Here is a 72,089-nt window from a genome sequence, read left to right as displayed (position 1 = left end):
AGGGGTGGTCACTGCCGGTACTGCAGTCTAAGACCAGTTATTCCCTTAAAGGTACATACACAACAATTCCTCCCCTTTTAGATAAACAGTACATAACATTCATTTAACAACTAAATAATAACTAATTACAATTACAATTTTCTCAGTAATATATACATCAACTGAAATAATCATTTATAAGTTCAGTCTTTGAGGAGGCTTCCTGATCCGGACTGGATAGCGCCTTTCTCGAGTATCCTGTTCTGGCGGTGGAGTCGATTCTGGCTTATTGTCATTGGTTGGTTCGTCAGCTTCCAATACCCCTGCTTCTGAGGTCGACGCAATCTGTACTTCGGGCTCATTACCAGGTGCACATGCTTGTGGTACAGGTTTGGCTTGTTCCTGTAACTCTAGAATCTGGTCAGCATGGTGTCTCACGATGCTCTCTCCAACGTCCACTGTGTACATTAGTGGTCCCTGCTGTGTGCATATCGTGCCTGGCTGCCATTTTTCTGTTCGGTAATCGCGGGCCAAAACTGGTTGCCCTATCTTGAAGCTCCTGGTTGGCTTCTCATTTATGTGCTGGGACTGCTTATCCTCAACATCTCGTCTTATGTTTGGTTTGAGCAAATCCAAGCGACATCTTAGTCTCCGGTTGAAAAACAGTACGGCTGGAGTTTGGTTGGTTACTGCATGTGTCGCATTCCAGTAAGCAAACAGGAAGTTACCCACCTTGTGTTGCAGTGGTATGTCATCATTATACATTGCCTTTATGGCCTTTTTAAAGGTCTGAACAAACCTCTCAGCCAATCCATTTGTGGCTGGATGATATGGGGCAGATGTGTAATGTTTCACCCCATTATTCTTCAGGAACCTCCGGAAATCCTCAGACACAAACTGTGGGCCATTGTCGGAATAGATCTGTTCTGGCAACCCACTCCTGGCGAAGGTGGTCCTTAGGACTGCAATAGTTTTCTCCGTGGTGGTGGAGGACATTTTAATGACCTCTGGCCATTTCGAATGGGCGTCCACAGCGATTAGAAACATTGGCGTAGAAATTGAGTAGCCTTAGCGCCGCATTTGAGGCGCTAGAGGGCCTAGCGCTGGAGTTATGGCCAGTTTAGAAATTCCCTGGGGCCCTAGAATCGGTGGTAGACCGGTTGCGCTGCGCCGGCACCGATGACGTCATCGGTGTGCGCAGCGTCCCGGTTGCCGTGGTAACGGGCCCCAGCGCCGAAATTGAGTTGCGGCCGCCTCGCCCGTGGCAGCCGCAACTAAGATTTTTTCAACCGAGTCTTCCCCGAGTTAGCGCCGGCGCATTAAGGTCACGCGGCGGCCGGCCGCTTTCCCGCCGGCCGCCTGCCCGCACCTCCTTCCCCGGACTCCTCCACCGCCCCCCCCCGCGGAACAGATGCGTCTGGCCTGCAAGCCCGGCACTTGTCCGAGGTGCCGGGCTCATTTTTTTCAATATTTGAACGGACAGCGGGCGGGTGCAGGCAGCTCCTCCTTAACTGAAGGAGGAGGCCTGCACTTCCCCAGCCTGCCGCACCGCATCGGGTCCCGCAGCGCCGGATTAGCACCGCAATGTGGCAGTCAGCGCCCATTGGGAGGCGCTCACGCCCGCCAGTAGCGCCGGCAGCCGTCTGGGCGCGGCGCTACTGAATTTTTGGCGCGCGCAGGTGGACTTAGCGCCGGCGCTAAATTTCCGGCGCTAAAGCCCTGGCGCGGCGCCAACTCAATTTCTAGGCCATTGAGTCCATAAATGGACCAGCGAAATCAATGTGTACCCGTTGCCATGGAGATGAGGGCCACTCCCATGGATGTAGCGGGGCCTGTGGTGGAGCGTTTTGGACCTTCTGGCATCCTGTGCATCTCTTGGTCATATCCTCGATTTCTTTATCGATTCCCGGCCACCACACAAACGCCCTGGCTAGGCTCTTCATTTTTACCCCTCCCAGATGACCCTCGTGACGCTCATTGAGTACTCTATCTCTCAACTTGGGTGGAATTACCACTCGGGATCCACACATCAAGGTTCCCCGGCACACTGACAGCTGTTCCCTCCTTGGCGAGAATGCTGGCAACAGTGAGTCGCCATATGCTGGCCATCCCTTCACCGTCAAATCATAGACCCAAGAGAGTGTCGGGTCATTTCGGGTTTCCTTCTCAATACTTGCGTTTGTAACAGGCAAACATGCGACTATGGTCGCATGGAATATCTCCACCGGGTCCACTGCAGGTGCTTCTTCCGCCGTAGGCAACGGTAGGCGCGACAGCCCATCAGCGTTTCCATGTTGTTTCGTACCTTTGTACTCTATGTCATACTGATGTGCCCCTAGAAAAAGTGACCATCTTTGCAGCCGTTGCGCCATCATCACCGGAACGCCCTTCTTTGGGTTAAAAATTGAGACCAGGGGTTGATGATCAGTCAGTAGGATGAATTTCTGCCCGTGCAGATAGTGATTGAACTTCTTCACCCTCCACACCAGGCTGAGGGCCTCCCTGTCAATCTGGGCGTAGTTACGCTCGGCTGAGGTTAGCGAGCGCGATACAAAGGCTATTGGCCTCTCTGAACCGTCACGGAATTTGTGTGACAGCACCGCTCCAATGCCGTAAGGTGACGCATCACATGCCAACCGAATCGGTAGTGTTGGGTTGTAGTGGGCCAATACTTCTTTTGAAGTGATTTGGCATTTACATTCCTGAAAGGCACGCTTACACTCATCACTCCATTTCCATGTTACACCAGTTTGAAGGAGGGCATTCAGTGGGTGCAGAATTGTAGATAAATTCGGCAAGAACTTATGGTAGTAGTCCACCAACCCGAGGAACGACCTCAGTTGCGGCACATTTTCTGGTGCTGGAGCCTTGACTACAGCCTCAATCTTGTCCGGCGACGTATGCAACCCTTCCTCATCAATCATGTGGCCACAATACGAGATTTGTCTCCTGAAGAACTCGCATTTGGGACGGTTGGCTCATAGCCCATATTCCTGCAATCTCGTGAGCACCTGTTCCAGGTTGGCAAGGTGCTCATTTTCATTTTCGCCCGTAACCAGGATGTCGTCCAAATAACACTGGGTCCCCGGGATCCCTTGCAGTACTTGTTCCATTGCCCTCTGCCACATAGCCGGGGCCAATGCTACCCCAAATACCAGTCGATTGTACTGGTAAAGGCCTTTGTGAATGTTTATCGTGAGGTATTTCCTAGATGCTTCTTCCACCTCCATTTGTAGATACGCTTGAGCCCGGTCAATCTTTGTAAAACGTTTCCCTCCAGATAGTGAGGCGAAAATATCTTCTATCCGCGGAAGCGGATACTGTACTGTGTGCAGGACTGGGTTCACAGTCACCTGGAAGTCCCCACAGATGCGAACCTTCCTTGATCCCCAGGCGTGCTGCTCAATGTTTTCTTCATTACAGGAACGATGGGTGTGGCCCACTCGCTCCAGTCCACCTTAGACAGCACCCCCGAACGCTCCAGACTCTCCAGTTCAGCTTCCACAGCTGGGCGTATCGCGTATGGCACCGGTCTGGCCTTGAAAAATTTTGGGGTTGCGTTATCCTCAATCTTTATGGTTGCCTTTACTCCTTTTAGAGTCCCAAGTCCTTGTTGGAACACCTCTTCCGCGTCAGATAGAATTTGTGACAGACGTCCAGGTGCAACGTCATCATCTTTTTTGTCAGTCACAGTTAGTGCCAGAATGGAATGCCAATCCAATTGTAGTCTTCGGATCCATTCACGCCCCAATAATGGTGGTCCTCCATCTTGTAGTATATACATGTATAGTTTCTGTGTTTCCTTTCCGTTATATTCAACTGGCACCCTTATTTTCCCTCTGGGGTAGACCTTATGCCCCGTGTATGTCTTCAATACAATGGACGTGTCCTTTAAGGGTATGTGTGAGAATAGCCGCCCATAGTCTCGTCGATTCATGACAGTTAGGGCTGATCCTGTGTCCAATTCCATCTTCACTGGGGACCCTGCTATCATGAGGGTGACCCAAATGGTTCGTTGATCTTCTTTTGCGATCACGTTGTGTAACTTTAAACAACTTAGTCGCCTGCTCCCGGAGTCCTTATCACTCTCCTGATCTTCTGAACTACTATCTGTCAGTTTCTTTACTTTCCTGTACTGTTCCTTAGTAGTTCTTGTCGTGTTGGTATTCTTTCCCGACCTGCATACTCTAGCTATATGTCCCATTTTCCCGCATTGCCTGCATATTTTGTCTTTAAACCAGCAGTCCTTCTGCTCATGGGTTGTTCTGCCGCAGCGATAGCACTTTTCGGCTCCATACGCCATTTCGTTAGCGCTGTATTCTTGTGGTTTCTGTTGTATTTCCGCAGCTCCCCGTGCTGCTGCTTCATAGGATACTGCCACACTGAAAGCCTGTTCTAGCGTCAGGTCCTTTTTTGAAAGTAGTCATTTCTGGGTTCCTTCACTCTGGAGCCCGCAGACAAACTTATCCCGTAAGGTGTCTGCCAGTCCTGCTCCAAACTGGCAGTGCTTCGATAACGTGCGTAGTTCTGTAAGATAGTCAGCATTGCTCTCATCTTTGTGCTGGTTTCTTTTATGGAACTTGAATCTTTCTGCTATCAGCAGTGGTGTAGGGCTTAGATGTTCCTGTAAGATATGAACAATCTCCTCAAAACTTTTCTCCATTAGTTTAGCTGGGGTAATTAAATTCCACAATAGGCCGTACGTACTCGCACCCATCAGATTTAACAATACCGACGCCCTCTTTCCATCAGCCACCTCATTTGCCTTGCAGTACACTTCAATTCTTTCCACATACGTGGTCCAGTCTTCTACCTCGTTGTCGAAAGCAGTGATACTGCCACTTTTCGGCATCTTGGGCGATTTAAAATGGCGCCTCCCGCGCTTTTGCTTCTTCCCCAATGGGATAAAATGGCGCCTCCCGCGCTTTTTCTTCTTCCCCAACGGGATAAAATGGCACCTCCCATGCTTTTGCTTCTTCCCCTTACTGCCACGCTGCTCCTAGTGTTCTACGGGGTAATGGCGGCGACCCGCAGCTTCGGCACATCTCGCTTTCCTTCCCCCCCGTTTAGTTTCTCTCCGCTGTCCTGTTCTCGAGCACCGACCGCGCCCTGTGCATTCCACCCTCTCTCTCTTGTTTTCTTTTCCCGGCGACGCTGCGCAGCCCGATTTGTAGAGCCGCTCGATCGAGCTTGAGCCCGCCGCAGTCCGGAAGGGTCAGCGCGCTACCTGCTACCAGCACGATTCGCTGGAACCACAGTCTCTCCTGCAATTCTCCAAACACCGATGGATTCTTTGGGCGTTTGCCCTCGGTCGACGCCCGTTGCTCAGACTACGACCTTCCAGGACCTTCCTTTCAGGCGAGATCCCCGTGAGATGATGCCACACTGCAGGTGAGTTCGAACTTACTCGTCGCCACTGTAAAGTCCGTGCCTCAATCATACATGGACTTCGGGAGAACAGTTTAACAGATACTTTACTGAACAAGAGGCAGCTTGAAACTGAAACTACAGAAGCCTGCTAGGGCCTTTTATACAGGGGTGGTCACTGCCGGTACTGCAGTCTAAGACCAGTTATTCCCTTAAAGGTACATACACAACAGTAGGTTTTAAGGTGAGTCTTAAAGGAGGAAAGAGAGGTAGAGAGGCAGAGAGGTTTAGGCAGGGAATTCCGGAGATTAGGGCCTAGGCAACAGAAGGCACAGCCACCAATGGTTGAGCAATTATAATCAGGGATGGTCAAGAGGGCAGAATTAGAGGAGCGCAGATATCTCATAGGGTTGTGGGGCTGAAGGAGATTACAGAGATAGGGAGGGGCGAGGCTGTGGAGGGATTTGAAAACAAGGATGCAAATTTTGAAATCGAGGCATTGCTTAACCAGGAGCCAATGTAGGTCAACGAGCACAGCGATGATGAGTGAACAGGACTTGGTGCGTGTTAGGACACGGGTAGCCGAGTTTTGGATGACCTCAAGTTTACATAGGGTAGAAAGTGGGAGGCCAGCCAGGATTACATTGGAATATTCAAGTCTAGAGGTGACAAAGTCTTGGATGACGGATTTAGCAGCGGATGAGCTGAGGCAAGGGCAGAGATGGGCAATGTTATGGAGGTGGAAATAGGCGGTCTTAGTTATGCCACGGATATGTGGTCAGAAGCTCATTTCAGGGTCAAATATGACACCAAGATTGCGAACAGTCTGGTTGAGCCTCAGACAGATGTTAGGAAGAGGGATGGGGGGAAAAATTCAGTTGTTTGCGCCTCCCGTTAGTGCCTTAAGTGGGCACTAATTGGGGCGCAAAGCAACTAGCGCCCGGGTGCGGCGATGTTTGCACCGCTCGCAAAATTAACTAGACATTTTGCAGCGGCGCTAAACACTACCGCAGCGATCTCCTGCACCGGCAGATCGTGACGTCAGTCGAGTGCGCAACGCCCCGTTAGCGCCCCGGACCGGATATTGAGTGGCGCCCCCTGACTTACCGCCTGCCGCTAGCAATGATAGGTTGAGGGGAGTGTTTTGCTGTCAGAAAGGGGCTGGGGGAGCGCTATTTAAAGGCGACCGCTTCCTGACTTTTTTTGTCAGTGACATTTTTGCACCACGCATTCAGAGAGAGAGAGACTTCTGGAGAGATTCAACGCTGTGTGAAGGAGTTTTGAGTACTGAGCAGCACATTGCAGGTTCATTTTGATTTGTCCTTCCTTGCATCACCAGCGCTCTGAGGTAGCGCCTCGCTCCTCAGCCTTTGCGCCTTAAGACAGGTGTGAAGCGCCTGATTTAGCGCTCCAATTACCTTCAGGGGCGATAAAAGCCAAGTTTGCCGTCGGAGGCGATAATTAGTGCCAGGTGCTAAACTTGGCGCACGGCCGATAATGGCGCCCCAAATGGGCGATACTGAATTTTTCCCCCATGGAGTCAGTGGCGGGGAGCGAAAACAATGGCTTCGGTCTTCCAAATATTTAATTGGAGAAAATTTCTGCTCATCCAGAACTGGATGTCTGACAAGCAGTCTGACAATTTAGAGATTGTGGAGGGGTCGTGAGAAGTGATGGTGAGGTAGAGCTGGGTGTCATTAGCGTACATGTGGAAACTGACGCTGTGTTTTCGGATGATGTCGCCAAGGGGCAACATGTAGATGAGAAATAGGAGGGGGCAAAGGATAGATCCTTGGGGGACACCAGAGGTAACGATGCGGGAGCGGGAAGAGAAGCATTGCAGGTGATTCTCTGGTTACGATTAGATAGATAAGAATGGAACCAGGTGAGGGCAGTCCCACACAGCTGGACGATGGTGTCAAAGGCTGCAGACAAGTCAAGAAGGATGAGGAGGGATAGTTTACCTTTGTCACAGTCACAAAGGATGTCATTTCTGACTTTGATGATAGCCATTTCAGTACTGTAGCAGGGGTGGAAACCTGATTGGAGGGATTCAAATATGGAATTGCATGAAAGATTGGCACGGATTTGGGAGGCAACAACATCTTCAAGGACTTTGGAGAGGAAAGGGAGGTTGGCGATGGGGCAGTAGTTTGCAAGGACAGAGGGTCAAGGGTTTCTTTTGAGGAGAGGGTTAATGACGGCAGATTTGAGGGAGATGTAGAGGGGTGGTGGCGTTGGCGCGTGCGTCCAGTCAGTTATGCTCCTGCCTGTTTGTGAGCGGTTCGAATCGCTCCCACGCCCCTGGGTTCTAGACACTGGACTTAGGTACAGGCGGCGATACAGAAAAGACTCAAGTCAACAGGTGGTGTGGATGTAAGAAAACCAAGATATTATTGAAAGAGAAATTAACACAATCTTATGAGACGTTACTAGTATAAAATTACAGGCAAATACAAAATAACTATGCTTATACAGGGAATGGGGAACACACGGCACATCGAGGGAAAACAACTATCTTAACAATCCTCTTATCCTTATCCCACCCCCTATACCTAACTAGATTAAGCTATGAGGGGCCAGAATTCATGCTCACTGTTGGATCCGTGATTCAGAGGATATGCTGTTATTAAATAATCACACGGATGCTGTACATTAACAATAAACAGGTCTTTACTGGAGGAGGGTAGTCTCTAGACTGGGGGTACAGAGGCATGCACAAAGCTTATATACCGGTGTGGTCACTGCCGGTACTACAGTATACAGGAGCTGTAAAAGTAGTTCTGACTTAAAGGCACATACACTACAATTCCTCTCCTTTTAGATTAGTAGTACCCTTAATATTCAAATAACAATTAACATTTCAACATGTACATTAAACAACAGAAGTCCATTGATAGATTCAGTCTTTGGGGCGGCTTCCTGACCCTTTCGGGATAGCGCCTTTCCGGAGGTTCTTGTTCTTGGTGCAGAGGCGATTCTGACCCCTTTTCATCGGGTAGTTCATCGGGTTCCACTGCTACTGGGTCTGAAGTAGATGCTACCAGTATGTCGGGTTCATCCCCAGGTACTAGAGACATGGGGTTGACGCGTTCCTGCGACGCTAAGATCTGATCGACGTGGCGTCTCACAATGTTCTCCCCGACATCCACTGTTACATTAATGGCCCCTGCCTTGTACATATCGTTCCGGGTTGCCATTTCTCTGTTCGATAGTCATGGGCCAAGACTGGTTGCCCTACATTGAAGCTCCTTGTCAGCTTCTCATTGATGTGCTGGAATTGTTTGTCCTCAACATTTCTTCGCACATTTGGTCTGAGCAAGTCCAGACGAGATCTCAACCTTCGGTTAAAGAACATCATGGCCGGGGTCTGGTTGGTAACTGCATGTGTCGCGTTTCGGTAGGCTAATAAGAAATTGTCCATCTTATGCTGTAGTGGAATTTCATCATCGCACATGGCCTTTATCGCCTTCTTAAAGGTTTGTACAAACCTCTCAGCCAATCCATTTGTGGCTGGATGATACGGGCGGATGTGTAATGCCTTACCGCATTCCTTCTCATAAATTTTTGGAACTCGTCGGACACAAACTGTGGTCCATTATCAGAGCAAATCTGCTCTGGTAACCCGTTTCTGGCAAATATGGTCCGTAGGACTGCAATCGTTTTCTCTGTAGTGGTTGAAGACATTTTTATCACCTCAGGCCACTTTGAATGAGCATCCACTGCTATTAAGAACATTGAGTCCATGAATGGACCAGCGAAATCAATATGCACCCGTTGCCATGGAGAGGAGGGCCACTCCCATGGGTGTAGAGGGGCATGTGGTGGTGCATTTTGGACCTTCTGGCATCCTAAGCAACTCTTAGTTAGGTCTTCGATTTGTTGATCGATTCCCGGCCACCACACATAAGCCCTAGCAAGGCTTTTCATTTTCACTCCCCCCAGATGACCTTCATGTAGCTCATTTAGCACTCTCTCCCTTAACTTGGGTGGAATCACCACTCTGGATCCACACATCACTGTCCCCTGGCATACTGACAGCTGTTCTCTTCTGGATGAGAATGCTGGCAGCAGTGAGTCGCCATGTGTTGGCCATCCCCTCACCGTCAATTCATATACCCGTGACAGCGTCGGATCATTGCAGGTCTCCTTCTCTATATCCGCGTTTGTTACTGGCAATCGTTCAATTATTGACGAATAAAATATCTCGATAGGGTCCACTGCTGGTGCTTCCTCCACAGTAGGCAGTGGCAGGCGCGATAGCCCATCAGCGTTCCCATGCTGTTTCATGCCTTTATATTCTATTTCATATTGATTCGCCCCTAGAAACAGGGACCATCTTTGTAACCGCTGTGCAGTCACCACTGGAACACCCTTCTTAGGATTAAAGATGGAGACAAGTGGTTGGTGGTCAGTCAGCAAGGTGAACTTCTGCCCATGCAGATAGTGGTTGAATTTTTTTACTCCCCATACTAGGCTGAGGGCCTCCCTGTCAATCTGGGTGTAGTTGTGCTCGGCTGAGGTTAGTGACTGAGACGCAAAGGCTACTGGCCTCTCCAACCCGTCTGGGAATTTGTGCGGCAGCACCGCTCCAATACCATAGGGTGATGCATCACATGCCAAACGAATTGGTAGTGCTGGGTTGAAATGGGCCAACACCAATTCTTTACACGTCTGGAAAGCTAGTCTACGTTCGTCATCCCACTTCCATGGTACCCCTCTTTGCAGTAGGGTGTTCAGTGGGTGTAATACCGTAGACAAATTTGGTAAGAACTTGTGGTAGTAGTTTACCAGCCCGAGGAACGACCTCAGTTGTGACACATTTTCCGGTGCTGGAGCCTTGACTACTGCCTCAATCTTGTCAGGGGACTTATGTAACCCCTCTTCATCGATGACGTGGCCACAATACGAGATCTGTTTCTGGAAAAACTCGCACTTGTGGCGATTATCTCATAGCCCATACTCCTTTAATCTGGTGAGCACCTTCTCCAAGTTGGCGAGTTGATCACCGTCATTTTCGCCCGTGACCAGGATGTCGTCCAAATAACATTGGGTCCCTGGAATCCCTTGCAGGACTTGATCCATTGCCCTTTGCCAAATAGCCGGAGCTGATGCTACTCCAAACACCAGCCGGTTGTATTGATAGAGACCTTTATGAGTATTGATCGTAAGGTATTGTTTCGAAGCTTCTTCTACCTCCATTTGCAAGTACGCCTGGGCTAGATCAATTTTGGTGAAGCGTTTACCTGCAGATAGCGAGGCGAAAATATCCTGAATTCGTGGAAGCGGATATTGTACCGTGTGAAGGACTGGGTTCACTGTCACCTTAAAATCCCCACAGATGCGGACCTTCTTTGGTTCCCCAGGCGTATTACTCAACGACCTCTTCATTACAGGAACGATGGGTGTAGCCCACTCGCTCCAGTCCACTTTGGACAGTACTCCTGAACGTTCCAACCCTTCCAGCTCTGCTTCAACAGCTGGTCTGATCGCATAAGGCACTGGTCTGGTCTTCAGAAACTTTGGGCTTGCATTTTCCTCTATTTTAATCATTGCTGTTATTCCTTTTAGTGTTCCTAGTCCCTCCTGGGACACTTCTTTTGCGTCAGTTAGCATTTTTGACAGTCGTCCAGGTGTGACGTCATCATCCTTTTTGGCCTCAACCTTCAGTGCCTGTATGGAATGCCAATCTAATTGTATCTTCCGGATCCATTCATGTCCTAGCAGTGGTGGTCCTCTATCTGGCAATACATATATATCCATTTTAGGTATTTCCTGGCCTTTATATATCACTTTCACCCTTATTTTTCCTTTGGGGTAGACTTTTTGCCCCGTATACGTCTTCAAGACAATCTCTGTAGCTTTCAAGGGTATGTGTGAAAATAGCCACTTGTAATCTCTTTGATTTATGACTGTTAGAGCTGACCCTGTGTCCAATTCCATTTTCACTTGGACTCTGTCTATCTTGAGTGTAACCCAGATAGTCTGGTGATCCTCCATTTCGGTTACCTTATGTAGTTTCAGACAACCCAGCTCCTTGCTTCCGGAGTCTGTGTCACTTTTCTGTTCGTCTAAACCACTGTCCATCACCTGGTGTACCTTTTTTTACTTCTCTTGTGGAGATTTCTTACTGTTGGTTTTCTTCCCAGACCTGCAGACTCTTGCTATGTGTCCTGCTTTCCCACACTGTCTGCACACTTGGTCCTTGAACCAACAATCTTTCTGGTCATGTGTTGTTCTGCCGCAGCGATAGCACTTCCCTGTTCCATAGGACATTTCATTGGTGCCATATTCTTGCGGTCTCCGTAGTATCTCTGCAGCGCCCCTTGCGGCTGCTTCGTTTGATACTGCCATACTGAAAGCTTTGTCCAGCGTAAGATCCTTTTCCGACAGAAGCCGTTTCTGGGTTCCTTCACTCTGTGGCCCACACACAAACTTGTCCCTTAACGTATCTGCTAGTCCCGCTCCAAACTGGCAGTGTTTCGATAGCTTGCGCAGCTCCGTTAGGTACTCAGCATTGCTTTCGTCTTTGTGTTGGTTCCTTTTATGGAACTTAAATCGTTCTGCTATCAGCAGCGGTGTGGGGTTTAAGTGGTCCTGTAGGATTTCTACTATGCTTTCAAAATTCTTGTTTACCGGTTTCTCTGGGGTTATTAGATTTTGCAGTAACCCATAAGTTTTTGCACCCATGGAATTTAACAGAACTAGTGCTTTATTAGCATCTGGCACTTCATTCGCCCTGCAGTACACCTCAATACGTTCCACATATGTCGCCCAATCTTCGACTTCATTGTCGAACGTAGAGATACTGCCACTCTTCGGCATCCCTGGGTTTGAGTTAACTGTCAAAAATGGCACCTCCCGCGCTTCCCCTTCTTCTCCGCTGGCACAAAATGGCATCTCCCGCGCTTTTCTTCCTTCCCGCGCTCGCCCTTCTTCTCTGCTGCGGCTTCTAAAAATGGCGTCTCCCGCGCTCTTCCTTCTTCTCCACGGCTCAATGGCATCTCCCACGCTCCCCTTTCTTCGCCCCACGGACCCTGTTCAGCCCGTGAGCCCTGGCTGTGCTCTGCGCATTCTTTTTATTTAAAAAAAAAAAAAAAAAATTATGTTGCAGGTAGATTCGAATCAACACTCGTCGCCACTGTTGGATCCGTGATTCAGAGGATATGCTGTTATTAAATAATCACACGGATGCTGTACATTAACAACAAACAGGTTTTTACTGGAGGAGGGTAGTCTCTAGACTGGGGTACAGAGGCATGCGCAAAGCTTATATACTGGTGTAGTCACTGCCGGTACCACAGTATACAGGAGCTGTAAAAGTAGTTCTGACTTAAAGGCACACACACTACACTCACCAGTCCAAAATCTGCTGAATTCAAACAGCGGTGGGGCTTGGGGCTCACTCTTTGTGCTCTCTGGGGCCTGCCATCATCACGTGGTCTCGGGGCGCTGCAAGGGCATCATCCAGGTACAAGTACCCCAAGGTTAAAGTCTTTACTTGGGTACTTTACCTCGCAGGGATGATGGTTCCTCTTCCTCGGGTGGCAGTTGGAGTTTGCATAAAGATACTCGCAGGTCAGCTGGATTGAAGGCCCGATTATTCAAAGCATTTCTTCAATCGTCTTCCCAATTCGTCTTCCCAATTCGTCTCGCCTCCTCACCTCGTCTCGTCCCGCCTAGCCTGGCCTGGTTTGTCCGTGTCCGCCTGGTGCAATGCCGGGCATTCCTGATGGGCTGGGGAAAGGCACGGGCAATGGCCAGGCAGCAAGCGCTGGATGGGGGAAGAGCAGCAGCCATGAGGGCAAGGAGCAGGAGCAGAGAGAGATTGCTACCCGGGGCCTTCAGTTATACTCCTTCGGATGGCCCTTATCTGCGCGCCAAATCAGGTTAGTTCATTGTCCCAAACTTACCGGGCTAGTTTAAATAATGGTAGCAATCTAAACTAACTGTTTTTAGATGGCCGTTGATCGCACCTAATGGCCTGGTGTCTGAGCTGTATTGTTATGAATGCATCTTAATCAGCCTGACCAGCCTCAATGGCTTCCTTAAGCTGTTCCTGATTATTTATGCAAACTGCTTGATGGCCTCAAGTATAGGCCGAACTGGTTTTGATCTGTCTCCGATTTGGCTTAATGCATTTTCAAAGTCCTGCTGTCTGCTTTTCAAAATACAAAAGTCCGTCACAGAAACTGCATTTTAGGTTTTGATTTCCCCAAAAGCTGCTTGTGCCACAGAGTCCAAGCTTTTAAAATTTGCAGGCTTTTGGCCACGAGGTGCGGACGCCATCTTTGGGTACCCTTTTTAAAATGTCCACGCAGGGTCCCTTTTATTAATAGTAACCTTTGGGGAAATGTGGAAATTTTGTGATTCCTACACTCCCCCCTGTGATACTAAAACTTGCTTGAAGTGTCATTCTTACAAGGTGAGCAAAATATTTCTGACCCTCCATATTCAACCTTCCCCTGTAATTACCTATCTAATATACCCACGACACATGCACTTTCCATTCCGCGAAAATGTAGTGTACATAAGCATATATAGGATAAATTACAGACTTTACATACATCCAAGCATGGAGGGGGTGCAGCACCCCTGCACCACTTGGCACACACACATCTTTATTAAATGTGTCACAAAAAAACAACATAAAAACCTTTATTAAAAACATCAAACACAAAAAAACAACAATCTTTTAATCAAAATACAAGGAAAAAGACTTAAACAGGTGTATCTCCCTCCACATTTACATAATGTTCCTTCCAGATCTTCTGGTTTCGGAATTCTAACAACTGACCTTTTCCCTTACATTGAATGCAAACTAGATACAACACTATCCCTAACTGACAAACCACGAGAATGTGGAAAGCCTGTCTGATCCACGAAGGGACCTCTATGTTATTGAAAATGTCCCACCAGGGTGGAATCACAATATCCAATGGCCCAGAAATTCCAGAACGGGGCTTGCCGCGCGTGCAAGCCCCGTATTTGCACTTACCCCGCGCTCGTGCCGATCAGCTTCTGGGACGCCTGAACTTGCAGAAATAGAAAGCACATTCCCGGGCAGCGTATGACGTCACGCCGCCCAGGAGTGCAGCCAGCGCGAAGCCAGGAGCGTGCAGTGTAAGTGAGACACGCCCCTTGAGGTCTCAGTTTCACTGGACACGCTCCCAATGTTTCTGTCAAGCTGCTAAGGATTTTTACATGCAAAGCAGCAGTTTAAATAGGTTTTTGGAAGTTTTTTGAAGATTTTGGTAACTTTTATAAACTTTTTTAAATGTTTACATTATTTTGAGTAATCTGAAGTAGTTTTAAAGAGAATTAAAGCAATTTAAAGACTTTTAAAAGCCCTAAAAGAATTTTTTTAATTCCATTTATTTATTTAGCAATGTCGTCGTCATACGTGTCTTCACACTGTTCCCTTTGGGGAACTGTATGAAGTGGTGGAAGGATTTATGGCCATGATTAACGCTCATTCCGTGACCGTAACCATCTTTGAACCAGCCATTAGGGCGGTTAGTCCTATGGCGGGAGGGTTTTATGGGCTCCCACAAGCTATACAAGGAGGGGGGGCCACCCACACCCACGGACGCAAATATCCCACTGGATGTCAACCCAGAATTTAGAGCCGGAGCTCCGACTCCACTTGCCGGGACTGTCTGGAGCGGGGTTCGAAACCCTACCCTGATCTGGCCCAGCGGCGGGGATCCTACCGCTATGACAAAGGCCCAATCCAATTAGCAACGTGAAATGGCAGCATAGGGCTCCAGTCACGGGGAGGGAAAAGGCGCAGGAAATGTACGGGTGTCACCTTTTGTGCGGAGTGGGCCTTTTGCGTAGCAGTAAGCATCCCCGCCGCTGGGCCAGAAGGAGTAGGGTTTTGAACCCCACTCCAGACAGTCCCGGCAAGTGGAGTCGGAGCTCCAACTTTAAATTCTGGGTGGACATCCAGCGGGATACTTGCGTCCGTGGGTGTTGGTGGCCCCCCCCCCCCTCAGATGGGTTGTGGGAGCTCGTAAAACCCTCCCGCCATAGGACTAACCACCCTAATGGCTGGTTCAAAGATGGTTACGGTCACGGAATGAGCGTTAATCACGGCCATAAATCCTTCCACCACTTCATACAGTTCCCCAAAGGGAACAGTGTGAGGATACGTACGATGATGACCTCTTGCGCAATGCACCTCCTTGGACCCTCAGTCGCAGATGCGAGGGGGCAAGTTGTGCAATTGTTAAATTTTTTATTTTATTGACATGTAAAATGTTGGCCCAGTAATTCCCTTCCAAATGCGCTAGTACGGTCGGGGTACTTACGCATCTGGCCGGATGAAATGCCGGTTTTCAGCATGCACAGTGCATGTGGGGAAAACCGGCATTTCCTGTCGTCTGAACGAAGGGGTCCAGAGGCAGAACGCCTGCGACTGCACAGGCAGCGCGTGCGCAGTATAATTCGCCGCTTTCATTAGTGCTTTCAGTGAGGTCCAGTCATTACAACTTACACATGAAAAAAGCATGGGTACAGTTGCTCCAGAGGCTGCGGAGGAAGATATTTCTTATCGTGGAGCTTCTGAAAGTATGCATGTCTGTATATATTCCTTTGCGTGTTATGTATATATTCCTTTACTTATGTGTATGAATGTATTATTTAATTATGACTTTCAGAGAAAGTAACTTATTGGAAAATCATAATTAAAAATATACATTCATATACACATTAGTAAAGGAATATAAAACATACATACATATACGTAAAGGAATATATGTGGACATACATACATAACTCATTCTCACATTCCATTCACACAGCCACAATTGCTCCTTCTACCTACCGTTCTGAAAATCCGTTTAAAAAAAAAAAATTAAAGTTTAAAACTTAGTTAAAATTTCTTAAAATAACTTCCCTCCCTTTCCCAAACCTAAATATTGCATTTCATAAGCTCCTCCATAAAATATATCTCCTTCCCCAGCCAATGAACAACTTTACACTTGTTTTTTTCAAGTGCAAGTTCTAGGGACTTACCCTCACTGAATCCATCAGTGAAATCTACAAAGTTCACTGCGCAAGCGCTGCCTGTGCAGTCGCACGCGCTGTGAATAGACCTCGGGTCTGGAAATGCCGGCGTTCCCCGCATGCGCTGTTCCTGCTGAATGCCGGCATTTCCAACGGCCAGATGCGTGAGTAACCCAACCGTACTCACGCTTCTGGCCTGGAATTTCTGGCCCAATATCTTAGTCCCTATCTCTGCTGTTTTGTGCTCTAGAGTGTAAAAATGTTTCTGCGAAACTATAACGGCTTTGAGTATTTTGGTAAGATGTTCAGGGAGAGGGGGAATTTCGTAGCCAAAGTGCGCTACGTACTTTTGCAAATTCGTAAAATTCTCCTTTACAGTGAGGCGAACAGTGGAGGGTTCAGGAATGGGGACAATTAGTTCCTGGGCCACTTGAACTTCTGCCTCGGGTTTAAAACAGAAACTGCAGTCACTAACCGGACACCAGCTATGCTGTCCATGCTGGTAGTGGGATGTGCCGGAGGTGACACAACATGTCCCACCTCCTATATATGCTACCTGCGGGGGAACATGGCCTTGTGCCATTGCCTCCATGGTACAATTTATAGGTTTCACGCCAGCAGCTCTGAACCCACACTGTGGTTTTGAATAGGCATTCAAGTGCTGGGGACACAGGATTATGTGTGCTCCCTGACTACGGCACCCTGAGAGGTCAGTACCTGTCATAGCGTGCTCCCACTTTATGACATAAGGCGGGACCACTGTGAAACGAATGTGTGCACCCCCTTGAATGACTCCAATGTTCTCCACCCTCTATACCGGCGCGGGTCGGGCTGTCCTACCCATGACTGGCATCCTACCTACTACTCCCATGATCATGTGGTTGGACCGCCCACAAACCATGGGGACTGGGTAGGCTTCAGAAGCTAGCCGGAGTTGGCATGGGCTTAATGCATTCTCAAACGGGTGGAGGGCTGCGAGGTGCTTGTTGCTAATCCAGGAGGGGACTAAACCCTGTTTTAAATCCTCCAGATTACTGCGGCCTTCACCCAGTAACCACGCCCTGTATAGCACGCACCCCTCATTCTGCGCAGCCTGGTCAGAAGCATTTCTGTCCTCCCTTATGAGGCCATTTACCGTCTCTGCGTGCTTCTCCAACTCGGCTATGATTTCTTTTAAATGGACCGTCATGGCCTGGTCCTCGTGCAACTCCGAGCCCACTACCTTGTTCTCATCCAGTAATTTTCTTTAACTGTGTTTTTAAGCCGTTTATCTGGGTCTGCAGCTCTATGTCATCCAAACTGTTGATGACAGAGGACCCAGTATTAAACGCAGTAAAAACATCATTCCATACACCCCTTCTTTGCCTCCCTACATTACCCAAAAACTCTCGGTTTGTGATGTACAGTTCGGTTTTGTCCACATGGGCGAAATCGAACTCATAGAACTTCTTGAACATGTCCTTTAATAGGGCCTGGTATAGCTGCTCTGTCTCTTTGGGACACCACTCCGGTAAATGTACCTCGGTGAGATTTAAAATCACGGAGGCTACCGCGTAGTGTGCCCCCTGGTACAGCACCTGACCGGTAGGTACTAGTACCAGCCCATTCCCTGGTCCCTTGGTGGTGGTGGGGCAATCTTCCCTGGATAACCTCGCTGCCTGCGCTGTGGGCAGGGGCTTACGGGGGCGGGTTACAAGCTCAGCGGCATTGACTGGGATCGGGGAGAATGGGATTGCGCACAACTTCCGGCTGGCATCCCACCTCATCCCCTTCCCGGTGTCGTACCACTGCCAGTGGAAAACGATGGATATGCTTGCGGGGCAGACCTTCTCTGACCCCCACATATACAGATATGAATCCCTTGGTCCGGTTCCCACCCATTGTCCAAACACACACTTAATCCTCCATGAGTCCCTGTAATTGTCCGGTGGGTGTTGTTTCCCAACCGTTCCCACTCGACTTCGGGGTTCCTCATATCTTTGCTCAGCTTTCTGAGCCACCACCACCTATCCAGAGGAATGTGTCCTTTACACGTTAAACATATTCACTTTCCAATGGTGACGCTGACCCTCGTGGTAACGGCCCGTACCCTGGGGCACAGGAGGGAGGTCTCCCCGTACGTGAATCCGGTTTGGCTGGAGTACTGAGACGAATTGGACCCCAGCCATCCTGGCCACCTTCCCTCGTGGACGTAGATGGCGGTCTCCTCCGCATCCCGTTCACCACTTCCATCGGTCGCTATAGGCGCCCTGTCTCCCGAGCACCCGTAGATGTGGGAATCCTGTACGTCGCCTCGCCTTCCGACACTCATCCCAATCAGGGCGAATAGGATCACGATCACCTTCATCCTGAAAGTCTTTCTGCAAAAAGATACAAAAACATGCAGCCAGGTCCCCAAGAGATTCTCTGGCTTGGTGAAGCATGGTCGGGTCCCGCGACCTCGACCCAAATATATACACTCTTAGCAGATTACTTACTTAAAACTACCCATCACCTTATTTAACTTAAAATAAAACACCCAAACTTAAGCTAAATAATTAAACTTAACAATAACCAAAACTTAAACTAAAACTATATACATCCGCCGCCCGTCTCCGGGCGGCCAGGCTAATCCCTGGTTGGACTGCAGCTCGCCGCTACCCCCGGCATGACCACACCGTCCTGCACTGTTGGTCCCTCGTAGCCCATGGCTGCTGGCTGAGGACCTCTGTCCTTGGACCTCTCCCTGACTCAAGGGGCGGCCCTTGGTAACTGGAGGGCTGGTGACCATGGCTTTCTCGGCTGGGGCGTCCGTGGGGACCTTCAAGGGACTTTGGCGGGTGGGGCTTTCTTGGCTGGTGGGCCTTTAACCCGAACCGCTGCTCCCTCAGGCTTGACCTCTCCCAACCCTGGGCTAGGGGCAGGTGACTCTTCACAGCCTGCTGCTGCGAGCTGAGAGTCTCTGCCCCCAGGTCCCATGACTGGGTCTGGGGCGGGGCTTTTGACCTCAGGTCTCTCCCTCCTCTACACCTGGGTTGGGGGTGGGGTTTTCACCCTCAGGTCCCTCCCCATCGTCTGGATCCCAGAAGAGCGGGGGAGTGTCCCAATCGATGGGCGGGATGGCCCCTCCCTTCAAGCAAGCCACAGCGCCTGCCTGTGCAGTCTGTGAACTCACTCCTGCTGCAGGCTGAGGATCTTTATCCTCAGACCTTACCCCAAATGGCTGTTTTCCCCTTTCAGGTGTGAACAGCTTACATGGTTAATATGAAACCATTTTGTACGCCAGGGCATCTTCACAGTGTATACCATGGGGCTGGCTTTATCTACAATGCTGTAGGGCCCCATGTACAATTGCTCCAAACTTCCTACCCGGGCATAGTTTCTTACCATAACCTGATCTCCTATCTCCCACTCGTGGTGCTTTCTCGGTTCGAGCAGCAATCGGTTACTCCGATGCTGCCTTCCCATGTTCCCAGTAGCCTGCTCATGGACCTGCTTCAGGTGCTCAAAGATGTTTCGGGCAAACCTGTCCCGGTTTACCTCCCTGAGCTGACCCTCCGTGAGCACCGGGGCTAGTACATGGGTGGGGGTCTGCATAACCCTACCAGTCATTAGCACGTATGGGGAGTACCCCATGCTTTTAGACTGGCTGGCCCGGATCCCCATCAAAACCAATGGTAGGATCTCGGCCAATTTACGGGGCGAGTCCACCGTCTCCTTCCTTAACCTTTCTTTTAAGGTTCGATTCATACGTTCGACAATCCCGGATGACTGGCGGTTGTGTGCCACATGCCATTTCCCTTCAATGCCTAACAGCATGAGGGTGTTCTGCATCACCTGTCCGGTGAAGTGACTCCCTTGGTCGTACTCCACATACTGTGGTAGTCCCCACCTCGAGAACACCTCCCGGACCAGGATCCTGGCAGTACCCAGAGCTGTGGCTGTTCTGCAGGGAAAGGCCTCTACCCATTTGGTAAACACGTCCACCAGGATTAGGCAGTACTTATAGCCTCCCTGGGCGGTGGGCAGGGGCCCGATGTAGTCGACTTGTATCGACTGCCATGGTCCCTCTACCCTCCTGACGTGTCCCATAGGGACCTTCCTTTTGTGGGGGTCGGAGTTATTCACAGCGCACACAAAACAGCCTGCACAGAACTCGCGGACATCTTCCCTGAGTCCCGGCCACCATCCCGCCTGTTCCACCCGCTGCCAGGTGGTCTCAGGCCCGGGGTGTCCCGCTCCTGGACCCTCATGGGCCAGTTGAAGGAATTCCCTCCAGTGCTGCTGCGGCACAACCCACTGTTCCACCCGGAACAGCATACCCTCTTTAACGGAGCGGGTCGCTGTGTCGTACGGACCCTCTACTCCCTTTCCCTCAGTTACAGCGCTGAGGACTGCTCTGAGGACGGGGTTTGGGCTTGGACCATCTGAAGGTCCAGGGCTAAAGCTACCCCTACGCTCCCTTAGGTCCCGTCCCTACCTCTGACTGCCACCATGGGTCTGGACCCAAATGGGTCCCAGAAAGTGCCTGTGCGGACACCCTCCTTGGCGAGCATGTCAGCCTGCTGGTTGCCTTGGCCGCGGGGTTCTGTGGAGGAATGGGCTTTCAACTTGTGAATGAAAACCTCCCCTTCCTCCCCCACTGCTGCCAGGATCTTTTCCAGCAGGGGTTTTACTGTGAGGAGTCTCCCGTCAGTGGAGGTGTATCCACGGCGGGACCAGATGGCCAGGTACTCCGTACACGAATTGTACGTGAACATGCTGTCCGAGCAAATCGTGTAGTGGGTGGGGAAGATTTTGGGGTGTGTAACAACGTACACAGCCGCGGACAGTTCAGCTTGCTGGGTGCTCATGGTGCTGGGGAGCTTAATCGCCAGGGCAATGTTTGCCGCTGGGTCGTAAACTCCACACCCCGTGAGACGCTCGCCAGCCGATACCGTGCTGGAACCGTCCACATAGATTTCGCGACCTGTGGGATGTATCCCGGCCCGTAAACCTATGTTTACTTCCCAAACCCCTTCAATGGAACACCGGTGGGCTGTTCCAGGATATACCAGGTTGGCTGCGAGCTTTGGCTCACAGAGACCCTTCACCTTCAGATCCATCTGTGAGAGGAGCAAGGTCCAGCGGGCAATGCGGGCACTGCTCACTGTTCCATCCTTGATCCTCCCGTCCAGAAGCATCTGGATGGGTGTGTGATGGGTGAGCAGGGTGATGGGAGAGGTGCCTGTGAAGATCAGTGATCTTTTCACAGCCCAATGTGTGGCCAAAAGGTGCCGCTCACAGTTGGAATAGCTCCTTTCCACATCCGTGAGTATCCGGGAGGAGTCGACCACCGGCCGCAGCCGGCCGTGCCGCTCTTGGAGCAGCACAGCACTTAGACTGTCCCCGCTGGCTGCTACCTCCAGGAAATACTCTTTCCCCTCATCTATAGCCCCTAGAGCTGGTGCGGTCTGCAAGTCTTTCTTGAGCCTGATGAATGCTGCCTGGCAACCCTCATCCCAAAGCCACTCCACTCCCTTGTGTAGGAGTCGGAGCAGAGGGGCTGCGGTGGCTGCATAGTCCTCAATAAAGTCTCTACAGTACCCGGTTAGCCCTAGAAACGACCTCACACCCGTTACTGTGTTGGGGACCGGTAGTTCTTGTACCGCCTCCCTCCTAGCCTTATCTATGGCCCTTTCTCCAGCGCGCACGGTCAGGCTGAGGAATTTTACCTCCTGCTGGCCGATCTGCGCGTTCTTGGGATTCACCTTGAAACCCTTCTGCCCTAGCAGCTCCAGCAGTTCGGCCAATAGTGGGCCATGCTCCTCTTTCGAATCAGTGAACAGGAGCACGTCATCCACATATTGGACCAACTGTCTGGGCTGGCAAAATCCTTTAAACTGTTGGCCATGCACTGATGGAAAATGCTGGGACTGTTGTGGGAGCTCTGCGGCAAACAGTTCCACATGTACTGTTGCCCTTTAAACATAAAGGCAAATTTGTACTGATCCTCCCTCCTTACAGGGATGGACCAAAACCTATTGGAAATATCCAGCACCGAGAAAGTGGTCGCGGATGCTGGAATACTCCCTATGAGGTCAGCAACTGTTGCTACTGTGGGTGCACAGGCTGGGATGTTACTGTTGAGCACCCGATAGTCCACCGTGGCCCTCCAGGATTTGTCCGGCTTTCTGACCGGCCATAACGGAGAATTCACGTGGGTAGCTATTGGTCTCAGAACTCCCTGTTGCACTAACGAGGACATGGCTGCTTCCATGTCCGGCTCTGCTTCCCTGGGGAAGTTATACTGTTTCTGTGGTCGGGCCATGGGGTCCCCATCTACGCTGACCTCAAACCCTGTGACCCTCCTGCAGTCGTGTTTGTGAGTGGCAAATGTGGCCAGGTGGGCCTGCACAAATGCCTGGAACTCCTGTGGGGTGTTGCTGACCATGAGCCTGAGGTTATAATCCTCTTTGGGCTTCATGGTGCATAGGGTCCCCTTCCCTTCCTTTCCCGGGATTACTACGATCTCACCGTTCTTTACTCTACCTGCCCCCCAAAGGCAATGATTTCTCAAATCTACTAGGATCCCGTGGCCTACAATAAAGTCAGCCACCAGGACCCCTGTTCCACCCTCCACTTCCCATTTTATCAGGACACAGGTCCACTTGGAGCGGAGCAGTCCTATCCTAATGGCAAGCGGGATGGAAAACGAGCCAGCCTGTTCCCTACCTGTGAACCCCGATAGACTGTATGGGACCCCGTTAGAGAGAGGCGAGGTGGTGGGGTTAGCTGAGTAGACCACGGTGCATGATGACCCCGTGTCTAACAGATAGGTCCTCGTCACCTTTTCTACCTCCATCCCAAAAGGGGTCTTTTCCATTCATCATACCGGAGAGAACACAGGTAGACAGGCTGCGTTGGCTCTAGTCATGGCTGTGGGTTGGATGGGGCTGATGGGGTGAGAGCACCGGTAGTAGCTGTTACTCTCCCCTGGCCAATCAATAAGGACCTCATGGTGTCCAAGAGTGACTCGACCTCTGCGGAAGGGATCCCTGCCCCCGCCTTTTGGAATGTAGCTGTGGACTGCTTTCCCTTGTTATCCTTCCAAGGGTTTTTGCACTCCTTCCGCCAGTGACTATCCTTCCCACACCCGTAACAATTGGTCTTTGTGTTGGGGGGGTTACTCCCTTCCTGTTGCCACTCTTTCCTACCCGGTCCGGGTTTTACCTCATGCACCTTCCCCTTGGGCGGGTGTGCATCGGTTCCCCTACCGTTTTTATAGGCCAGAGTGAGCTGCCTAATCACCGTGAGTTTGGTGGTCTGGGGATTTTTGGGGTCGAACCAGGCTTCTGCCTTGGCCCAGACCTGTGGCAAGCTGTTCACCACCAGGCAATGGAGCCAATGGGCCAGGAGATCCCCGTTCAGGAACACTCGGTCCGGCGTCCCCGGACAGGCCCTCCGGTACATCGGCCACAGCCGGTCCGCAAAAGCCTGCGGGGTTTCCCCTGGGAGCTGGATCGTCTTCTCCACACAGGAGAAAGGACTTCCCTCATTCATCCCCATGGCCTCCAGAACCGCATCTCTAAGCTCCTCGTACCCGCTCTGCCCCCTTTTACACTCGTCAGAGAGGGATTGGAGGAGACTGCTCTCCAGGGAGAATAGCAGCATCTTGGCCTTCTCAGCGTCATCGCAGTCGTTGACGCTGGCTGCCTGCTCTACTTCCCTGAAGTGGATCGAGGGGTCTCCCTTTACGGAGAACCTCGGGATATGGTTGACCATAGCCCTAAGCTGTTGGGTGTTAAAGGGTAATACGAACTGGTTTTGGAGGGGTCCCTCATTGTCGCCATTGGCGGGTAGGCCGAACCTCCGATGCCGTGCTGGGCACATCGGTCCCAGTTCCGACCTCTCGGGCGGGGGTTGCTCCACCTCCGCCTCCACCTCTGGCTCCACTCCTGGTTCCACCCCCCCTTGCTGCCAAACCTCGCTGAAACTTGGCGCTACGGGTGGCGGTTGTGAGGTCTCCTCTCTCTCAGCCGGGTCATCCCTAAGCACTGCCGGTGACGTTGGAACTGTCCTCCCCTCGTTCCCCATAAAATCTGCCTGACCTGCCTTTTGGCTTATGAGGCATACCATGCCTTTTGCCTTCCAGAGGGCCTGGCTCAGATTGTCTATCCTCTCTTTACAGGGGCCGTGGTCTGCCTCCTCAAACCCCTGCTCGCACGGTAGCTTGTAAGCGGCCTTTACCTCCTGTACTTTCTCTTCCTGTTCCCTAATCTGCCTTGCCAAGTGGGCGTTCTTCTCCCACAACCTTAACTCATTTCCCTTGGCCTCGGTGACTTGGCACCGTAGGTATTCCAACTGGGCCTTGTGTTCTCCCATTAAATGCACTCTCTCCTGATTCAGGGCCTGCAAAGCTACTAATAACTTCTCCCCTGCAAGAGCCTTATCCTGGATCTCCAGGGCTGACTCACTTAACTGGACTGCCTGTGCTGCAACGAGCCTGTCCAACAGTTGGACCTGCTTTTTAAAACACATCAGCCAAACTGCCTTCTCTAAGGACTTCTTGTGTTCCTTTCCCTCTGTCCACTTAGCTGCTGCATCTACTGGACGCCCAGCCTTTAACAGAGTGGTGATCCACTTCTTAGTGATATTCACCTTGCTAAACACATAATCAGAAATCCTTTCCTCCATCATGGTTTGCTCATCCGAACCATTGTCTACTGTATCGCAACCCTGTTGCCGGTGTCCTGCCATGGTCGCCATTTCTGTAGTGGGGTGGTGAGGTTGGCACGTGCGCCCAGTCAGTTATGCTCCTGACTGTTTGTGAGCAGTTCGAATCGCTCCCACGCCCCTGGGTTCTAGACACCAGACTTAGGTACAGGCGGCGATACAGAAAAGACTCGAGTAGACAAGTGGTTTGGATGTAAGAAAACCAAGATTTTATTGAAAGAGAAATTAACACAATCTTATGAGAAGTTACTAGTATAAAATTACAGGCTAATACAAAATAACTATACTTAAACAGGGAATGGGGAACATACAGCACATCGAGGGAAAACAACTATCTTAACAATCCCCTTATCCTTATCCCACCCTCTATACCTAACTAGATTAAGCTAGGAGGGGCCAGAATTCATGTTCACCAGTCCAAAATCTGCTGAATTCAACCAGCGGTGGGGCTTGGGACTCGCTCTTTGTGCTCTCTGGGGCCTGCCGTCATCTCGTGGTCTCAGGGCGCTGCAAGGTCGTCGTCCAGGTACAAGTACCCCAAGGTTAAAGTCTTTGCTTGGGTACTTTACCTCACAGGGATGATGGTTTCTCTTCCTCAGGCGGCAGTTGGAGTTTGCATGAAGATACTCGCAGGTCAGCTGGATTGAAGACCCAATTATTCAAAGCGTTCCTTCAATCGTCTTCCCAATTCGTCTTCCCAATTTGTCTCGCCTCCTCACCTCGTCTCATCCCGCCTGGCCTGGCCTGGTTTGTCCGTGTCCGCCTGGTGCAATGCCGGGCATTCCTGATGGGATGGGGAAAGGCACGGACAGTGGCCAGGCGGCAAGCACGGGACGGGGGAAGAGCAGCAGCCATGAGGGCGAGGAGCAGGAGCAGAAAGAGATTGCTACCCGGGGCCTTCAGTTATACTCATTCGGATGGCCCTTATTTGCGCGCTAAATCAGGTTAGTTCATTGTCCCAATCTTGGCGGGCTAGTTTAAATAATGGTAGCAATCTAAACCAACTGCTTTTAGATGGCCGTTGATCGCACCTAATGGCCTGATGTCTGAGCTGTATTGTTATTAATGTTATTAATGCTTCTTAATCAGCCTGACCAGCATTGATGGCTTCCTTAAGCTGTTCCTGATTATTTATGCAAACTGCTTGATGGCCTCAAGTATAGGCCTAACTGGTTTTGATCTGTTTCTGATTTGGCTTAATGCATATTCAAAGTCCAGCTGTCTGCTTTTCAAAATACAAAAGTCCTTCTTCAAAAAAACTGCATTTTAGGTTTCGATTTCCCCAAAAGCTGCTTGTGCCACAGAGTCCAAGCTGTTAAAATCTTGCAGGCTTTTGGCCATGAGGTGCGGACGCCATCTTTGGGTACCCTTTTTAAAATGTCCGCGCAGGGTCCCTTTTATTAATAGTAACCTTTGGGGAAATGTGGAAATTTTGCGAATCCTACAGAGAGGGGGACTGTACCTGAGAGAGAACCGCTAACAATGTCAGCTAACATGGGAGCCAGAAAAGGAAGTTGGGTGGTCAGCAGTTTGATGGGAATAGGGTCGAGGGAGCTGGAGATGGGTCTCATGGACAAGATGAATGCGGAGGTCATGAGGGGAGATCGGAGAGAAACTGGGGAAACACGGTGCACCTGGATGCAGTGCAGGAAAAGATTCCATGACCTTCAACGCACTGGAAAAGTAAGTATGAAGTTCCCATCACCCTCAATCTGATCCCCATTGCCTTTCCTCACCAACACACAGCTTTAGCAATCTCTTCCCCCACATCCCACTTGACACTTTCCCATCCCCTCTCTCTCTATGCTTACAATCACATAACTATTCCACCATGCAGCCCTCACACTCCCACCATGCAGCCCTCACACTCCCTATCACTCTGATGCTTTGAACACAACTGACAACACACAGGGAGGGCCCTTGGTCTTGCAACCTCACTCCATCTTTGTGTAGCCAAGTGGGAAAATGCAGTGAATATTTAAGTCCACTAGATGGCGCGGTTCATTTTCCCCTTTAGAATTTGAGAAAAGGGTTATGGGTAAGGCCATGTGATGCCAAAGGAACCTCCCCTTTCTTCACAGCCTCCATTTTCTAGATCCAGCGTGGGGGGTGTGCTCAGGAGAGTTGGGGTGAATATGACTTTTTAAATGAACTTAGTCTGCGTAAAGTACAACTAAAACAGCATTTAGTGCAGCCAGACATAGTTTTAAAGTGATATTGTTTCCCAAATCACTCGATATCACGGGGATGCTTGTAGATTGTCCCACCATGTGCTGGTGTTAACCTTTGTTAAAATTGTTGTTGAGTCCTTGGGGCTACGTTTCGAACGAGTTTAATACTTTCTGTTTGCTTGTAAGAGGTGACAAGTGATAACGGGACATACGAATGTATGGTATGATATGTTTTGTTTTGTATAATGATTGTTAGTTAATTAACTGCCTTCACCTGTGGTTTGCCTCATGTTCTGTTTTGCAGCAAGCCACTGCCGTATTTTGTCGACTGTATTTTATGTATTTACAATTTCATCCTAAACCTAGACCCAAGTTATTAATACAGAATAAAAAACCCCAAAAACGAAAGTTCGTGTCCTGTGCTGCTCCATTTCGCCAGGCTACACATTTTGGTACCAGGAGTGGGGTCTGTTAGCTTGGAGTTTCTCAGGTTTGGGAAAGTTACATAAAATACGGCAGTGGGGGAAGAGCGGTGTGGTGCCAAGTGGACCTGGAGACGGACGGAGAGTACTGCCTGGGGTTGCTAAGGAGGACCAGACCAGACAGACGGGATCCAGAGGGCGCCAGGACCAATCTGGGAGAGGACCCATCAAGGCACCGAGGAGGGACACCATTGGAGAAGAATCGTCGCAGCGGCCATCCCATTCAGTGACTGTCAGGGACTTGTGAACTGAGTCAAAATGTTAGACCCTCCTGAGGAGGCGGGTGGAGCTCACAATTCGGATGGTGAGGACAATACCTCTAGTGTGGGTGAGGGCAACCAGATAGATGAACTCAAGGCACAGATTTCAGAGTTGAAAAAAAACCATGACCAAGCAATGGCAATTATTGCCACTCTAGGTAATGGGGCAACCAAGTCATATGTGTATGTACCCAGAGAGCGTCAGATCCAACCATTCAGTGGTGAGGTATCCAAAGATAGTCGTTCAGTTGATGAGTTCATTGAAGAGGTTGAAAGTGTACTACGAGCTAGAGATCAGACTCCTGCAGAGCAGGTAGATTTCATTCGATCTTTGTTGAGGGGGGCAGCCCTACAGGAAATTAGGTTATGGTTGGGTGGAGAGTCTAAGCAGCCCAGTGACCTGTTCAGTTACCTAAGGGGGGCTTTCACCGAAAAACGCAGTGAGTCCCAGCTGTTAGAAACTTTCTATGGACGCAAGCAAGAAGAGGGTGAAGATTTCCGAGAATACTCACATGCACTCTCTCAGATTATTAGAACTTTGGTAAAGCAATCACCTGATGCTGTGCCGGACACAAAACGGGTTGTCAGAAACAGATTTGTTGATGGTGTTAGAGATCCCTCACTCCGGAGAGAGTTGCGCAAGTTTGTACGAGACAACCCCCAGTCTACCCTGTTCGATGTACGTGAGGAAGCTGTCTTATGGTCCTTAGAAGACCAGCCCTGTAGCACTAAAGTTGCAAAGAGCAAGAATGTAGTGTGTGACAGTACGGGGAGGGATCTTCAGTGTTCTGCCATTGGGGTACCAGGCAGCCAGGCTGTCACTTTACAGGATGTTCTTAAAGTGGTGGCGGAACAGGGTAAAGCTATCGGGGAACTAACAGAGGCAGTACGGGGTCTTGCTCTACAGAAGGAAAACACGGGTAATGACAAGGTTGGGAAACCTAGAGCCAAGCCAAAGTTCACTGATGAAGGTCAGCCTATTTGCTTTAAGTGTAACGGGGCGGGGCACATTGCCAAACAGTGTCCTCAGAAGCACGAGGTAGCAAACACATCCACCACTGCTGGCTGGGGTGCAGGAAAACTAACTCCCTCGATTGCCATGAGCCGGGCAATGCGAGGAAAACCTGCAGGCTCTCAGAACAGTACTGGTATTCGTGACAGATTTCTTGACCGTGCAGTAGGTAAATGTCCAGTAGTAGATCTCAAGATTGGGGGGGTTACTGCTAACTGTTTACTGGATACCGGGAGCCAAGTCAGCACTATTACTGAAGTTTTTTTCAAAGAGCACTTACTTGGGAGGGATGAGGATATGCTGCCTACAACCGGGTGGCTTAAGATCACTGCCGCCAACGGGTTGGACATTCCCTACTTGGGCTACCTTGAGTTAGACGTTGAAACTATGGGCATAACCTTACCCGAATGTGGTTTCCTGGTAGTCAAAGAGCATCAGCAGTCACAGCCTGCAGCACCAGGTCTTATTGGTATGAACATCATCAGCCGATGCAGACAACTAGTTCATGCTGAGTTTGACACTACTCTAGGGGGAAAGTTGGATTCAGATTGGAGGGAAGCATTTCAGCAAGTACAACAGTGTAACATCACTCCAAAGTCATCTTCTGTCCGTGTAGCTGGTAGGGGTGCTGTACATGTGCCTGCGTCTTCCATAGCTACAGTCTATGTAAAGGGACTTAAAACTCAGTCAGGTGGCAGCACTAAAATGCTGTTGGAGCCAGGTAACACACCATTGCCAGGTGGCCTGGTAGTTGTCCCCACTCTAGTTGAATCAAAGGGACATTTATTTCCAGTGCAGGTGGTAAATTTCTCTGAGGAGGATGTGTGGTTAAGCCCCAGGACCAGGCTTGGTATTCCGACTCAGGCAGAGTGTGTAGACAAGGACTCCTGTGAGGTGCGATTTCAACGCATCTCCGCTGACACAGAGGAAGTAACTGTTGGCAGAAAAGAAGGACAGATGACAGACCAAGACATTCAGTTGCTTTTGGACAAACTACACATAGGTGGCACACAGGGCCAACAAGCAGAGTTAGGTGCACTTTTAGCCAGGTATTCGGAAGTATTTGCTTTTAAGGATGAGGACCTAGGCTACACTGATAAAATTGAGCATGAGATTAACTTGGTAGATGACGCACCAGTTACAGAGCCATACCGTCGTATCCCACCTACACTGTACAAAGAGGTGAGGGACCACATCACTAAGCTTTTAAGAAAGCGTGTCATCCAGGAGAGCAATAGTTCATACGCTTCACCCATAGTGGTAGTTCGTAAGACTGATGGAGACATACGACTATGTGTTGACTTTAGGAAACTAAACTCAAAAACCAGACGTGACGCATTTCCTTTGCCCCGCATTGACGAGAGTTTTGATGCCCTTCATGGTGCAAAGTTCTTCTCGACCATTGATCTTGCAAGTGGGTACCACCAGGTTGCTGTCCGTGAAAGTGACAGGCCTAAGACTGCTTTTACAACTCCTTTTGGCCTTTTTGAGTACCTCAGAATGCCTTTTGGTGTCTGTAATGGACCTGCGACTTTTCAACGACTTATGCAAGCGACTATGAGCGACTTAGTGTTCCACATCCTATTAGTGTATTTAGATGACATCCTTGTGTTCTCTCAGACCTTCCCGGACCATTTAGAGAGGCTTGAGACAGCTCTAAGACGACTGAAAGAGACAGGGTTGAAAGTAAAGCTTGAAAAGTGTCACTTCCTGCAGCAGGAAGTCAGGTTCCTTGGGCATCAAATTTCAGGGGAGGGTATAGGGACAGATCCAGAGAAAATTGCCGCCGTAAAGAAGTGGCTGGTCCCCAGTACAGTCAAAGATCTGAGGTCATTTCTTGGTTTCTGTAGTTATTACAGGAGGTTCGTTGAGGATTTTTCTAAACGAGCTGGCCCTCTCCATGACGTAGTCAATGCATGCCTTAGGGAAGACAGCCCAGCAAAAGCAAAACGGTTGTTTGAAGGTTCATGGACAGCTGCGTGCCAAGCTGCTTTCGAACAGCTGAAAGAAAAGCTGATCAGTGCTCCAGTGTTAGGTTACACAGATTTCACTCAGCCTTTTATTGTAGAGACGGATGCCAGTAACCTAGGATTAGGTGCCATCCTCCACCAGCAGCAGGGAGATAGGAAGAGAGTGATAGCATATGCCAGTAGGAGGCTCCGTAATGCTGAAAGAAATGACAGAAACTACAGCAGTATGAAACTAGAGCTCCTCGCCCTCAAATGGGCTGTTTCAGAGAAATTTCGAGGTTACCTTCTAGGTTCCAAGTTCACTGTCATAACAGATAACAACCCCCTGTGTCACCTTTCTACAGCTAAGTTAGGTGCTGTTGAGCAAAGATGGGTGGCTCAGTTAGCTGTTTTTGACTTTGACGTCAAGTACCGCCCAGGCCGCTGTAATGCAGCAGCAGATGCCCTCTCTAGGCAGCCGTTAGCAGGGGAGCCCGAGTCAGACAGTGGGGATGCGGACTATGATGGTTGTGTGGCCATATGTAATGTCACTCACAAGGGAACAGCTCTAGGACCAGACTTAGGGACAGCAGGAGTCAAGTGCTGTAAAGTCAGACAGATCCGTGTTTCGGACGCAGAAGAAAGTACTGAGCGTAGTGAGTTGCAGGGTAACACACCAACACTTCCCGGTTACTCTAAAGAGGAACTACGTAAGTTTCAGGACACAGACCCCACCCTCAGCGTGTTTAGGAAGTTTTGGGGTGAGCAGCGGAGGCCAACTTACAAGGAGAGGTCGCAGTTATCCAAGCTAGTATTATCCACGTTAAAGCAGTGGCCCCGTATTTGTGAGCAAGATGGTTTGTTGTACCGTGTAATCGAGGATGTCCATGTTGGTGAGTGTCACCAGCTACTACTGCCCTCTTGTTTGAAAGAAGTCGTGCTTGAAGGTGTGCATGATCGTATGGGCCATCAGGGAATAGAGCGCACACAGAACCTTTTGAGACAGAGATGTTTTTGGGTTGGGATGTATGGGGATGTGGAACAGTGGGTCAAGAAATGCGAGAGGTGTGTTTTGACAAAAATGCCCCACCCCAAGATACATGCCCCTATGAAATCATTTCTAGCCTCCCGGCCCCTTGAAGTAGTTGCTGTAGATTTCACCATGCTGGAACCGGCCTCCGATGGTCGTGAGAATGTGTTAGTGGTGACCGATGTTTTCACTAAATTCACACAAGCCTTCCCTACTCGGGACCAAAAGGCTGATACCACGGCAAAAGTCCTTCTCAAAGAGTGGTTCATGAAGTATGGGGTCCCAGAAAGATTGCATTCAGACAGAGGTCGAAATTTTGAGAGTGAAATCATTGCCGAGCTGTGTAAGCTTTATGGTGTAAAGAAAACCCGCACTACCCCACACCACCCAGAAGGAAATGCTCAATGTGAGAGATTCAACAGATCTTCACATGATCTTTTGCGTACACTGCCTCCAGAAAAGAAGCGCCGCTGGCCTGAGCACTTATCTGAGTTGGTGTATGCCTACAATGTAACACCCCATGCTACGACTGGCTACTCACCGTACTATCTGCTTTTCGGGGTTCATCCACACCTTCCTGTAGATGCTTTATTAGGTCAGGAGCAAGTGTTAGACAAGAAACATGAGTGGTTGGTTGTCCACCAAGAGCGTTTGAAGGAGGCACATGCAAGGGCAAGAGAGTACACTGAAAAGAAATCAGCTCAAAGAATTGAACTTAACAAAGACAAAGTGTACTGTCCAACCATTGAGGTGGGTCAGCTGGTATACTTACGACACAGGCCTTTGGGTAGGAACAAAATTCAGGATGCGTGGGGTCCTACTGTGTACAGAGTGGTGGAGGTACAGGGTACTACACATGCAGTTGAGCCTGTAGAGGGCGGTCCTTTAAAAAGGGTCCATAGAGTTAATCTTAGGCCATGTGTTACCCCTGTCCCTGAGCCTAGGCGGACGAGAACCAAGTCCCCTGTCACCGTACCCCCTGTCACTCTTTTGACAGAATCGTTGCCAGAGCCCTCTGATACTGAGTTTGTTGTGGTAGAGGAAGTCACCTATCCAGAGTTAACTCAGGAGGAAAAAGTAAACAATGATCCTGTTGGTAACGCCCAAGATGTACAGGAATCAGAGGCTGTTTCTGAGCCAGAGCATTCAGATCCTTCTGAGTGTGGGACTGAGGTTGAGGTACCCATTCCGGCTCCTCGCAGAACTAAAAGAGCCAATGCTGGGGTAAACCCTAACCCATACCATTTGCCTCAGTCAGCCTGTAATGCAGTCTCACTCAGTCCTGAGGTGTTCTCTCATGTTTTATCGAGTCTGGGTACTGCATTTTTTCGAGAAGCTGTAAAAGAAGTGAAAAACGGGTGCTAAGTCACCGAGGACGTTGACTTTAAAGCAGGGGAGAATGTAGCCAAGTGGGAAAATGCAGTGAATATTTAAGTCCACTAGATGGCGCGGTTCATTTTCCCCTTTAGAATTTGAGAAAAGGGTTATGGGTAAGGCCATGTGATGCCAAAGGAACCTCCCCTTTCTTCACAGCCTCCATTTTCTAGATCCAGCGTGGGGGGTGTGCTCAGGAGAGTTGGGGTGAATATGACTTTTTAAATGAACTTAGTCTGCGTAAAGTACAACTAAAACAGCATTTAGTGCAGCCAGACATAGTTTTAAAGTGATATTGTTTCCCAAATCACTCGATATCACGGGGATGCTTGTAGATTGTCCCACCATGTGCTGGTGTTAACCTTTGTTAAAATTGTTGTTGAGTCCTTGGGGCTACGTTTCGAACGAGTTTAATACTTTCTGTTTGCTTGTAAGAGGTGACAAGTGATAACGGGACATACGAATGTATGGTATGATATGTTTTGTTTTGTATAATGATTGTTAGTTAATTAACTGCCTTCACCTGTGGTTTGCCTCATGTTCTGTTTTGCAGCAAGCCACTGCCGTATTTTGTCGACTGTATTTTATGTATTTACAATTTCATCCTAAACCTAGACCCAAGTTATTAATACAGAATAAAAAACCCCAAAAACGAAAGTTCGTGTCCTGTGCTGCTCCATTTCGCCAGGCTACATTTGTCTCCTTCTAAGTATCTATGCTATGCAATCTTTACACTCACTCCTTCATTCTCACTCAACCTCCACTTGTCTCCCTCATTGCAGGAAAAGAGAGCTCACAATAAAAGGGAAAGAGCCAGGACAGGAGGAGGCCCACCATCATTAGCCCAGCTCACCCCCTGGGAGGAAGCCGTCCTGGAAATTGTCGGGGTTAAAAAAGATGCGCACGTTGGAGACGGACAGACGGGTGCATCACAGCAAGCTGGTGACAGAAAAGTTATCCATCTCTCTCATTGACATTGCATGAGTCGCTAATAATGATTCTGAAGCTGTAACAGATGGACTTATGATCATCTGCAATATGCAATGTGCATGTAACCTTGACCTCACATCTCTAACTCTTTCTTTAACTCCCCCACAGGACCATCGAGAGCCCCCGTCCCCACTGTCCAGGAGGAAGAGCCTGAGCTTCCAGACTCCTCAGAGGAATCTGCAACCTCTGAGGGCGCAGTGTCAGCAGAAATAAGCGCACCCAGCACCAGCGCAGACACTCACACCTCGGTGAGCCCTTCAGGACATAGAGTAATGTTGTCACCTGGTGTATCACAGCTCACAAGTGAGCATCAGCAGATTGTGGAGACAGGGACAGCAGTGGAGAGTCCTCGTCGGAGGGCGCAGGACACTGCCACCTCGGCTCAGCTGCATGTCGACCCTCTGCCTCTGGGTCCATCCATAAGATCAGAGGTGATGGAACTCCATGCAAGGATGCAGGAGTCTCTGGCAGGGTTTGTCTCTAGGCTTGCTGCGAGTGTGGAGCAAATGGAGGAGTTCATAGCGAACATGAGCAGAGCCTTTGTGGAGTCATTGGCGCATGAACGCATCAACACGGAAAGGATGGCTACCAACGTGGAAATGATTGCTGCCTCCATGGTAAGGCTGGCTACGGTAGAGGAGAGGAGGGCTACGGCCATGGAGGAGGTTAGTCGCCAGGGTATGGAAAACTTGGTGAGTGTTCAGAATAGAATGACATCTCTTGAGGAGTGATGGGCATCTATTGAACATAGAAATCAGACCTTCATGGAAGTCCTTCTGAGTAGGACTGCCATTGCAAATACGGGTCCCCATGGACCCCCTGATGTTCAGCAAGGTGCTGTCCAGCCACTTGCAGGCGCGGAGGGGAAGCTGACCCATGAGAGGGAGGTTGGTGGCAGATCTCAAGGAAGTGGGGGTTCCTCTCCAGGCACTCACACTTCCATGTCACTGCAGAGCCCTCGGTCAGAGCCCCACCGGAGTCCACACCCAAGTGAGATAGACGTCTCAACCCCTGCACAGCCACAGGAGCAGCAGACTTTTGACGAGCCCCCACAGGCTCGCCACCCCAGAGGAGGCCCGCCAAAGGTGTCGAGACAGGAGCAGCAGGAAAGTGAGCAAGGGGCCTCCACATCTGCTGAAGCCACATGGGAACCACAACGTAGGAGCACGCGTAAGAGGAAAATAAAGCACAAGTAGTCACAAGGGTAATCACTTGGGTGAAATTTTATGTATTGTTAAAAAAATGCATCAGATGAATTCTGTCAATAAAAAGTCTGATGGCTACTGCTGTATTTGTGGCGTGTGTCATTTCGCGAATGGGACTTTCACATTGAGGGCTTACGATTACTTGTAATTGTCAGTATGCTGGACAAATAGCTAGGAATCCGCAGGGTCTTGGCCATTGTCGATGCTCAGATAAGAAGCTGCGAGGCAAAAGTGCTTGATTGGCTAGGCTAAGCAAATATGGCCAGGATGAGTGCGTTCCTTGCATCCCGGGCAGCAATGTTCTGGTGTAATGCTGCCACTGGTTGTTGGTCCTCTGCAGGATGGTCGTTTTCGCCCTCCTCCTCCTCCTCCTCCTCATCATCATCATCATTATCATCTGAGGAGGGCATGTGAGAAGCCACTTGGTCCTCAGGAATCTGCAAGCCACGACGCTGTGCCATGTTATGAAGTGCACAGCAAACCACGACGATTCTGGAGACCCTGGCTGCTGAATACTGTAGGGCTCCACCTGATCTATCCAGGCATCTGAAGCGCATCTTCAGCAAACCGATGGTTTGCTCGATAATGGATCTGGTGGAAATGTGGCTGGAGTTGTAGCACTCCACAGCTTCATTGGCTGGCCTCCTCAACGGCATCATTAGCCAAGCCCTCAGGGGATAGCCCTTGTCTCCAAGTAGCCATCCGTGAAGTTGGTCTGGCGGACTGAATAGCGGAGGCACACTAGACTGGTGCAGTATGAAGGAGTCATGGCAACTGCCAGGGTACATGGCACAAACATGCAAAGTTTCCTTCTTGTGGTCACACACCAGCTGAACGTTAAGGGAGTGGAAGCCCTTGCGGTTGACAAAAATACCTGGATTGCGATGGGGTGCACTAAGGGCCACATGTGTGCAGTCAACAATGCCCTATACCCTCGGAAAGCCTGACAGATGAGCTAATCCAACCGCTCGCGCCGTCACACTTGCGCGATCCTTGGTGAAATGGATGTGATTGTGCGCGAGGGCAAAGAGGGCATTGGTTACCTGCATGATGCAAGTGTGTGCGGCCGCCTGGGAAATGCCGCTGATGTCTGTTGATGATCCTTGGAATGAGCCTGAGGCAAAAAAGTTGAGTGCGGTGGTGACTTTGATGGCCACTGGTAAGGAGTGTCCACCTGGTCCTCTGGGCAGCAGGTCTTGCTGTAACATTGCGCAGATGTCAGTCACTACCTCTTGCGAAAGTCAGAGCCGCCTTTGGCACTGCTGCTCAGTCATGTTGAGGTAGCCGACCCTGTGTCTGTAGACCCTGTTTGGGGGGTACCTCCTGCGCCGACGGGCTTCCAGGCGCTGGCCCCTTCTGGCCTGTGCTGCCTCAGGTGGGTGAGCAGCAGCCTGTCGCTCCTGCTGCTGCTGCTGTTGCTGGTGCTGCTGTTGTTCCAGTTTCTGCTGCTGCCGCGCCTGGTGCTCGAGCTCCTCTAATGCCCAGAAGGGAAGGAAAAAAAATGGCTCCCATGCTTCTGGCATATGCCTCCATTGAGGAAGTGCTGAGTGAAGGTGGCGAGAGGGGTTTCCCAGGAGTTCACACTGGAGATGTGTGTGAGGCTCCAACCTTCCACAGGTGTGGTTAAGCCTGGTAAAATTTGCCCCAGGCCTGAGACAAAAAATCCTGCCAGCTGCAAATGATGGCTGATCAAATCTCCTCTTTAATAGTTGACCTGCAGCTGATAGTCAGCAAGCCAATAGTGCTCCCACCAGGTTTCACAGTCGTGATTCCCACCAGGCGTGTTTTACGTGGGAAAAGGGTTAAAAGTGCAAGGGACTGTTAAAATTGCATTATAGAGGCCATTTAGTGGTGATTAAGGGCCTTAAAGACCAGTTCCGCCTGTTCGGTGCAGGATGGATTCGGGATCATCAGACACGCCTGAGTAAAAATGGCTCGGCGTCGCGAACCAGGCGGGGAGGGTCCCGCCCGCCAGTTTTTGCGATTTTAACCCCCCGCACACCTCCAAGCTCGCCTCCACAGCTCAGTTAAAATCGAGGCCATTAACTCAGTGAAAACTTGTTTGATATATGTTTACTGCTCAGTTTACAGTAGCTACATGATAGAATCATAGAATGGTTCCAGCACAGAGGAGGCCATTTGGCCTGTCGAGCCTGTGCCGGCCCTCTGCAAGAGCACTTCAACTAGTCCCACCCCCCATAGCCTCATAGCCCTACAAATTATTTCCCCTCAGGTACTTATCCAATTCCTTTTTGAAAGCCATGATTGAGTCTGCCTCCACCACCCTTTCAGGCAGTGCATTCCAGATCCTAACCACTCGCTGCGTAAAAAAGTTTTTACTCATGTCGCCTTTGGTTCTTTTGCCAATCACCTTAAATCTGTGTCCTCTGGTTCTCGATCCTTCTGCCAATGGGAATATTTTCTCTCTATCTACTCTGTCCAGAACCCTCATGATTTTGAATACCTCTATCAAATCTCCTCTCAACCTTCTCTGCTCTGAGGAGAACATCCCCAGCTTCTCCAGTCTATTCATGTAACTGAAGTCCCTCATCCCTGGAATCATTCTCGTAAATCTTCTCTACACCCTCTCTAAGGCCTTCATGTCCTTCCTAAAGTGCGGTGCCCAGAATTAGACACAATACTCCAGTTGAGGCCGAACCAATGTTTTATACAGGTTCATCATAACTCCCTTGCTTTTGTATTCTATGTCTCTATTTATGAAGCCCAGGATCCCGTATGCTTTTTTAACTGCTTTCTCAACCTGCCCTGCCACCATCAACGATTTGTGCATATATACCCCCCACCCCCCAGGTCTCTCTGTTCATGCACCCCCTTTAGAATTGTACATTTTAGTTTATATTGCCTCTCCTCATTTTTACTACCAAAATGTATCACTTCGCACTTTTCTGCGTTAAATTTCACCTGCCTGTCTATGTCTTCTTGAAGTCTATCACTATCCTCCTCACTGATGGATGAGAGCTGCATTAAAAAAAACTGGTTTCCACTGAAGGACACACAGGCCCAGAAATTCGGGTCTCCACGGGTGAGTACGCGCTGGGTACTCACCCGTAGGCCCAACGAAAGTGCCGGTTTCATGCATGCACTGCGCATGCGCGGGAAACCGGAACTTCCGTTCCCTTAAAGGAAGGAGTTCAGAGGTCGAACGCGTACGCCGGAGAGGCAGCGCGTGCGCCTGGAACTTATGCTTTTTTTCCAGGTTTCTCCAGGAGGGTAAGTCTCCAGCAGTTACACTTTTAAAAAGCAGGCACAAGGCCTACTTTTAACAAGGTAAGTGGTGAATTAAGTAAAATTAAAACATTTTTTCCACAGGTTTATTATTTTTAAATACTTTAAAGAAAGTTAAGTTTATTTTTAGCCCCGTTAGAAAATGTAATTAATTTTTTCAAAAATTTAAATTATCGTTTAAAATAGTTATTTTATATAATTTATAGTTATTTTAAAAATGTGATTTAAAAAAAAAATTATTTGAAGTTTTAGTTATGTTTTGGGGCTTATAGTATTTATAGTTTTGACAGCTCTTCCTGTCAATTTTATGAATGGGCATTTCCCTGCTACAATTGGCTCTCCATGGCCCACGTGATTCCAGGGGACACTCCGAACTAACTGCACCCCTGGGATACGCAAGCACTGCGCACCGGCAGTTGGCGGAGGCCCAGGATCGGAATCCCAAGCGGGCCCACAACACAACGGCTGGCACTCTAGGTAAGTGCAGGTCGGCGGCTTGCACCCGCGGGAAGCCTCCGACCCAAATTTCTGGGCCACTATAAAATGTAACAGAATCACTGCCCAACATGCTCTGAAGGCTGGTCTGGCTCAACAGATAAAGAGGAAGCTGAAGAGCTGATTAACATTTTAATGTAGGTGCCTGATATGGAGAATGTCGATGAGTCATAGGTCAAATAGTTGGAATACTGAATTTTTTCAGATATCTCATGGGCACTTTGACACCAGGGAAAGTCTTGCCAAGAATTGCAATTGTGTCAGCCTTGGCTCATTGGTAGCACTCCCACTTCTGATTCAGAAAGTCATGGGTACAAATCCCATACCAGAGACTTGAGCACATAATCCAGGCGGACTCTTCAGTACAGTACTGAGGGAGTTCTGTACTGTCAAATGTGCCATCTGTTGCATGAGACGTTAAACCGAGGCCCCATCTGCCCTCTCAGGTAGACGTAAATGATCACATTGCTGTTTGTGAGACCTTGCTGTGCCTTTCCTACATTACAACAGTGACTTCAAAAGTACTTAATTGGCTGTGAAGTGCTTTGAGACATCCGTTAAGCTGCACGGCGGTCTGGAGATCCCGCACAAGCCGTTCGCCAGCTTTTAAATGGAAAAAAACCGCACATGCGCAATAATTTGAATGGGCCGCGCAGCCCGTTAAAGCGGCCGCACATCCAAAAAAATTAGCGCGAACATTGACATGCAAGTCTTTAAAGCCTTTCTTTAACTCTTGGAAAGCCTTAAAAGACTCAGATGGGGTGGGAGTTCAATGTTCCTTCTAATTTTCTTTGGCCCTCTGTGGCCCCTTTAAGGGGCTACGTGGGCCATTCAAAATACCGCGCCTGTGCGGTTTTAATTTTGAAAAGTTGGCAAGCCGGCTATGCAGGTTCCATGGAGCGCAACTAACAGGGAACATTGGAGGGGTAATTTTTATCTAACTCCCCCAGTGGGAAACTGACATGGTCAGATCAGTCCCTGGTTTTACACACCACTTTTGGATGGCATGTCAAACGGACGGCCGATCTCATTTTATCAGTTTCCCCCCCGGACGGGTTCGGTTAAAATTTCCCCTCCATCAGTGTCTTTTAAGGCATTTCCAGCTGTATTTATGCCGCCTTATTGATTAGATCAATGCACTTTTCTACAATCATTTTCTGTAAATGGCAATTTGTTGTTTTTCTTTACAAAACCTGTTTAACCACTGATAGAACATTATGTTATTAGAACATAACATGGAGTATTTAAAGGTGGACAAGAAAGATCATGGATTATCTGAGCAATAATAAAATGGTGTCACTTAGGCTAGAAGTTATTAGCTAATGATTGCGCTAAAATTGCTTTCTGTTGCTTATAATATAACTATCACTTTATTCACTGATTGTGGTTAATCCCCACCCTGAATTTTGATTCACTTGACCTCTCTCATTGACAAATGATAAGAACCAGTAACGCTGTAATTTCGTACAGAAGAGATTCTGACCACTTCACTGTCGTCAAACAGCAACCCCTCATTGTCTAGCATGGACGATTAGGGGTTGTGAATACTCTATTGGCATTGGGCCAACAGATGCACACATGCACACACACCAAATAGTTCCTATATCACCTAGCACGTGTTAGGCCCCAAATATATGTCCGCTTTTGTTAAAAGAAAAGACAGAAAATGGAAGAGTTCTTATGGACACTAATCTCAAACAGAAACAGGATTAATAGAGACCTTTAGAAGACAGTAGTCAACACGGTCAAAGGAAAAACAACTTCTGCATTAATCCTGCTGATGAAAATTAATTGTCCAGATACAGAATTTCAAGAACTGTGAGAAAAATATATCAGGCCAACAGACTTCCAAATTCATTTTGATTTCAAGTGACTCCCAAAGATATTTTACAAAAAGAAAATACTACAGATGCTGGAAATCTGAAATAAAAACAGAAAATGCTGGAGATACTCAGCAGGTCAGGCAGCATCTGTGAAGAGAGAAACAGAGATAAAGATATTTTATTTTGTTTTAGGTTTTGTATACATTGTTAATGAGTGTTGCCCTGATATTGGTGGAGGGTGTCACCACTGGGGATTCGAGCATTGTTTTGCAACCAACTGTCAATATCAAAAGTTTAGGAAGGATAAAGCTCCTTTAACAATGTCGCACTAATGTGCCTTCACCTCCAACTCAGAAAGCAAGCCCACTGCCCCTGTGTGACATTTCCTATTGCCATCCTTTGACATCTCTGAGTGAGGCTGCTAATTTCAGTATTAACTCATGCTGAATTATGGATTATATGGTACTGGTGACCTGCCATCTCTAGGAACTGGAGCAACACTCATGAATGTAATTTCGCTTTGAACCAAGAAAAAGAGTGGACTATCTGTTTGGAATAGACTTGATATCAGAAAAAAGAGGACATAGTTCTTAATTCATTAAAAGCACCACACCTCACAGAAAGTGTTGTAGACAGAGTTTACTGCATTGATTTGCCGGAATAGATTAGTTCAATGATACATAGTAAACTATTGCACTTAAATATGTCAGTGATGTCTCTATGGTGCAGTTAATTTCATTAACAGCTCATTGCAATTAACTCATCTGTCAAGATCCGAATAGTGACCAGTATTCTAATTTCAAGGGGGATTGTTTATAAGGCACTTTACCAGATTGGTAAAGATAAGGGTGAACAAGAGCCTGGTCAGTAACTTGATTATGGTATTGCATCATTAGCAAGGGGGCAGATCTTGACTGTGTGTGATAGTGTAAAACAAGTTATAGCGAATCGGCAGCATGTTTTACATCTCTCCCCATTGAAGTCAATGGAAATAAAAGTCAGGAGAGGTGTAAAACAGGCTGCTGACTCGCTATCACCCATTTTATGCTATCTGCATTAATCCTAAAGATGAAAATTCATTGTCCAGATACAGAATTTCAAAAACTGTGAGAAAAATGTATCAGGCCAACAGACTTCCAAGTTAATTTTGTTTTCAAATGACTCCCAATGTCACTCTAATCTCAGTCAGGCCATTTATATTGAACCTGGATGCAAACTTTCCCTGCACACCGAAGTTTTCTTATAACCAGGGTTACAGTGACTGAATAAATCAAATTCCATGTCTATCACCAGGTTTTCTGAGACGTTTTAGTAGTGTTTGGGGATCACAAGCCCCAATTCTGTTCATGAATAATTAGGCCCATTGATTTATGTTGGCTGTTTTTATTCCATGCGATTTTCCAGTATTTTTACCAGTGTTTTTTGAGATTGTATTCCAAAAAAACCTCAACTGAGTAGAGTTGCTACTTTCTTCACATGACCCTCTGCGTTAAAGTTTCTCTAGGCTAGAAATTCATTATAGCCCAGGAATGGTGGCTAATGCTTTAGACTGCATGCAAAATTCATGCTCACTGCTCAAAGAAATGATTGGAGCACTGATTCAAGTCTTTAAGCTCAAGCTCATTGGCGTTACACTCAAAGGGTGGACCAATATCAGGTACAGTCTAATCGCAACTCATCATTGCCACAGGCTTTTCCCAGTTCTTAAAGGGGTGGTTCATTGATGCTGCAGAATCTCATTCTCAGCATTGCTAGCTGTGCAACTGCCTCAGCAAACAGCAGCACATCAAGGAAAAGGAGCCAGAGGACTGAAGCAGCTGTACTCATGGCAGATCCACGCCACAGGGAGAGAGCCCGCAGATTCTGTGATCAAGCTTTGGAGGCATTGGTGTAGCTGTGGAAAGACAGAGGGCAGTGCTCCACCTGACAAGTGGCAGGAGGCCCTCGCTGCAAGTCGTCCGCACCATGTAGAAGGAGGTAGTGCAGCATGTCTCGGGTGGCACTGTGGTCCCCAGGACCCACACACAGTGCAAGAAGAAATTTAATGACCTCACTCAGGTGGTCAGGGTGAGACAATGCTTCAACAAATGCTACTTACAACCATCTGAACCACAGTCTTCACAGACTGCCCAAAGCATCACACCTCCAGCTCTCACCTACCAACAATCTCTACCTACCAAAACTCACACCCGCATCTCACACCTTGCATATAATGACAGATATTAAACTATGACAGGCACATCAACCAAGCGCTCCACACTCACTCACACACTTCCCATTCTTATGCAGGCCAAGGTAGCTCACAACAGGAGGGAGCAGGATTGCACACGTGGGGGACAAACCGACACCCAACCATTGTCTGAGCTGGAGAATAGAGTGCTGCATATTATTTGGCGCCGTGGCCACTGGTGATGTTGACCCCCTTGGGGACAACAATGGTATGTTCATTCCTACTCCTTCTCACAGCCCACTTGCCCCTCACCCCACAAGCATTTTGCACCTTCCAGCTAACCATGCTGTATGCATGCATTTCTCCCTTCCTGCCCCCCTCCCCTCACCTTAACCTGACTCTTGTGCCTTTATGCTTTCAGATAATCAGCAAGCACCTGAGCATCCTGTTCCTGAGGGCACCATAGAGAGCAAGGCGGGAGAAGAGGAGGAGGAAGAACACACTACGTCACTGCATCTCTCACCCGCAGACACCAGCTCAGATGCTGGCACTACGCGTTCTTTAGGTGCTAGTATAGTAGTGGAAGCTGCACAGGGTGAGGCCCCGAGGACGAGTGGGCTGCAGCAAGGCCGGGGGAATTGGTAGCTCGGGGGCCAGCTCCCCGGAGAGTGAGTTTGCATGTGAGTTCTGCTGCACAGGACTCAGATGAGGACCTCAATGGGGAGGCGTTTAGAAGAAGGGTGATGGCCATGCACACAGAGATGATAGCTGCAATGGCAAGGGTGCCTGAGAGCCTCTCGGCAATGGTAAGGAGCATGGAAGAGTCCGCCTCAAACATTGCACAAAGCTCTGCGCACACCATGGAGCCCATCATTTCCAGTCTGCAAAGGATGGTAGACTCCCAGAGAGACTGTGATGACCCAGACCTGATGCCACGTGTTATGGGCGATCTGACAGCTGCCATTGCAGTACAGGCAGAAGCAACGCAACGTCTTAACGCTGTAATGCAGTCTATGCTTGGTGGCATCCCATCCCATACTGCTTTCATGCAGTCTCAGCTTGATGCCACGCAAGCTCTGACTGCTGCCATCATGGCTGGGTCTACCACCATCGACCGAGGCTTTCATAGTGTCGCAGCAGGCCAGCAATCTGTGCTCCAACAGATTGCTCGGGATGCTGAGGTGCTGCCCCGGGGGAGTGGCAGTGGGTCAGTGAAGCAGAAACCTGCTGTCCTCTCTCAGGATGACAGCATTCCTGCTCCCACCACTGCCACTCCATCATTGCCCTTGTCGCTGCCTGTCACCCAGCCAGCCCAGACTACTGCCGCCCATGCTGAGGTGGTGCAGTCTACAGCTGGACCTTCCAGGCCCAGAGCTGGTCGACAGTGTCCTGCAAGGCCATCTGAAGTCTCCCGCATGGACACTCAGCAGCCTTCCACCAGCCCTGCTGCAGCCATTGGGCCAACACTTCGTAGGAGCACTGGAGTAGGCAAAGGCACAGTAACGAGAGGCATTAAGGGATTGCACAAGGGTAAAAAGATAATATTTTTGTTGTAAATATGTGTTCAGTGATTATTGATAAATTTATTAATTCAGTTTGAATTCTTTTGTGGTATGTCTCATTTCAGCTTTGCGCTGTGACATGGCCTGTGACAGGGATGGAATGATGGGGATTTGGTGAGCAACAGGGAACTGGGGTTTAATTCATTCTAACCGCAGTCTGATGAGGAGGTCACAGACCGCCCTTCCGGAAGGCTGATTGAGTGGCTGCTTCCTCCCTCGCTCCTGTTCCTCCTCCTCCTCATCCTCCTTTTCATCCTCCTTGTTTTCCTCCTCCTCCTTGTCTTCCTCTTCCTCCTCATCTTCCTCCTGCTCGTCTCCCTCTTCCTCCTCCTGCAATCCCTGATGGCAAGGGCTGGGCCCTCATGATGGTCAAGTTGCGGAGCATGCAGCAGACCACCACAAAATTGGACACCCGCTCAGCCGAGTACTGGAGGCCTCCTCCTGAGCGGTCAAGGCAGCAGAACCATTGCTTGAGAAACCCGATGGCCTGCTCGATGATGTTCCTGGTGGCAGCATGGCTCTCATTATATGAGTGCTGGGCAGGAGTTTTGGGATTGTGGAGGGGTGTCATCAGCCAGGTGGAGAGCGAATAGCCCTTGTCTCCGAGCAGCCAGCCATGAGCTTGACATGATGGCTGGAAAAGTGCTGGCACACTGGTCTAGCGCAGAATGAAGGCATCATGGTTGCTGCCAGGATAGCAGGCATTGACGTTGAGGATTCGCTGTCTGTGGTCACACACCAATAGCACATTAAGTAAGTGATAGCCTTTGCGGTTACGGAAGATGTCAGGATTGTTATCCAGTGCTCACAAAGCCATGTGTGTGCAGTCAGTGCACACTGCACCATGGGGAATCCCACTATCCTGGCAAAGCCACTTACACGCTCGTCCTGCTTCTCTCTGGTGATGGGAAAGGAAATGTAGTCCCTTCTCCTACTGTAGAGAGCCTCTGTGACCTCCTGGATGCAGCAATTGATGGCAAACTGTGAGATGTTAGCTCTGTCTCCTGTTGCAGACTGGAAGGATCCGCTGGCGAAGAAATTGAGGGCGAGGGTGACCTTGACTGCAACTGTGAGAGCTGTGGTCACCCTGATCTGAGGCTGGAGATCTGGTTCCAGGAGGTGGAGAGTTCTGTGACCACCTCCTTGGTGAAGCAGAGCCTTCTAATACACTGCTCCTCGCTTAATTGGAGGGAGGAGAAGTGATCTCGGAATACCCTCGGAGGATAAGGCCTCCTGTTGAGAGCCCTGATGGCCCTCCTCCTCCCTCTGGGCACATGTTCCAGTCTTTCTTGCTGCCTTCACTCCCTCTGCCATTGATCCTGGAGGGCAAGGTTGCATGCCAGTACAGCCCCCATTAATGTAACAAAATGTAGCAGTTTGAATTTTTTAAAGAATAAATGTAGCTACTTTTTAGTTGCCACAACCTCCTCATACAAAATAACCATGAAATTACTCAATGAAACTGTTGGAGTATGTGAAACTGACAAGAAACCACTGAAACTTCACTAACCTGACAGCTGTGAGTCATTACTGGTGATCCCTTTGAATAACATCCCAGGAGCCAGCTTCCTGTTGCTTCACGCCAGCTCTCCCTGTCACTGTTTACTCCAGGCGTGAATCGGCGACAATCAGTTTCACAGATCAGGTGCTCCGTGAGCGTTGCACACTCATTGACATCACGATCCACCTGGCATTGAGGCTCCCGGCGATAACTGTTAGTGGCAGCGCTGCGGGTGGCATTGGATTCGCCTCGCCTCAGCGATAATACTCTAGTACCCCATTAGTGCCATCTGCTGGTGCTAACGGGAGGCGCTAAGGTAGAATTTTTCCCCCTCTGTTTCTATGTACCTATTTTGTTAAAATGGTTACCGTGGAGCTGCCTTTTTTCTTTGCTCATCCACTGTTGCTAGTTGGCCCATGACTGGAAACTGCTGATCGTGACATGCACTGTGACAATAGCCATGAGTGTAGCAATGTGTGCAGGGCAAAATTCATAGGGACTGGAACCTTGTTCTGCTTTAATATTACCTGACAAATCTATGCTTTTCTTCAAGATTTTATCCTACTTGAACCAAGCGTTTCAAGTGATTTTTGCCAGCTCCAAATTTGATGGCTGATTGAGATTAAAACATAGAAACTGAAACACATATATAGAAGTTAAAACACGGAAACAGGCCATTCGGCCCAATCAGTCATGTCTGCATTTAGCCTCCACACAATCATATAGTTCTAATCCCATTTACCCGCCCTGTTGCCATATTCCTTCAACCCCTTTTCCTTCATCGACCTATCCAATCTAATCTTGAATGTTGACATAGGGCCATTGTTTGTGACCCCTCAGCGACCCGAAACAGTCTGATTCTATCTGCTCTGTCCCATCCCTTCATAATTTTACATCTGAGCGAAGAGTAGTTTTCAACCTGAATTCATATTTTGTCAAAAATATTAGCATGTTACAATGACCAGTGAAAATATGTACTAAAAGGAAAATTCAAGTAGCGAAGTGACTGCAAAATCTGATTGTGTGTTGTGCGATAGATGAAGCATTTACACAGCTGAAAGTGTAAAATGTTGTACAAGTTGCCTGTGTCACATTTGGAAACCCAATTCCCAAATTCAAATTCAGGTAACTATGGCCGCGATTTTCCCTACCTCGGCGGGTCTGTGGCGGGCAACATCGGTGGCAGGTCTCGGCCCCGCTCCTGTCTCCAACCCGGTCTCTGATATGACTTTCCCCTGATTGGACTTGTTAAGCCCGCCCAGTGAGTTTGCCAGCCAATTGAAGGAAGCGGGTCTAATGACATCATTTGATGATGCATCATCAGCTGGTTTCCTTAAAGGGACCGTGCACAAGTTTACTTTGACATTTGTGCTGTCAGTGTTCTACAGCATTGAGGTGCTGCAGTGGCACAAACCTTTCAGTGATCTCAGTAGATCATGAAATGTTACTGCAAAGCCACACTCAACCTCATCCTGCTGTGCCACTCATCACATCCCCATCACTCTGCCAACCCTACCATACTCCTGCACATCCTTACTCACACCAACTTACTTTGCACCTCCACCCATCCCTCTCTATCTACATTATCACTTCCCCATCTCACTAGCCACCCCTCACACTCACCCTCATCCTAGTCCAATCATACCAACTAACAACACACAAGGGTAGGCACTTGTGTGTTTTAGCCTATGTTCATGTGAAGGTTATGTTAATGTGCTGTCAAACATTGAAATCTTTATTTTCAGCACTTTGCATTCTTGGACAGATTTGTGTGCACCTTTGGAACTGGCTTAGTGAGTTGCAGTGAATGGTGAGACTTAACAGTACCCCCGCAATGGTGATGAGGGTGAAAGGAATGGCTTAGACATTGCAGGGATGCTTTATGATGCTGTTGTGGGATGGTGCCAACCTGGCACATCATGTGGCAGCCAGGGTGTACAGCATCAAGTGAAGTAAATCTGGCCATGGTGCGGCCATCCCTGGCCTCCCTGGCAGCAATGTAGTTGGGCGCTGATGCCCTCTGTCCTGTGCAGCATCAGGTGATTGCGAAGAAGCTTGGTGTGTTTGTTGGTGTTGCTGGTGTGCCTGGTGATGCTGGTGTGCCTGGTGATGCTGGTGTAGGGGCTGATCGTGGTTAGATTCTGAGTACCAAGGTAAAAGAGTATAATGCGCACCCATGCTGATGGAATAGATGGCAGGTGAAGTAGAGATGACAGAAGCGATCTGTCAATGGTGGGAGAGGCAATGAGGTCAGACTAGATGGAGACTTGTGTAAAGACTTTCAGCATTCTGAACCTGTAGTGGAAATGCAGCTTAGAGAAGCTACTGTTTAAGGGAACATTCTCAATCAGCTGGGTGCTTTGACTTGATATTTGAAGCTGTCCACTCAGCAGTTGATTCAATGGTCACTGAGCTCCCCCCTCAGCTTCACAGACGAAGTCTAGGCACAGCGGGAAACTGTAGGGCGACCTGTCAAATTCTGAAATCTGGGGTAAAGAAGCATTGTTATGTGGCTGTAAACAAGCCACTAATGATTTGAATTGGGTCTCCCGCCACTGCCTTTCAGGTCTGCTCAGCGCTGGCAGACCCGACATCAGGAAAAGCAGGTGAGCGCGTTTCCAACCCGCTGTCAATCATTTTAAATTTCACAGCTGACCCGCCACCACCCACCACCCGCTGAGCGCCGACAAAATTGCGGCCTATGTTTTTTAACCTCTCAGAATTTCAAGTTCAAGTGCTGAATTCTTGATGATCTAGTTGGTTTGTGGACAACTTTAGGTGATCACCTGCTATAACTGTGCTCACCAGACTCACCAACAAAGGTCAATTGTAGGACCCAAGGTCATGATCAAATAAATGGACCCTACATGATAAAGAGCACAAAGGTGTCGGATTGTCATAAAACCCAATTGGTGGACTAACATCCTTTAGGGAAGGAAACCTGTTGTCCTTACCCGGTCTGACCTTTATGCGACTCCAGTCCCACACCATCGTGGTTGAATCTTAACTGCCACGTGAAGCGGCCCAGCAAGCCCCTCAGTTGTACCAAATAGGGATGGGCAATAAATGCCGACCTTGCCAACGATGCCCATATCCCAAGAATGACTTCCAAAAATGTTGACAGAAAATGTGAGTTAATTGAGATAGAGTTATGACTTCACCCTATAATACGGCAGTGTCTCTGAAGTGTTGTTTCTTCCACTATGAAGCCACTTTGAAACCTCAATCAGAGAAGCAGATTTTATACTGAGCAATGTGAAATATAATACGATTCCCTGTACACTGATAATAAAATGCAAAAAGCAAGCAGAGCCTAGGCGAGGAAAGCGCTAACCATATCTTAACATTTCTGCTCAATGTAATAAACCTCATTGCCTTTCCACTGCCAACACAAGCATTCTGTCAGAGGTAAGCTCAAACATATTTGGCGTGAGAATGATCCTTCCCTGATGAAGATTCCAAAATACACAGTAAGTCGATACTATGACCAAGCTATAGTTTTCTAATATGTTAATAATATTATTGCTTGTTGTTCCTGCCTGATAAATTGCCATGATTATTATAAATGAACAGCTCGCATTTTCAAATAATTAACTGTATGCATCAAATATTTTGGACCAAGGAAGATGTACAATTAGCAATTGTATAGGGTGAAAACATACCTCTCCCCCCCCCATCCCTGTTGTACAGAGCAAATTTATTCATCGACACCCCCACACACACAAACCCTCGAGAGTGTACAGTAAAATCTCATTATCTTGGAAACCCTGGAGACTTTAGCATATTTCTGCATGATTAACTCAGAAAATTGTGCGCGGACAGTAAATGTGTCTGAGGAGGATTTCCAAAAGCCAGTCAAACAAAGTATCACAACACAAATTGGCTAATTGTGCTCATGCAGTACATCAGTCACTGACAATGCAAACTTGTAGCGGGACAGATTGCAATTCGTGTTCAAGCAAAAACATGTTCAAGATGTGTTTGAGCAATCATAGCACATGTATAGCTGTAAGTAAATATTATACTAAGTAAGATTCACCAAGGTAGTATTTTCCCCCTAGAGATTGCATGTACTTTTGTGACTGTAGATCCTATTCCAGCCAATCCAGAAAAGTGGCTAACATTAAAACAGGATAAACGACTGAGGCCAAACAACGAAACAAGTTAACCTCTGTCCTAGTGCTCTCAGAAAAGAGAAAAGAAAGAACTGGCATTTATATAGAGCCATTCATGACCTCAGTGTTAAGTCTGTGAATTATTTAGTTAATTAAGACACAGACTAATGAGTAACAATAAAAACAGGTCTTTACTGGTTGGAGGTAGGGACTATACTGAATACAAGATTACTGCACAGTGCTTATATACCGGTGTGTTCACCCCCGGTATTACGTCTACAGCAGCCTGAGAAAGTAGTACATCTCTTAAGGTGGAACAGGCTTAAGCTCTCTTAAGGTGGAACAGGTTACATACACAACACTCCTCCCTTCTTAGCTTTATAGTCATCCCCCCATTTAACCTAACGTAATAACAGATATACATATATAACTTCATGTTTAACGTAACATAATAACATATATACATATATAACTTCATGTCAAAACAGACCACAGATTCAGTCTCTGCGGAAAACAGTTCACAGATTCAATCTCTGTGGTGTAGTCGGTTCACGTTACTCATTCAATAGTCCTTTCATGGATTTAACAGCTTGAACTTCCGAACTGATTTGGCTCCGTTCGGAGGGACCACGTGTGTGATCTGGTAGAGGTGATAATGGTTCAGATGGGTCATCTTCTGTTTCGACTTTTCCTTTTCTGCTTCTTGGATCCTCTCTGGGCTCCACTGTCAGCTGCCAGCTGCATGCAAAGTTTCTCCTTCTCTTCCTCCTTTTTCAGTAGTAGCACCACCATCTCCCGGTGTTTCTTAGACTTTTTGTGATTCATCATGGTTTCTGCACTTTGGGAGTTTTCATCACAAGCTGGGCAGACCAGGTCACTATAATATTCAGTGTCACTCAATAGGTCATGGTAATATTCGGTGTCGTCCTGATCTAGGCCAGCGAGAGGGTCTTCTATTTCCTCCATACCCAGCTGGGCGTTAGCCAGCTTTTGTTCCAAGTCCAGACATCTTTCCTGAAGAGACTTCTTCATGCGTACCTCTTCATCCAGCTTTTTCTGGGCTTTCAGCAAGTCGTTTACTAATGACCTCATTTGAGATTTTACTACTTCAACTTCTTTTGGAGATTGATTGATCGGACTATTCAATCCCCCTACCGGAGCAGCTGTTTCAGCAGTCTGTTGTTCTACGTTGACGTGAGTCAGCGTACTTTTGGCATCCAAGGGCTGCTCTGTTGCAGTCATCTCAGTCTGTGTTGCCACCTCAGCTCTTCCAATAACCTTTGAGAGCTCCGAACCCCTTTCGTTTGAATATTGAAGTTCGCGTTCAAGTTTTTCCCATTTCAGAGTCCTGTCCTTCAGCATATGCAGGAGTTGGCTGACCGTTAACTCCTCTGACATCAGACGTTTTGTGTGCTCCTGCTCCATTTTCTCCATCAGCTGCTTCTGTTGTCTTTCCAGATTCTCCAACTCTATATCAAAGAACTCTTTCGTTGCATTCAACTCTTGCTCAAAACGGCGAAGCATTTGTTCTAATTGCTGTTGTAGTTTGAAATGGAGTTGAGTTCGAGCCCGGTGTCCCTCAGAAATGGGCACATCAGTAGACTTGCCAGACTCAGAATCCACAGTTAAACTATGTTGTTGTTGCTCAGTGGAATTCTGTGCTGAAACTTTGTCTTTTGCACCTGAGTTGGGCTTACCATCATCCGTTCCAGAGTCTGGGCCGACTATCTTCACCGAGTTCTCACTCGTTATTGTTTGTAGGAAATGCCAGTCCATATTCATTTTCCTAATCCACTCCCGTCCTAGTAGTGGAGGACCTCCTTCAGATATCACATATAAGTCCATTATTTGACTGTCTTCGCCCTTGTGGACCACTGCAACCTCTATTTTCCCGATGGGGTACACTCTTTGCCCCGTGTATGTTTTCAATATAATCCCCGTATCCTGTAGGGGAATATGTTGGAATAACTTTCCGTAATCTTTCTTATTTATGACCGTCAATGCCGATCCAGTGTCCAATTCCAGTTTTACTTGGACTCCTTCTATCTGAAGAGTGACCCAAATTGTCTGGAGGTCTGCACCCTTACCAGCGTTGAGTACTCTTAAGCTAGCCAGTTCATTACAGCTTGCGTCTGAATCGGACTCCTGTTCGGTCACCTTGTGTACCTTTGCGTATTTTCCTTGCGGTGACTTCTTGTTGCTGGTCTTCTTCCCTGACCTGCATACTCTAGCTATGTGTCCAAGCCTACCACAAGTTCTACATTCTTGGTTTTTAAACCAACACTGGTTCTGATCATGCGTTGTCTTTCCACAACGATAACATTTGCCAGAACTCACACCCAATTTGTGTGCACTGAGCTCCGGTGACCGTAGCTGCATTACTGCCGTGCCTCTCGCTGCGGCTTCGTGTGCTGCTGCCATAGTGACCGCCTTCTCAAGCGTCAGCTCATTCTCCTCGAGCAGTCGCTTTTGTGTATCCTGTTTAAATAAACCACACACAAATTTGTCTCGTAGTGCATCTGTCAGTCCCATTCCAAACTGGCAATATTTCGCTAATTTACGCAATTCTAGCAAATATTCAGCATTGCTTTCATGCTGTAGCTGCCTTCTGTCATAAAATTTAAATCGTTCCGCTAGCATCAGCGGCGTGGGGTTTAGATGATCTTTCAGGACAGTAACAATCTCATCGAACGCCTTATCCGCCGGTTCATCTGGTGATAACAGGTGTTTCAATTGCCCGTATGTCTTCGCACCCATTAAATTTAATAATGTTAGAGCTTTATCTTGGTCACGAATTTTATTGGCCTTACAATAATTTTTTACTCTTTCAACATATATGGCCCAATCTTCGAGGTCACTATCAAAGGTGCTAATATTCCCGTGTTTAGGCATTGTAGATTTGCAATTTCTCAGATTTTATTTTCTGTACTTGTTATCAAAGATGGCGGCTTCCCGCTCTTGCCGTCGTCCTCCGCCCACAAAATGGCGGTTTTCCCGCGTTTGGCGGTCTTCACCCGTCCCCCGACGCCGTCTCCCTTCAGCCCCCGAGTGCGGCCCTTATCTTCGCCGCGATCGCCCGAGTGCGGCCCTTATCAGCGGATGCGATCGATGGCCCGGCTGCGCCTCGCACTCCAAAGCCCTTATCTCCCGATCGCGATCGATGGCCCGCGCTGTGCACCGCGGCTCTCGCGCCTTCAATTTCTGCAGCCGCTGCCCTTTCAGCCCGAGTGCGGCCCTTATCGGTGGTTGCGATCGATGGCCCGGCTGCGCCCCTCACTTCAAAGCGGCCCGGCCCTTATCTGCCGATCGCTATCGCCCTGTACCTGTCTTCCCCAGCCCTGTCTTCTACTCCGGTTCACAAGCTGATGGAGGCTTCAGGGTCCTAATGCCTGTCGCTTCCAGTGGGGTGGTGTGGTTTGAAACCTCTCTTCAACCGCCGTGGAATAACTGCCGCAGGGTAAGAACCTGACTCGTCGCCAGTGTTAAGTCTGTGAATTATTTAGTTAATTAAGACACAGACTAATGAGTAACAATAAAAACAGGTCTTTACTGGTTGGAGGTAGGGACTATACTGAATACAAGATTACTGCACAGTGCTTATATACCGGTGTGTTCACCCCCGGTATTACGTCTACAGCAGCCTGAGAAAGTAGTACATCTCTTAAGGTGGAACAGGCTTAAGCTCTCTTAAGGTGGAACAGGTTACATACACAACACTCAGGATGTCTCAAAGTGCTTTACAGCCAATTAAGTACTTTTGAAGAAAAAAGCTCAGCAGCCAATTTGCACACAGCAAGCTCCCAGAGATAATAAAAAAGATTTGCATGTATATAGCACCTTTCATGACCTCAGGACATCTCAAAGCGCTTTACAACCAATGAAGTACTTTTGAAGTGTAGTCACTGTGACTAGATAATCTGTTTTTTAGTGATGTTGGTTGAGGGCTAACTATTGGCCAGGACACCGGGAATAGAACTCCCCTGCTCTTCAAAATAGTGTTGTGGGATCTTTTACGTCCATCTGAGCAGTTTAACATCTCATCCGACAGACGACACCTTCGACAGTGCAGCACTCCCTCAGGACTGTACTGGAGTGTCAGCCTAGATTTTGTGCTAAAGTCCCTGGAGTTGGACTTGAACCCACAACCAGAGGTGAGAGTGCTACCAACTGAGGGCCTCAAATAACATGTGCAAGAGTCATTGCAAGGAACTGAATCCACACTGTACTGCTCTCAGTAGTGACTGACATTATAACTGCTTCTGCAATTGATTATCATTGACCACAGGTATTATTATGGGCCAGAAATTCAGGTCGGAGGCTTCCCGCAGGTGCAAGTCCCCGACCTGCACTTACCTAGTGCGCCGGCCATTGTGCTGTAGGCCCGCGTGGGATTCCGATCCTGGGCCTCCTCCAACTGCCGGCGCGCAGTGCTTGCGTATCCCAGGGTCGCAGTTAGTTCGAAGCATCCCCTGGGATCACGTGGGCCATGAGAGCCAATCGTAGCAGGGAATCTCTACTCATAGATTTGACAGGAAGACCTATCAAATCTATGAATTAGAGATCGGCCCCAAAACATATCTAAAACTTCAAATACATTTTTTAAAAATCACATTTTTAAAATAACTATAAATTACATAAAATAACTATTTTAAACAATAATTTAAATTTTTGAAAAAATTAATTACAGTTTTTAACGGGGCTAAAAATCAACTTACCTTTCTTTAATGTATTTAAAAATAATAAACCTGTGGAAAAAATGTTTTAATTTTACTTAATTCACCACTTACCTTGTTAAAAGCAGGCCTTGCGACTGCTTTTTAAAAGCGTAGCTGCTGGAGACTTACCCTCCCGGAAAAACCTGGAAAAAAAACAGAAGTTCCAGGCGTACGCGCTGCCTCTCCAGCGCACGCGTTCGACCTGTGAACCCCTTCCTTTAAGGGAACGGAAGCTTCGGCTTCCCACGCATGTGCAGTGCATGCACGAAACCAGCACTTTTGTTGGCCCTACGTGTGCGTACCCAGCGTGTACTCATCCGGCGGGACCTGAAGTTCTGGCCCAATTATTAATATTACTTTGTGAATGCGCAGTTTCCAGAATCCAATTAATACCAACGCAGAACAAGATGCTGTTTGAAGGCAATTTTACAATTAATTCAAATTCAACCTGATACTGATTTCATCAACACATCTTGATGTCTGTTTTAATTTTGTTTTTTATTAATAAATTATCCCAATTTCTAGAGTCAATAATAATCAGTTTTTGTAAATTGATTTATCTCTATCATTTAACAGTTGCAAGATGTGTTGGAATGATATATCTGCAGCTTGGTTTATTTTTATATAATAGGAGCTGCTACTAACAAAACTAATCAGCATGACATTGCTAAAATTGCCTGTACAAAACTGTAGATGAAGTAGATAATGAAATCATTACAAATAGGATGGAACAGGGCATTAAGCTTAAATAAACAATATCCATTACGTTCATTTAAAGTTTTGCCAGCTTTAAAAAGGAGGGTTAAAAAAAAGGGGCATTTAGTTACTCAACATGCAATCTCCTGTTGGGGTTTCTCGGGGATAGTCAGAGGTCTAGAGCACGGTCACAGGGCTTGGAGTTTCCTCCATGGGCGCAATCCGGAAATTGCACTCGAAATTACACCAATTTTGCCAATGTCAAAAAACGTCCAAGTATTCTCCCAATCTCATCACAATACGCCCAAACTCAAAATGGGCATAAATGGATATAAATCAGGCTGTACAATCGGGGCCCAGGTAAACCCACACCAGTATATTCCTTCTTTTGAGTCTGAAATTTAAAAAGTTTCAACTCATTTATTCATCATTCTTGCACATCAGGCACAGCATGTTTATTAACCTGCAATCCGGGGTAGCTTTTCAACTTTTAATGAGACTCATACCTTGCCAGAAAAAGTGCATTAAACAGAGAAGTGAGGATAATGCTTAATAACTTGCACTTAAAAGACCAGAAAAATGATTGTTTCCCACTGTGTCTGAAAATCTGGTCACAATGTTGAGATTCCCCCGAACAAGCACAATTGGAGTATACTCGGATTTGAGAGTCAGGGACGTGGCCAGTTTTGTGGGTGGAGATTCGTTCGGACCAAGGGTTTGATGGATGGATGTAAAAGATCCCAGAGTCTTGGGCGTATTGTAGTTATGTGCGTCACTCACTTACGCCCAAAGTTCTTTTAAACCGCAAAATTGTTTTGCGCCCAGATTACGGGTATATCTGGGCGCAAGTGTGGAGGAAACTCCAGGGTATGATGTTTAGCTGCTAATCTGTCCTGTCCCTTAAAAAATAAATAAATACAAGGAATAAAGTGGAGTTACTGAGTCAAGGTGTGAGAGTTAGGAGAGGTGATTGAAAGCTTGGATAAAATATAGACGTGGAGAAGATTTTTAAGGGTGGAAAGTGTAAGGGCAGAGGGGTTTAAACAAAGAGGATCAGAAAACAGGGCCGTGGAGGTTGAAAACTACACCACCAATGGTTGGATAAAAAGGTTGCAGGAGAGATAAACAAGAATTTATACTCAATTCTCTGGAGTGGGGCCTGAACCCACAACCTTCTGACTCAGAGGGGAGCGTGTTACCACTGAGCCACAACTGATATGGTGTCATGCAGTTGGATTATACTTTCATCATTTATTGCGATTGTTAACTAGATTCTGCTTCTAAATATCTAGTAATTCTTTTTCCAATTTACACCTTCCTCTGTGAACTTTGCTACAATTTGCATGTGAGACCTTATCAAGCACTTTCTGAATACCAATATAACCACAATCCAATAATTATATTGCCACCTCGTAGAGTAACAGCAAATTTATTTGGATCAACTTGGCTTGCAAAAATTCTTTAGTCTTGCTGGATGCTCTTTGATTGCTTCTTTTTGAATCATCTAACATTCTGCTCACAATGGTTCTCAAGCTATAATTCCCATGCTCAAAATTCAAATTCTTTTAAAAGCTGCAATAGCAGGAACTATTTTTAAATCTTCTGGTGTCCATGAGTTTCACAAAGATACCATGAAAGAATCTTGACCTCTACCTTTAACTTTTTTTTTCTCCGCCTACTCTTCGTACAAGCATTCTGTCTGGTCCTGGTACTTCATGGAAACCCAGGTACAATTTAAATAGGATCTTTACTACATTGCGATCTCAGAAGAAAAGAAAAAGATCATTTTTAGTCCAATGGTAATAGTAATATTTTTGCAACATAATTTTTTTCAAACATACAGCGCATTTTTAGTAGCAACTCAAAGACATGCAATGTAGTCATGATCTTCCAGTGACATCAGCACACCTTCAGCAAGTTGAAGCTCAACGTACATTTGTCAATAATTTCCCTGGACTGTTCCAACATATTCTTCACAGAAACTACTCAGCCACTACAGGAACAAAGTAAACTGGTAGGAAGGTAGACTTAATGGGCGTCGTCAGCACCGGAGAATTATTGGCATAGTTCTCCAACTCAGTGCAAAACATCAAAACATTGTAAAAGTGTCATCACCTTACTTGTGCATGAGTTACAGATGAAAATGATACTCACCTCTTCCAGGGTTTTTTTCCCACCCATTAGATACTTTCTAATATTAAGTGGAAAAACATATTTGGTGGAATTGTTATGTTGGTACTTATGAACGTGCTAAAATGAAGGACAGGAAAAGACCGGCAGGACCATCGAGCCTGTCCCATACTGTCATGGTATGACTTCTACACACTATCACCCCTATCTGCCCCTTAGCTCCATCCAGCAGCAACATTATTTCTGGGGAGAGGAAAGAAAGAGAGCCATTTTCTTTATGCAGAGAGTGATGAGAATGAGGAACTCGCTGCCACATTGAGTGGCTGAAGCATTGATGGATTTAAGGGGAGGCTTATTGCACACATGAGAAAGAAAGGAATAGAGGGATACGAGGGCAGGGTGGGAAGAAGCAGTTAGTGTAAGAGGAGGCTCGTGCGGAGTATAAACACCAGCATAGACCAGTTGGGCCGAATGGCAGTTTCTGTGCTGCAGATTCTATATAGTTCAATGAAGAAAACTTAGGCCAATTTTGGGGGAAAAAAATCACTGAAAATTCCTCCCTGTTCTTCGATCAAGCAAGTTCCAGGAGACTGAGGATACACCCCCTCAGTACCCACCTATGTTCTATATATGAGGTTATGTTGGCCTCACTCAGGAACTCATACAGTTCCCTTACAAATGCTTGCAGTGAATCTGCGCTCACTGCATGTGATGGAAACTTGTTCCAGATCATTTCTCTCTTGGTGCTGAGATTTTTTAAAAATCACCATTTCTGGCAGCATGAAACTCATAGTTCTCCTAAACCATAGTACCTTAACTCAGTACGCGGTAGTTACAGGCAGGTTCTCCCTACCTTGGATTAAGTGCTTACGGCACACCATTCTTATTTAATGAAAACATTTCCAAAATATTACTATTGTAGCATTCGCATTGCAGCCTCGAAATTACTGTTTAACGGCCCGGAATTTGATGAAATTGTGAAACCGGCAGGTTATGCTGAAATTTGGGCTGATCTTCCCAACAGCAAGTTCCACCAAAAATTCCTGGGAATCTCATTAGCATCTGCCAGAATATTAATACAAAAGCAAAATACTGCAGATGCTGGAAATCTGAAATAAAAACAGAAAATGCTAACACCTTTATTTAAAAAGGGCAGTAGACAGAAGGCTAGAAACTATAGACCGGTTAGCCTAACATCTGTGGTAGGTAACATTTTGGAGTCCATTATTAAGGAGACAGTAACAGGACATTTGGATAATCATAATTTAATAGGACAAAGTCAGCATGGTTTTATGAAGGGGAAGTCATGTTTGACAAATTTGCTGGAGTTCTTTGAGGAAGTAACGTATAGGGTGGATAAAGGGAAACCAGTGGACGTAGTGTATTTAGACTTCCAAAAGGCAGTTGACAAGGTGCCACACAAAAGATTATTGCTTAAGATAAAAAATCACGGGATTGGGGGTAATATTCTGGCATGGATAGAGGATTAGCTATCTAACAGAAGGCAGAGAGTTGGGATAAATGGTTCATTCTCAGACTGGCAATCAGTAACTAGTGCTGGGTCCCCAACTCTTTACAATCTATATTAACGATTTGGAGGAGGGGACCGAGTGTAAAATATCAAAGTTTGCAGATGATACTAAGATGGGAGGGAAAGTAGTGAGTGAGGAGGACATAAAAAACCTGCAAGGGGACATCGACAGGCTAAGTAAGTGGGCAGAGATTTGGCAGATGGAATACAATGCTGGAAAGTGTGAGGTTATGCACTTTGGCAGGAAAAATCGTAGAGCAAGTTATTATCTTAATGGCAAGAAACTGGAAAGTACTGAAGTACAAAGGGATCTGGGGGTCCTGGTGCACGAAACTCAAAAGGTTAGTATGCAGGCGCAGCAAGTGATTAAAAAGGCCAATGGAATGTTGGCTTTCATTGCTAGGGGGATAGAATATAAAACTAGGGAGGTATTGCTTCAGTTGTACAAGGTATTGGTGAGACCCACCTGGAATACTGCATACAGTTTTGGTGTCCATACTTAAGAAAGGACATACTTGCTCTCGAGTCAGTACAAAGAAGGTTCACTCGGTTAATCCCGGGGATGAGGGGATGGACATATGAGGAGAGGTTGAGTAGATTGGAATTCTACTCATTGGAGTTCAGAAGAATGAGAGGCGATCTTATTGAAACATATAAGATTGTGAAGGGGTTGGATCGGGTGGATGCGGGGAAGATGTTCCCGATGATGGGTGAAACTAGAACTAGGGGGCATAGTCTTAGAATAAGGGGCTGCTCTTTCAAAACTGAGATTAGGAGGAACTACTTCACTCAGAGGGTGGTAGGTCCATGGAATATGCTGCCCCAAAAAGCTGTAGAAGCTACATCATTACATAAATTTAAAACAGAAATAGACAGTTTCCTAGAAGTAAAGGTAATTAAGGGTTACGGGGAGCGGGCAGGAATTTGGACATGAGTCTAGGTTCGGATCGGTCATGGCCCTGTGGGTAGCGGAGCGGGCCCAGGGGCCGTGTAGCCTGATCCTGCTCCTATTTCGTGTGTCTAATTCTGTTAGATTCAGGAAATGGTTCTGTGATAGTGGATTGGCGGTTAGGACCAGATCAGCCATGATCTTATTGAATGGCGGAGCAGGCTCGAGGGGCCGATTGGCCTACTCCTGCTCCTATTTCTTATGTTCTTATGTTCTTATGAAATACTCAGCAGGTCAGGCAGCATCTGTAGAGAGAGAAACAGAGTTAACATTTCAGGTTGATGACCCTTCATCAGAGAACTGCAGTTCTGATGAAGGGTCATCGACCTGAAACGTTAACTCTGTTTCTCTCTCTCTACAGATGCTGCCTGACCTGCTGAGTATTTCCAGCATTTTCTGTTTTTATGCGGGAATTTTAAACCCGAATGTGGAAATCAGCATAAACAATCGGGGCCCCAGGAAATCGCTGAACTTTAACCATATTCCTTCTTTAAGTCCCTCTTTATTCACGAGAATTAAAGTTTGATGCCATTTATGCACATTTGTCACAGAATGTTTAAGACACTGCACTCGTGGAAGTTTTTCAATTTTTAATGCAAATCATTCTATTGCCATGAAGATGCATTCAAAGATGCAGAAAATACATTATTACTTCACTCGCCTGAAGGGCAAATCGATAATTTGAATGCACACTGCTGCTGGCTCTCTGACCATTAAAACGAATGGTGAGAAAATTATCGCCAGTATTAATGTGCCAGAATTTCCGCTCAGGACTGCCAACAGATGAGAGCCCCTCATGGCAGTTGGTTTCAGCAAATTAACCCTTTAACCTCTTCTGTTCGCCATTTTAATGCAGGCATAAGCCCATTTATTTCACACAAGTTAAACCGTCACTGAAACGGTGAGGAGGAATGTAATGCAAACTCATTAAACTTAAAATCACCCAAAATCTAATGAAGTACGTTCCCTTTTTTCATACACAAACTTAAGGCTTCCTGAAGCATTTCTTATTACCCTATAAAAAGAATCAAATTAGCGAGAGAGTGAAAACCGCGCCCTTAAACACGTGGGACACATCTTTCGTTCCACGTAGTATTTTACCTCAAGTTGAATGCTCGAATGATTACGCATGTAGGAAAATATAATGAAACTCATAATGTGCACTCTTCTCAAAAGCAATGCTTCCCTTTTTAAAAACAAAATCAAATGGAACTTTTCATACTGTGAAACACTAACTGCAAGAACAGAGATTTTGATGAAAAGTAGCAAGTGTCAGTCATCATAAATGTTTCCATTCATGAGCTGAATCTCCACTTGAAACTGCCCTCAGATCTAAATATATTTGCATTTGCAGGAAATATATGCTGATCAAAGAGCAACAGGTTAGATAAGAAGCATCAGTTAATTGTCAACATGGGATCATGGTGCAGTAGAGTGTGATGAAAGGAAGGCTATTGAGAATATAAAAAAATGTTTCACTTTAATCAATCCCCTTCAAATGGTTTAAGCCCTCTTCACTTGTTCCTTGCTTTGTTGAACTTCTTCGAACATACAGGTGCCCATTAGATCAAAGCCGAGTTCGATCAAACACAACAACACGTTTCATTACTGGCGCATAAAAACTGTTTCATAAGGAAAGATCTTAAAGAAACAAGATTCAAAAGCAGTCTTTAAAATAAGCAGTTCACGTATACTATTGCTGCTGAAGCTTTGCATATTCTGTTGATGGCTGCATTCATTTATTTTCTTTGTGCAATTAATTACTTCAATTAGAGCGTGGAAGTTGCAGAAACATTGTGGCCTTGCACCAATGTCCAAATGTTGACCATGTTTGTCTGAAATCCCTCACTCTGTTATTTTAGCAGAGAAGTTAGACATTTATTTTAAACAGGTTAATGCCCCCAAGAAAAAAAGAGGATTTACAATTTGCACGCTAGTATTCCACAGTTTGATTTCAAGGTCAATGGCCTAGAAATTGAGTAGCCTTAGCGCCGCATTTGAGGCGCTAGAGGGCCTAGCGCCGGAGTTATGGCCAGTTGGGAAATTGAGTGGGGCCCTTCCGTCGGCGTTAAGCCGGTAGCGCTGCGCCGGCACCGATGACGTCATCGGTGTGCGCAGCGTCCCGGTTGCCATGACGACGGGCCCCAGCGCCGAAATTCAGTTGCGGCCGCCTCGCCCGTGGCAGCCGCAACTAAGACTCTGGCAACCGAGTCTTCCCCGAGTTAGCGCCGGCGCATTAAGGTCGCGCGGCGGCCGGCCGCTTTCCCGTCGGCTGCCTGCCCGCACCTCCCTCCCCGGACTCCTCCACCCCCCCCCCCGCGGAACAGATGCGTCTGGCCTGCAAGCCCGGCACTTGTCCGAGGTGCCGGGCTCATTTTTTCAATATTTGAACGGACAGCGGGCGGGTGCAGGCAGCTCCTCCTTAACTGAAGGAGGAGGCCTGCACTTCCCCAGCCTGCCGCACTGCATCGGGTGCCGCAGCGCCGGATTAGCGCCGCAATTCGGCACTCAGCGCCCATTGGGAGGCGCTCACGCCCGCCAGTAGCGCCGGCAGCCGTCTGGGCGCGGCGCTACTGAATTTTTGGCGCGCGCAAGGGAATTAGCGCCGGCGCTAAATTTCCGGCGCTAAAGCCCTGGCGCGGCGTCAACTCAATTTCTAGGCCATAGAGTAATAACGGCACAGAAGGAGGCCATTTAGCCCATCAAGTCCATACCAGCTCTCTGTTGAGCAATCCAGTCAGTCCCATTCCCCCGCTCTATCCCCGTAGCCCTGCAAGTTTATTTCCCTCAAGTGCCTATCCAGTCTCCCCTTGAAAACATTGAGTGTGTCCTCTTCCACCACTTCCATCGGCAGTGAGTTCCAGGTCATCACCACTCGCTGCGTAAAAAAGATTTTCCTCACGTCCCCCCTGTATCTCTTGGCCAAAACCTTAAATCTGTGTCCCCTAGTCCTTGTACCATTAACTAGTGGGAACAGCCTTTCCCTGTCTAGCCTATCCAAACCCGCCATAATCTTGTACACATCCATCAAATCACCCCTCAACCTCCTTTGCTGTAATGAAAAAAAATCCAGCTTCTCCAACCTGTTCTTGTAGCTAAGATCCCTCATCCCTGGAACCATTCTGGTAAATCTCCTCTGCACCCTCTGAAGGACCTTCACGTCCTTCCTAAAGTGTGGTGACCAGAACTGGACGCAATACTCCAGTTGTGGCCTAACCAGCGCTTTATAAAGGTTCAGCATAACTTCTCTACTTTTGTACTCAATACCTCTATTTATGAAACCCAAGATCCCATATGTTTTGTTAACCACTTTCTCAATATGTCCCGCCACCTTCAGGAACCTATGCACATTAACTCCCAGGTCCCTCTCTCCCTGCACACTCTTTAAAACTGTGTCATTAAATGTATATTGCCTCTCTCAGTTCCTTCTGCCAAAATGCATCACCTCACACTTTTCTGTATTAAATTCCATCTGCCATGTGTTTGCCCATTCTGCTAGCCTTTCTATGTCCTGTTGCAGTCGATTGGTATCATCATCACTGTTTGCCACACCCCCAAGTTTGATGTCATCGGCAAATTTAGAAATTTCTACTCTGTATTCCAATATCCAGGTCATTTATATATATCAAAAAGAGCAGTGGCCCCAGCATTGACCCTTGGGGAACACCACTGTCTACCATCCTCCAGTCTGAAAAACAACCATTTACCACAACTCGCTGTTTTCTAAACAGGGCTGAGACACTCAGATATACTGGAACTATTCCCACTGGAGCAAAAACATGCTAAGAGGGGATTTAATTGAGATTTTTTAAATTATGAAGGGTTTTGATGGTTCATTGGGTCAGGTGTTCAAACTATAATGACAGTCAATGGCACTATCTGCGACTGGTCAGCACCCAGTGCCAAGCACAGCTTCAGTAACCCAATCACCTCCAGAACGTGCCAATAGCTTTGGACGGATGAGCCCCTGGAGGAGGGGAGTGGGACCCTTTATGGAGGAAAAGCCTTCAAAAAGGCTGATGAGCTAATCCTTGAAGTAGCCAATGGCGTCCACAAGCTGCAATCTGTGGCAGAACCGTAGTATGGAACGAGTCAATGAAAGCGACCATGGACAGTCCGTAACACTACACCAGGGTTCAAGTCCCTGCACTAATTAAAGAGGTATGTTGGACAGTAACCGGAGCGCCAACTATCATTCACCAATAATGATGGTGATTGATGGGATAAATAGGGAAAGGCTATTTCTTCTGGTTGAGGAATCAATAATGAGGGGTCAGCAATTTTTTAAAATTCATTTTTATGGGATGTGGGTGTCACTGGCAAGGCCAGCATTTATTGCCCATCCCTAATTGCCCTTGAGAAGGTGGTGGTGAGCCACCTTCTTGAACTGCTGCAGTCCATGTGGTGAAGGTGCTTCCACAGTGCTTTTAGGTAGGGAGTTCCAGGATTTTGACTCAGCAACGATGAAAGATCGCGATATACTTCTAAGTCAGGATGGTGTGTGACTTGGAGGGGAACTTGGAGGTGGTGGTGTTCCCATGTGCCCTTGTCCTTCCAGGTGGAAGAGGTCGTGGGTTTGGGCGGTGCTGCCGAAGAAGCCTTGGCAAGTTGCTGCAGAGCATCTTGAAGATGGTACACACTGCAGCTACATTACGCCGGTGGTGGAGGGAGTGAATGTTTAAGGTGGTGGATGGGGTGCCAATCAAGTGGGCTGTTTTGTCCTGGATGGTGTCGAGCTTCTTGAGTGTTGTTGGAGCTGTACTCATCCAGACAAGTGGAGAGTATTCCATCACACTCCTGACTTGTGCCTTGTAGATGGTGGAAAGGCTTTGAGGAGTCAGGAAGTGAGACACTCGCTGCAAAATACCTAGCCTCTGACCTGCTCTTGTAGCCACAGTATTTATGTGGCTGGTCCAGTTAAGTTTCTGGTCAACGGTGACTCCCAGGATGTTAATGGTGGGAGATTCAACGATGGTTAGAAGTGGTTAGACTGTCTCTTGTGGGAGACAGTCATTGCCTGGCACTTGTGTGGCACGAATGTTACTTGCCACTCATCAGTCTAAGCCTGAATATTTTCTAGGTCTTGCTTCATTATCTGAAGAGTTGTGAATGGAACTGAACAATGTGCATCATTAGCAATATTCCCACTACTATCCTTATGATGGAGGGAAGGTCATTGATGAAGTAGCTGAAGATGGTTGGGCCTTGGACACTGCCCTGAGGAACTCCTGCAGTGATGCCCTGGGGCTGAGATGAATGGCTTCCAATAACTACAAACATCTTCCTTTGTGTTAGGAATGACTTCAGTCAGTGCTGAGTTTTCCCCCTGATTCCCTTTGATTTCTATTTTACTAGGGTTCCTTGATGCCGCACTCAGTCAAATGCTGCCTCGATGACAAGGGCAGTCATGCTCACCTCACCTCTGGAATTCAGCTTTTTTGTCCATGTTTGGACCAAGGCTGTAATGAGGTCTGGAGTCGAATGGTTCTGGCAGATCCCAAACTGACCATCGGTGAGCAGGTTATTGGTGAGTAAGTGCCGCTTAATAGCACTGTTGACAACGCCTTCTTTCCTTTTCCTGTTGAATAAGTAGGAAATCGAGATGCTAATTTTAGTCTGTTTTCTGATGATGCTTAGAATTAGTGCGTGTTATGCTGATACCATTTTTCAATCGGCTTGTATTCCTTAGATTCCTTAACAAGCAAATTATCTTCACCAGTTGCTGCAAAACAGGTTTTTATTTCTAGGTTTCAAATAATTGAACTTTAGCAGGACAAATTGAACCCACGATTACAAATAAAAAGAAACTTGCATTTATATAGCGCCTTTCACAACCTCAATATGTCCAAAGCGCTTTACAGCAAATTAACTACTTTTTGATGTGTAGTTACTGTTGTAGGAAACACAGCAGCCAATTTGTGCACAGCAAGGTCCCACAAATAGCAATGTGACAATGACCAGATCATCTGTTTTGGTGATGTTCGTTGAGAGATAAATATTGGCCAGGACACGGGGCTCTCCTGCTTTTCTTCGAAATAGTGCTATGGGATCTTTAACATCCACCTGAGAGGACAGACAGGACCTCGCTTTAATGTCTCATCTGAAAGACAGCACTTCAGTGATATACTGGAGTGTTAGTTTGGATAATGTGCTCAAGTCTCTGGAGTAGAATTAAAAGTCACAACATTCTGATTCAGAGGTGAGAGTGCCAACTGAGCCATGGCTGACCCCTTAAAATGCACCATTACTGGATTGCCGACTTGAAACTGTAAAGAGTGTTATTTAATCAATGACAGCAGCATAGAGGAGCAATTGTGGATTGCTAATGTGAAGTACCAGAGAGGCTGTGAGGTGGGGTCATGCGTAAAATCCCTAGACAAGGTGAAAATGGCAAATGGAGGCCATGAAGGGAGAAAGTCATCACAAGGTCACTGTCTCCTTCTTCTTCTTCTTAGGCAGTCCCTTGGAACTGAGGATGACTTGCTTCCACACTAAAAATGAGTTCTCAGGTGACTGATGAGTCCAATGCGGGACCTACAGTCTCTGTCACAGGTGGGGCAGACGGTGGTTGAAGGGGCGTGTGGGTGGGGTGCTTGGGTTGACGTGCGCTCCTTCCGCTGTTTGCGCTTGGCTTCTGCTTGCTCCCGGCTAAATGACTCGAGGTGCTCGGCGCCTTCCCGGATGCTTCTCCTCCACTTTGTGCGGTCTTGGGCCAGGGATTCCCAGGTGTCAGTGGGGATGTTGTACTTTTTCAAGGAGGCTTTAAGGGTGTCCTTGAAGCGTTTCCTCTGCCCACCTGGGACTCTCTTGCCATGTCGGAGCTCCAAGTAGAGTGCTTGTTTTGGGAGTCTCGTATCGGGCATGCAGACAATGTGGCCCGTCCATCGGAGCTGATTGAGCGTGGTCAGAGCTTCGATGCTGGGGATGTTGGCCTGAGCGAGAACACTGACATTGGTGCGCCTATCCTGCCAATGGATTTGCAGGATCTTGCGGAGGCAGCATTGGTGGTACTTCTCCAGTGCTTTGAGGTGCCTGCTGTACATGGTCCATGTCTCTGAAGCATACAGAAGGGCGGGTATCACTGCTGCTCTGTAGACCATGAGCTTGGTGCTGGGTTTGAGGTCCTGGTCTTCAAGCACTCTCTTCCTCAGGTGACCGAAGGCTGCACTGGCACATGGAAGGCAGTGTTGGACTTTGTCATCGACGTCTGCCCTTGTTGACAGTAGGCTCCCGAGGTATGGAAAGTGGTCCATGTTGTTCAAGGCCTCGCCATGGATTTTGATAACTGGGGAGCAGTACTGTGTGGCAGGGGCAGATTGGTAGAGGACCTTTGTCTTATGGATGTTTAGTGTAAGGCCCATGGTCTCGTATGCTTCAGTGAAGGTGTTGATGATGGTTTGGAGTTTGGCCTCAGAGTGTGCGCAGATGCAAGCGTCATCTGCATACTGTAATTCAATGACAGAGGATGGGACGACCTTGGATCTGGTCTGGAGGCGAAGGAGGTTGAAGAGTTTCCCGTTTGTTCTGTAGATTAGCTCCACTCCTGCGGGGAGCTTACTGAGGGTGAGATGGAGCATTGCAGCCAGGAAGACCGAGAAGAGTGTTGGTGCGATGACACAGCTTTGCTTGACCATGGTCTGTACATGAATTGGGTCTGTAGTGGATCCGTTGGTCAGGATCACGGCTTGCATGTAGTCGTGAAGCAGGCGGAAGATGGTGACAAACTTTTGAGGGCAGCCGAATTTGAGGAGGACACTCTATATTCCTCACGGTTGACGCTGTCGAAGGCCTTTGTGAGGTTAAAGAAGGCCATGTACAGCGGTCGGTACTGTTCCCTGCATTTCTCTTGTAGTTGACATGCGGTGAAGATCATGTCCATTGTGCCCCTTAGTGGGCAGAATCCGCATTGCGACTCTAGAGGAACTCTTCAGCCACTGGGAGAAGGCAATTGAAGAGGATTCTTGCGATGATTATTCCTGTGGCAGACAGCAGGGAGACTCCTCTGTAATTACCACAATCGGACTTGTTCTTCAGTTGTCAGATGGCCTTTCCAATCTCATGCCGGGCTGAGTTTGTGTTGAGGTGGTGGCGGGTAGCATGCTGCGGGATGGAGTTGAGGACACTCGTGTTGAAGACAGATTCTCGGTTAAGGGGATCTTCGAAGTGCTCCTTCCAGCGGGCTGCCTCTCTGTCCTTGATGAGTTCTTGGCCCGCAGTGGGCTAGGACCTTGGTGCTTGGGCAGTAGGTGGTCTTGACTGCGCTAAAGTATCCACGCACATCGTGGTTGTCAGCTAGCTGCTGGATCTCCTGCGCTTTCTCCACCCACCATCTGTTCTTTAGGTCACAAGTTTTTTGTTGGACCTTGGCCTTCAGGCGTCTGGAGAGCTGCTTTCTTGCTCTCGAGTTCTATTGCTGTTTCCAGATCAGGAATGCCTTGCGCTTGCTACTTATTAGCTCCTGCATCTCCTGGTCATTCTCATCAAACGAGGTTTGGTGTTTCCTGGTCGAGTGACCGAGCGTCTCTTCACAGGTGCTCATTATGGAGGCCTTGAGTGCAGACCAGGTGCTGTGGACACTCTGGGCAGGATTTTCATTGGGCCGTGGAGGTGGGATTGGAGGCGTGTGGGGGGTTAAAATCTCAAAATCGGGGGGCACGAACCCATCCCGCCCCCAACCCACCTCCATTCCAGTTTCAAAGGAGGCGGATACCCGACCTGTGCTGGGAGCCGCCTCCCCGAGGCGGGAAGGGGATTAATGCCAATTAACTGCTTGTTAACAGGCAGTTTTTAGCCTAATCCCTATTTTTATTGCTGAAGTGTGGGATTCCCGACGGCTCCAAACCACGCCAAGTTAGCGAGGCGGACCGTCGGGCTGAAGGGCTTGGAGGGTTCCAGATGTCCATTGTTCAGGTGAGTGATGGGTGCATGTGTGCAGAGGTAAGTGTGTTTGGTGTGTGTAAAGTGTTTAAAGACATTTTACTTAACTTTTCTTACATTTACAGCCTTCTTTCCTTCAGGTCTCAGGAGTCCCTCATCTCACCCGCACAGAAAGCAGAATGGCCGCGAGCTGTCAAAAGTTGCAGCATTCAGCTTTTTGTTCTGGAGAGCTCTCTAAATCAGCCTGAGAGGAAGGAATTAACTTGGAGTACAGACTGTCAGTGTTTGACAGCTTCAAAGAGCTGTCAAACACTGATATTTCATCTGCCAAAAGTTCTTGACAGATGAAATGTCAATCTGTGACATCACCTGTTGCCGGGTGGCCCTTAATTGGCCTGCTGAGCCCGTTGGGCTGGCTCAACAAGGTCAATCACGTGAAAATCGCATGGGTTGGCCACAACTCGATGGAGGCGGGACTACAACCCCAAAAGTTGTAATCCCGCCTCCTACACGCCTCCAGCATTAAAACCCAGCCCTCTGTGTTTCTGAATCACTGGGAGTCATCAGGTTGTTTGTGAGGCACAGGCTGAATAGGGCTTTCTTAGCAGGGTCTTTGAGTGCTCCAGCGTTGATTTTCCTGTGGCATTGCTTCTGTTGCTGCCGCTGTTTTGGGGCTACATTGATGGAGATAACAGAATGGATTAGGCGGTGGTCTGTCCAGCAGTCGTCAGCTCCTGTTATGGCACGGGTGATGTGGACGTCCTTGCAGTCCCTCGCTCGGATGATGCCAGTGGGGCCCGGTGGAGCACTCCTGCTTTGCCTGGACAGCTAGGAAACAAAAACAAATTTAAAATGACTTTTTGGGCCTCTTCTAGCCCCGTATCCACTTACCACCAGGTCGGCCGGGGAGGAGGGGAGGCATGATAGCCTGGGGGGTGCCATTTCGCAGTGGGATGGGGCAGTGAGAGCCCGGGGGGGGGTGGGGGCAGCGATAGAGCCATGATGGCCTGGGGGGTAGGACCATGATGACTTTTGGTGGGGGAACCACAATGGCCCAGAGTGGGGTGGAGGGGGGGAAGCCACGATGTTCTGGGGAACAGGACCACGATGATCTGGGTGCGGGGGGGGGAATGGGGTCAAATGGACTGCAGGGTGCGGGGTGGGTCACAATATTGGTGGGGTGGGCGGTGGGAAGTCACAATACTTTCCCTGCGCAGGCCTCAGGTTAAAATTGCAGTCAGGCCCAGGTAACATCATCAGAACCTGGTCTGCATATTTAAAGAAGGACCCTCCTACCTTCCGACGGGTGTCCTTCTCGCCTGGTGACAAAGAGCAGGTTAAAATACAAACCATGGGAAGGCCGCAGGCTCAGAGGGGGTGAGTCGCCATGACTATTTTAATTGCCCACCCGCCTGGGGCCCGTGGGATGGGCAGGATTAAAATCACCCCTTTGAATCCATACCAATGACACATATTATCGATTTGTAGTTTACATTTCATGGATACACTTAATTATTTAAATGAATGTCAGAGAAATGGGCACGGTCAAAGTTAAAAAATAGTGGCCTAGAAATTCAGTTGCGTGCGCCAGCCGTTAGTGCCTTAGGAGGAGTAGATCTCGAGCGCTAGGCACTTAGCGGCCGGGCGCAGAGCGATCTGCGTCTACGCCCAACTTCAGTAGACATTTAGCGCCGGCGCAAAGTGTTTGCGCGTGCTCAGCTGCGCGCGCAGCTTATGACGTCATTTCGTCGTGCAACGCCCTTTGTGCGTCCCAAACCGGAACTTCAGTCGCGCCCGCCCAATGTGGGCGTGGCGGTGCTAAGAACTGTGAAGTGGAACGCAGCAGAGGCCCTGCGGGCCTCGGGGAGCGCTAATTAAAGGGCAATAACACTGAACTATAAAGGCCAGCCATTTTGCTGCAATGACTTTTGTGCAACGGATTTCTGGACAGAGACCAAGGAAGAGACCTTACTGATTTGGCCCAAAAGAGGAGAGGTATTTTTGGCTTCTGGCCAGAGCTTGGAAATTTGCCTCATTGTGATTTCATTGTTTGCAAGTATATTATGGGGGCTGCATGGGGTTCCAACCCTCAGTTCCAGCATTATGTGCGAAGGGCTCGCAGACGCTGTGTGAGAGGGGCAGCCATGCCTAGACGCAGAGGGGGCATCAGGCGTCGGCAACGTAGGCCCTACCCACTCAGGGAATACCGCCAGCAGGTGTCCTATCTCACCATGATTGCCGCGCAGTGTGTTAAGAGGCTGCGCTTCAGAAGGGCGGTGGTTGCAGAGATCTGCCAGCTGCTTCACAGAGATCTGCGTCCACAGCTGATGTGCAGGACGTCTCTGTCGGTGGAAGTGAAGGTCACGGTGGCTCTGAACTTTTATGCAAGCGGCTCCTTCCAAGCCGCTGCTGGGGACATAGCTAACATATCCCAGTTCGCCCTGCATCGCTGCATCCGGCAGGTCACCGATGCCCTTTTCACAAGGAGACACCAATTCATCTCCTTCCCCATGACCCTGGAGAGGCAGGAGCAGCGTGCAGTCGGATTTGCGAGGATCGCGGACTTCCCCATGGTGCAGGGCGCCATTGACTGCACGCATGTGGCTTTGCTGGCACCTATCGACAATGCCAAGGATTACCGCAACCGGAAGGGCTACCATTCCCTCAATGTACAGCTGGTGTGTGACAACAGGCAGCGCATCCTAGCTGTCAATGCCCGCTTTCCAGGCAGCAGCCACGATGCATTTATCCTGCGC

General features: G+C 48.0%; 1 protein-coding gene across 1 annotated transcript; it reads left to right on the top strand.

Annotated features, from left to right (window-relative positions):
• Positions 1-27,099: 27,099 nt before the first annotated feature.
• Positions 27,100-49,176, top strand: LOC147124949 (uncharacterized). Its single transcript, XM_085989279.1, has 3 exons — positions 27,100-27,179; positions 27,526-29,545; positions 49,099-49,176. Exons 2-3 carry the CDS (start codon positions 27,962-27,964, stop codon positions 49,174-49,176), a joined length of 1,662 nt encoding a protein of 553 aa, XP_085845405.1. The 5' UTR covers positions 27,100-27,179; positions 27,526-27,961.
• The last annotated feature ends 22,913 nt before the right edge of the window (positions 49,177-72,089 follow it).

This window comes from Somniosus microcephalus, chromosome 1, assembly GCF_052327205.1.
Source record: "Somniosus microcephalus isolate GS21.2 chromosome 1, FLI_Smic_1.0, whole genome shotgun sequence".
In the NCBI taxonomy this organism is placed as follows: domain Eukaryota; kingdom Metazoa; phylum Chordata; class Chondrichthyes; order Squaliformes; family Somniosidae; genus Somniosus; species Somniosus microcephalus.
This window is presented reverse-complemented; position numbering and strand designations above follow the sequence as displayed.

Bases quoted from the DNA above. Each gene is read 5' to 3' on its own strand.
- LOC147124949 (XM_085989279.1), top strand. From the start codon at position 27,962: ATGTTAGACCCTCCTGAGGAGGCGGGTGGAGCTCACAATTCGGATGGT. The intron at 29,546-49,098 runs GTACAACAGTGT...GGACAACTTTAG, and splicing joins GGAGGGAAGCATTTCAGCAA to GTGATCACCTGCTATAACTG.